Below are 60,244 nucleotides of genomic sequence, written 5' to 3' on the forward strand. Positions count from 1 at the left end.
GGTTATAATAACACCGGAAAGGGCTTCACACCAAAAACGTGATGGGATATGAGTCTCCAACAAAAGAGTACGTACAACATCTAGCAAATGGTGATTTTTGCGTTCAGCTACCCCATTTTGTTGGGGGTTGATGTGCATGATCATTGAGATAAAATGCCATTGGTTTGCAAGAATTCCTGAAATAAGTGCGAGGTGTATTCTCCCCCATTATCAGAGTGAAGAATCTTGATTTTGGAGGAGAATTGGGCCTGAACATAAGCATAAAAAAATTTGAAAGTAGCAAAGACTTCATCTTTTGAGCGCAGAAAATAGACCCAGGTGAAACGACTATAATCATCAATAAAAGTAACAAAATACTTGTAATGAGCATGAGATGTAACTGGTGCTACCCCCCAAACATCACTATGGATGATATCAAATGGTTGTGTGACATGCGACTGATGTGTTGGAAAAGGTAAAATTTTACTTTTGCCAAGCTTACAAGGAATGCAATGAAAATGAATATCATTAAGAGATGGGGTATGTTTATTTCCAAGAAAACCATATTTGAGCATGTCATGGAGTACATTTGAGTTGGGATGCCCAAGACGCCTATGCCATACTTGATAATCAACAATAACAAAATTACAAGAGACTAAAGGTAAAGAAAGACTTGGAGACAACGAGAAATGGATGGGAAAAAGACGTCTAACTTTAAGCCCCTTCGCGATTATCATCCCCGAGTGTTGATCCAGCACAAGACAACCAGACTGTGAGAATTGAACTCGACAATCATTGTTGACTAATTGACCAATAGAAATGAGATTACTGGTGAGACCAGGAGCGACAAAGACATTTGTTAGAGATGAAGAAATATCACCAGTTGCTATTATAGGCAATTGATTTCCACCAGCAGTATGTATGTTGAGATTCCCTAAATATCTTTTTATATTAGTAAGGAATCGAGTATTGTTGGTCATGTGGTTGGAAGCCCCAGAATCAAAGTACCACGGTGAAGAGGATTTACCTGAGAATCCCAAAGCAGAAAATGTTGAAATGATCATTTGTTGAACCATTTCAGGAGTCAAAGTTGGAACAACAATAGTAGCATTTTGTTGGACAGGTGATGGATTGGCAGAACTGTTGGGAATAGAAGAATCAGTGGTGGTTGTAAAAGCTATTGCAGTTCGCCTTGGTGGCCTTATTGGGCATTCCTTAATAATATGTCCATCCTTTCTATAGTAGTTGCAGAATTTTTTATGGACAGGAGGAAGCATAGTGTCCAAATCGCTTGCAACTAAAACATTGAATAACACTCATGTCATGGCGTTGTGACTTCCCTTGTGCCACGTATGCTACCGGAACAGTAGACAATCTCTATTCTTTAATGATGGATTATGTAAGAAGACGTTGTTCTTCACGTAACAAATCGTTGAGACACGCATCCAACGATGGTACAAGATCTCTATGCATGATATGGGACCGAATACCTTCAAAGTCAGATTGCAATTTCATAAGAAATTGGTCACATTTAGTAGTTTCATGAATTGTTTGTACGAAACTTAGACCTTCAGAAGTCAAGTTTGCATAAACTATATCAGTGTATTCATCCCAAAGATTCATGAAATGAGAGTAAAAATCAGAGATGGAGAGACTATCCTATTTAAAAATAGCTATGTCGTGCTCAAGCTGGAAATGACGAGCTGCATTATTTTGACTATAAATTTTCTTCAAGTAAGACCACATTGTTGCTACAGTCTTGTAAGGGCGAAGATTCAGGACAATGTTTGAATCAACGCAACCAAGGATCCAGGCCATGACTTGAGCATCTTTGACTGCCCATTTAGCATGAGAAACCGTCTCTTGGTCTTTGTTAGGGGTAGGAGTGCTGCCATCAACATGACCCCACGAATCTTTTTCGGTGACAAATATCTAAAATTGGAATGCCCAAGCTGAGTAGTTTTTTCAATAAGGTAAACCAACAAGACATCATATTTTTCGGAAGCCATGGAGCTAGGGAAATAGAAATCGAGAAAAAATAACCAAGAAAGTAGGATCAGGAATCTAGGATGAGGCTGAAAAACAAGGGAAAAAAACACAAACTAGGTTTTGGGATCGTAACCTGTTCCGATACCATGTCAAAACCTAGAGAAGATTGAGCCAAAAACTGTGTGTTCTCCTGGAGAATTCTCAAATAAATACAAAGTAATTACAATCTTTCAAGTTGATTTTCAGCCCACTAAATAAGCTAAACTGCCATATATACATTTACTACAGCTAATTATCCTAATTAAGAGAATAACCGTTACAAATAAATGTATAATTGCATATATTTTTGCATTCATTCTGTTGACATAATTATCTCACCTATGACAAGGAACTCTATGCCCTTATAAGAGCCCTCCAAGTTTGGGAGCACTACTTAGTGACTAAAGAATTTGTTATACACACCGACCATGAGTCACTCAAGTATCTTAGAGGGCAAGGGAAATAGAATAAGAGGCATGCAAAGTGGGTGGAATATCTTGAACAATTCCCCTGCATCATCAAATATAAAGAGGGGAAGAACAATGTGGTAACTAACGCTCTTTCAAGAAGACATACATTGCTCTCCACCCTAGGAACACAAATACTTGGTATTGATGATGTAAAGGAATTATATGAGTTTGATTTAGACTTCCAAGCCACTTATGCCAAATGTCTTCAAAAGCATTTTGATGGATTCTATCTCCTTGAGGGGTATCTCTTTAGAATGGGCAAACTTTGCATACCCCAAGGATCCATTAGAAAGCTTTTGGTCAAAGAAAGTCATGAAGGGGGTCTCATGGGCCATTTTGGGGTTGACAAGACCCTAAGTTTCTTAAAAACAAAATTTTATTAGCCACATATGAGAATAGATGTCTAAAGGCATTGCTCCAAATGCATCACTTGCCTTGAAGCAAAATCAAGAGTAATGCCTCATGGACTCTATACACCGCTTCCCACAGCTAGCTCCCTTTTGCTGGATAATAGTATGGACTTTGTGCTTGGACTTCCAAGAACTCAAAGGGGATTTGACTCCATCTTTGTGGTAGTGGACAATTTTAGCAAAATGGCTCATTTCATACCATGCCACAAAGTGGATGATGCTAGCTACATAGCTAAACTTTTCTTTAGGGAAGTGGTCCGCTTGCATGGTATACCCAAGACAATCATGTCCGATAAGGATGCTAAGTTCGTTAGTCACTTTTGGAAGGTACTATGGGAAAAACTAGGAACAAAGCTTCTCTATTCTACTACTTGTCATCCCCAAACGGATGGCCAAACCGAAGTAGTAAATAGGTCCCTTTCTACATTGTTAAGGGTACTCCTAAAAGGGAATAAGAAAACTTGGGATGACTGTCTCCCCCACCTAGAATTTGCATACAATGGAATAGTCCATAAGACTACTAATCTTTCACCCTTTGAAGTTGTATATGGCTTTAACCCAATAACACCTCTTGATTTACTAGCCCTCCCTAATACTTCTTCCTTGTTTCACAAAGAAGGTGTATCTAGGGCGGATTTCATTAAGAATTATCATGAGAAAATCAAGAGTCAAATTGAAAACCAAACACAAAAATATGCCAAATACAACAACAAAGGAAGAAAGAAGGTCACCTTTGAGGTTGGGGATGGGGTTTGGCTTCATTTGAGGAATGATAGATTTCCCACTCAAAGGATGTCAAAACTAAACCCTAGGGGATATGGACCATTCCAAGTTCTTCACAAAATAAATGACAATGCATATTAATTAGACCTTCCTTCTGAGTATAGAATTAACTCATCTTTTAATATATGTGATCTCACACCATTTTTAGGAGCTAAGGATATGGACGAAGATCTTAATCTGAGGATAGATGCTTCTCAAGAAGGAGGGGATGATAGAGGACCACCCTTGAAGACACATGTGGGCCCCATCACTAGGTCCATGGCTATAGGAGGGTAGAAGAGGAGGAGGGAGCTCACACACCAAGGGACACCCTCCTCATGATCATAGAGTACTAATTACTCTCCTAAGCCTCATTAATATAGGATTTATTTTATTTGAAGTTATTTTCCATTTTTACCCTTATATTTTAGGGTGCTTAGGACTTAAAATTTATTTTTCTTTGTATTTCCTATTTTGCCCTTGTATTTTGGGGCACTTAGAAGTTAGGGCTTTATTTCCTAGGTGATTTAAGTGTTTGGCCATGACAATAATGGGTCTTTTGGGCTAAGAAGAGCATTGGATCAAGTGGAAGGGCTCCTAGGTTGCATTCTCCCATCATGCACCTAGAAAAAACCTAGCTTAACCTAAAAAGAACCCATTTTTAGGGTAAGTGGGCGACACCTATATAGGGTTCATTTATATGTCATTTGATGTGCATTTCCTTCCCATTTAGGGAAAATGATCATCCAATGATGACCTAGCTGTCACACTTCCCTAGGGTTTTTGATGTCACCCCACACTTATAAGTACCCTAGGCATCACTCCTTGTAAATACTTTGGATGTTGAATATAGAGAGAGCCTTTGTGCCTTTATATCATTCCTTAATCTCCCTTGGCTAATTCGGCCACCACCATTCCTATCACCTTACTTGAGAGTAAACCCTAGAAGTGGCCTTCATCACCCATGGTGTGAACCAAACCTAGAGTGCCTTTCTCAAGCATTTCATCAAACACCCTTCCTACAACCTTCATTTCCGCCCAATCCTTTATCTTCCTTCTCCAAACTAGACGTCATCCTTGAGGGACTTGATCCAAGGAGTCAAGGTGTCCTCTCATTGATCAAAACTCTCTATTAGTGCAAGCAAGGATGCCATCAACAAATTCTAGGGTTTGATGACATGAAGGATTTGTATGAGAAAGACCTTGATTTTGCTCACCTTTGCAAATTATGTATTCAAAAACCTTACCAAGGTTACTATATTTCTAAGGGGTTTCTTTACAAAGAAAATAAATTGTGCATACCCAAAGGATCTATTAGGAAACTCTTGGTTAAGGAGAGTCATGATGGTGGACTCATGAGACATTTTAGGATTGAGAAAAATCTTTTAATTTGAAAAGAGAAATTCTTTTGGCCTCACATGAAAAGAGATGTCCAAAGGTTTTGTTCTAGATGCATATAGCTTGTCTTCAAGCTAAATCTAAAACTAAACCTCATGGACTTTACACCCCCTTGCCAATATCCAATTCTCCTTGGGTAGATATTTCCATGGACTTTGTCCTTGGATTACCTAGGACCCAAAGAGGAAAGAATTTCATCTTTGTGGTAGTAGACCGTTTTAGTAAAATGACACACTTTATTCCCTGCCACAAAGTGGATGATGCAAGCAATATAGCTAAATTATTCTTCCAAGAAGTAGTTAGGTTGCATGGGTTGCCTAATGATGGAGGACCATCCTTGAAGACACATGTGAGCCTCATCACTAGGTCCATGACTAGGAGGGTAGAAGAAGAGGAGGGAACTCACACACCAAGAGACACTCTCCTCATGATCATAGAATACTAATTACTCTCCTAAGCCTCATTAGTATAGGAATTATTATACTTGAAGTTGTTTTTCCATTTTTACCCTTGTATTTTGGGGTGTCTTAGATTATAGGATTTTATTTTATAGCTAGTGTATTTTGTTAAGGTTGGAAACTAGGCCTAGACATGTTTTTTTGGTGGCATTGGATTTATTTTTGGACTTGGTAAGACTTAGGCCCAAATGGAGGGCACCTAGGTTGCATGGTCTTACGATGCACCTAGATGTAGCTTAACCAAACCCAAAGATTCCATCCTTGGCCACCAAGTAGCATCTAGGTTTAATTTATGTTTCATTTGAAGTGCATTTGGATTGCATTACTTGGCCATGCACTCTCAAATGTAACCCTAAATGCATCCTCCCATCTATAAATACCTTAGGCTAGCCTCCTTGTAAATACTTTGGAATTTATAATATTGAGTGAGCCTTGTGCCTTAATATTTTCCTTAGTCACTCTTGGCTAATATTTGGCCAAACCCTATCTATCTTCACCTTGAGAGAAACCCTAGAAATGACCTTCATCATCCATGGAGTGAGCCAAACCCTAGAGTGCCTTCTCAAGTCTTTCATCAAACACCTAACCTACAACCTCCATCTCCATCATCCTTCACCATACCTTGCGTCTCCTTTGAAGAACATGATCCAAGGAGTCAAGGTTTCCTTCACATTGGTCATCATATCTTCACCAATGCTAACAAGGATACCATCATGTGGTATCTAGAGCCAAAAGTTCTTCAAGGATAACATCTAGTCCTTTTAAAAATTTGGTCATGTCATTTGTGTCTTCTTTCTTGTCACTAAAGTGATAAGTCAAACGAAGAAACTCCCCACAAGGTTTTGAGTGAGACAAATGTAATACATGTTGTTATCTCTAACAAGTGCGTCAGTATTTCAGAAAAGCATAAGTACAGGTAAAATTAAGAACAAGACTAAAGTTCGTTAAGCAACAGATGAAGTAAAGTCATTAGATAAAGATTAACCAAGCTTCAAACATGAGTCAAGGGAAAGCACATTATAAATACCCAGACGAAAGCTAGTCAATGAATTAGAAAAAAGTCAGCCTTGTATCAGACGAAAGATAGTATAGACTAATAAACAATCCGGACAAAAATGAAAGTATGTCCATATGAAGATTGACCAGACGAGAAGAAAAGTCATAAGATAATATCAAATACTCAGACGAAGTTCAAGTCTTACGTCACACATGGACTATCAGACGAAGATGTAGTCTGACATGCAAGCAAGAGAAGAATCAAGCTTCAAAGAAAAATTTGATTATCGTCTATGCTCACAGAAAAGCACATGAAGTAATCAAAGTTGAGAGAAGAGAAGAAGAAAGAAGAAAAGCAAACTTAAACGTCAAATCATGAGTGTGTCAGAAAAAGGAAACCCATTTTTCAGAAAAAGACAAAGTCCCTGCAGCTACATGACCAGAAAAGGACAAGGAGATCCTAGGTCTTTGTGAAAGTCAAAAACTGCATATTCAAAAGAATACATGCAATATCTAAAAACAGGAAGCAACATTTAATGCAAGATCAAATGCATTAAATGAAAGGATCAAACTAGTCATGAACGATTATAACAGCTTCAACAGACATATGCAATAGGCAAATTTTACAGGCCTATAAGTATGCAATAACCTCAAACCAAAAAAGGTTGGCAAGAAGCAACGAAAGAATGACTATAGGCGTTGCCCTATGCTATGACTTAATCGTAAGTATGATTAAAGAGAGATCAAGCCCAAGAAACAGAGAAATCAGAGATGAAGCATTTAGAGTCAAATATTCAATCAAGCAATTGTATTTATCTCTGTAGTCTTAGGTGTTATAAGTGTAACTTAGGGACGAAAACCTTAGCGAGTGTAGAAGCCTTTTTATCCTCTCTACGAGAGTAACCCACACACTCTAAATCTTTGTAGAACTAAGGTCACATACTTTAGTGAGTGTGACAAAATGTTTATCCTCTTCGTGAGAGTAACCCATACACTCAAACCAAATCTGAATTGTCATTTGTAAAGCCTGAAAAGGCTAGTAAAGAATACTTGTAAAAGCCCAGAGGGGCTTGTCAAAGAATACTCACTACGAGCTAGAAGTGGCTGAAGAAAGAATACTAGCGTTGGTGAGTGAAGCCAACAGGCTAGGAGTGGTCGAGAATACTTAGAGAACCAAAAGTGATTTAAGAATACTAGCGTTGGTGAGTGAAGCCAATGGGCTAGGAATGGTCGAGAATACTTGGGAAACCAGAAGTGGTTTAAGAATACTAGCGTTGGTGAGTGAAGGCAACGGGTCAAGAGTGGTCAAGAATACTTGGGAAACCAGAAGTGGTTTAAGAATACTAGCGCTGGTAAGTGAAGCTAGCAGGCCAGGAGTGGTCGAGAATACTCATGTCTAGGAGTGAACGATAATACTCATTGTACTTCATTTCATATCTAGTGGAACCCATCTGTTGAAGGAGACTGGACGTAGCTCAGTTGAGCGAACCAGTATAAAAATGATTATATTGTTTTATTTATATTTCAGACACAAACTCTTTTAAATTGACAAATCATATTGAAAACCTTTTCTACTGTCTATTCTTCATTAAAATCATTTTTCAGACGAAGACGCAAATTTTGGTTAACAAATATATTACACTAAAAGATGATAGAACGCTTAGACGGAAAACCTTGAGCTGAGCAAATTTTGCATAATTATCAAGTGTTTTAAATATTATCTTACCAAACAAACCAAATTAACTTTGCAAAAAGTTTTCAAATTTCCTTAGTTCTCACACACACATACATTCAACCCCCCTTCTGTGTGTTTTTCCACTAACTTCATAAAGTTGTGCTAAAGTGGGTCATCATACTTGCCATATTTTCATGATCCATTTCTCTTCTTTCATGTGTTGATTCATGCCATCTTCATTCTTGTGAATCATCTTGGTGTTTTAGGCTTCTTTGCTTAAGTTCTACCATTTTCTTTTTAAGTTTGAGTTGCTGGAAATTTTGGGCTGCATGTGAAACATTGATGATATGATATATTTTGTTTTTTAATCCATCCGGTTTTGTCATTAACATGTCTATTTTGAACCCACCTTGAAAAAAAATTCCAAGTATTCATGCTTAAACCTTCAAATGATAAAAAAAAATGACATGCATGCCACTTGTTTGATGAAATGGTCGTGAGTCTCTAGTGTGCTTTAGAGAGCCAATCATGCATGCTAATTAGTTCTAGCATGTTCTATATCACTTAAATATCATGTGTGATTAATTTCTTTGCACATACTTTGATGGAGGACCATCCTTGAGGACACATGTGGACTCCATCACTAGGTCCATGGCTAGGAGAGTGGAAGAGGAGGAGGGAGCTCTCACACTAAGGGACACTCTCCTCATAATCATAGAGCATTAATTCTCTCCTAAGCTTCATTAGTATAGGGTTTATTTTATTTGCTAATTTTAGCCTTGTATTTTGGGGTGTTTAGGACTTAGAATTTATTTTCTTTTGTATTTCTCATTTTACCCTTGTATTATGGGGTGCTTTAGATCATAGGGTTTAATTTTGGGCTAGGGTTTTTATTAGGAGAGCTAGACGTATTTTTGTGGCTATTGGACCTATTTTTGGTGTTAGAAAGGCTTAGGCCCAAGTGGAGGACAAAGGTTGCATGGTCTTATTATGTACCTAGATGTAGCCTACCTAATCCCAAAGATTCCATCCTTGGCCACCAAGTTGCATCTAGGGTTAATTTGCATTTCATTTGGTGTGCATTTGGCTCATGAATTTCAGCCATGCATTCTCCAAATGCAACCCTAGATACCTCCCACTCCTAAAATCCCCTAGGTTATGCATCATGTAAATACTTTGGATTATATGATATTGAGTGAGCATTTTTGCCTCAACATCTCTTCCTTAGTCACTAGGTTATCTTTGGCTAACCTTCTCCTATCTCCACCATTGGAGAGTGAGAAACCTAGAGTGGCCTCCATCTACCTTTGGAGTGAGCCAACCCACCTTGAGAAACCCACACATTCCGCCTAAACCACCATCATTTTCACGTCCAAAACCTTCCCACCTTAAACATCTCCAACCATTTTCCATCTTCTAACCTTTGGTGAGCCTAAACCTTGGGCAAGGTAACCTTTCTTCAAGATGCCATTATCAACCATGGAAGGGAGGTCCCCATCATACTTGCTTAAAATTTTTGGCCATTTTGTGTATTCCCTTGTGCACTTGATATGCCTATATATTGTTTGATGATTTGAGCATGAGAGTGATTTTTATGTGCACATTTTACTGCTGGACATTTGCACATTAAAATTTTTAAAAATCACTCAAGTTGTTATCTCATTAAGCTATCACAAGACATTAAAAGGATACTCCTAAAATTTTTGCTAATCCATTTTTGGAAACAAGTGTAAAACCCAAGCAAAGGAAGGACTTTAGTAAACATATAGAATTATGTGATAATGGCATGTTTATTCATGATTAAAAATTTACAAGCCCTTATTGTGTTTTGTCCTCATGGTTGTGGGCAGGAACCATGAGGAATATGAACAAAAAATGTATATATTTTCTAAAAAGAAAAGGGAGTCGCCATATGGCAATGATAATTTGCTAGTGAAAACCTTCCCTAGCAAATTAGGTGACAATGATAATTTACCAATATCATATTATTGGATATATAATAACAACTCTCGTATAAATATTGGTGTCATAGTATTGGATATATAATAACTACTAAACTACTCTATGATAAATATTAGTGTCTTAGCAAAAATGTCTATAGTAGATTATTAACATTTTTGGCTGGAACGTACCTATAGTCATACCTGATTTGAGGCCATCTAACTTGGTTAAGTCATGTTAGTTGTGGTTAACAGCTGAACCAAATCTGAATGACTGGCCCTGCCTCCGAATGGGAAGGTGCATTCCTCATTGTTATATCTTATAGCATACTTGCTGAGACCGAAGATAGGGTCCTCTTAGATATAAATAGGCATAAACACTAGCCACTTAATTAATTTTTGTCTTTATATTTATATTTCTATTTATTATATTTTATTCCTATAAGGGTGGCGATACTATGTAGTGCACTTTTAAAAAAGTCATATACAATACACTCTTACCTTTAGGGAATAATATGGGTTAACGACCCTACTCAACATAGTAGGGATACTAGCCATTTAGTTGGGAGTCTTTGCACTCAATGCGGTCTGGCTCGTACCAATGTCATGGTTGAAAGGGTCCTATGACAAAAAATTAAAGGTACGGGTTACAACCAAAATAGACATGCGCCAACAGAGGGGATAATACTAGTATAAGGTGCTACCCGCGCCTTAGGATAGATGAGGCACCAAAAGACCTGATATATTACCCGAATAATGAACTATATGAAATGAAAGACTTTTTCTTTCCAATAATCCCTTATCAGAAGCATTTTGCCTATATTATATTTATAATAGTCAATATTTTTATGTTTTATATAATTTATACCATCCATGGTTTAGTAACTTGAATTAGGAGGGAGTATATAGTGCATTCCCTCCATTTTCATGAACACTCCTATAAAGAGGTTTTAGAGATAAATAAACGCATTATTGACTTATATTTGAATGAACCCCATAAGTACCCATATCTAATGCTATTTAGCCTCTCCGTAGGTCTGAATGGCCAAACAATGAATCCTATTTTACTATAGAATCTGGCCTACTCCCCTCCTCAGAAAAATGCACCCCAAAAACCAGGGGAGGGGGATTCATTTGTTAATTAAATCTATTGATGTGACGATAGGTATGTTCCTGCCAAACATGTTAATAATCTAGATTTTGGACATTTTTGCTAAGACACTAATATTTATCATGGAGTAGTTTAGTAGTTATTATATATCCAATACTATGACACCAATATTTATAAGAGAGTTGTTATTATATATCCAATAATTCAACTCCCTCTGTCAACGCTGGGAAAAGGGCTGGCCAAACTAAACCTCCGTTGGTGGTTTTGAAGAGTTCATGGATTCGCCATTTATATTTTGCTCAAAATATTAGAAAAAGAAAATCATTTTTGAAACAGAGTTGGGCACGTGGGGAAGGTGTTAGGCACCTCACAGTACCTAGTATTATACCCTATGACGTATTCATTAGCAAAATTAAGAGAAGATTATTGTTTTTACCCTTTTATTACAGATATATATGAACATGTTATCTACATGATTTTGATTATAAACATGCATTATTTAAAACAATAAATAAGAGAAAGAATAGAGAAAAGAACCTCCAAAGCAAGCTTTTTATATATGAAAAACTTGAAGGCGCTTTACGGCAACCTCCTCACTCTACAGGAATCTCCCCAACACTCAAAAATTTAAATTAAAAGACTCCGAAATCCTTAGGTATCCAAGGATTTCTTTAGTAGGAGCAACGTCTAGTTTATTTTACTCGGAGTTACTTGAAGAGAGTCAAGAGGGAGAAGAGAAGTCCAAAAATTTGAATTTTGGAAGGTGTATGGGGTATGGTGGATCCAAGCTCCATTTATAGGCTTCAGAGGGTGGGATCGGCCGTTCCAAATTGAGAACGATCGTTCTCACCCATTTTTTTACACTTAAAAATATTTTTGGGAACGACCATACCCAATTTGGAACGGTCATACTCAGTCACATTGAGTATGGTTGTTCTCATGACTAATATACCTGTTTTCAATGTTCAAAAACTTGCTTTCTTGGTTTTTTGACTCCTTCGAATGCCTTCTAAGGGTATGTTGGCTCCTTTTGAAGTATCATTCAGTCTACAACTCTTGTTGGGGGTCGTTTACTTCATTTCTGAAGCTCCCTACCTTCAAATTCTCAACTGGACAGAAATTGGTGTCTATAGGAACAACTCAATATAAAACATAGGGATAGGGTTAAACTCAACTGGTTTTCAATCTTGGGTATTTTGGGGTCTTGTTTGGCTAGGACTTTGGTTCCATGGTTAATTAGATTGAGGTGGCCTTGTTGATGGAAAAGGCCTAGCCAAGGGACCCATGACAAGAGCTATGGCTAGGATGATGCATGCTGAGTGGGTTATTTCAAAGGGTGGTGGGCACAAGATCCTAGTCACTTGGGCCTTATCTTGAGGGTCACTTTATGTACATAAATATTGTATAGTGTTTTGTATATTTTAGCCTTGTATTTTGGGCACTTAGATTAGGGTTTTTGGCCTAGTAGCCGATTTGGGCCTATTGGTGGGCTTCATGGGCTTTGGGCTTTTCATGGCCAATATTGGTCTGTTTTTGTTTGTCTTTTTTATTTTAGACATAATTTTATAGGAATTTTAGACCTTGTATACATAGGTCTCTTAGTGTAGGAGTTTTTTGGTTAAAGGGTTTTTAATTTGAAGTAGAATGTAATTTAGAGTGCATTCATGTCTAACTTGAGTCATGCCTTCCATGCATGACTAAATCAGATACAAATGCAAGCTAAATCACATTTTAACTTCAGATTTGAATAAGGAAGGGGTGTGAAATGAAGGAGCCACACGACCAAAGTAATTTGAATTTGAAATTCAAATTTCAAATTTAAATTGTTTTCCCTCTATTTCTAGCTTTTCTCTCATCCTATTTAAACCATTTCCCTTTCAATTCGTATCACTTTTGAGCATTTATGAGATTTCATATTCAGAAACCTCCCTCCTCTCTCTCAAGAGTCATCAAGGTGAAAAATCCTCCTTAAGCATTCTCCATAAGGAAATCTTCCTTGTGGACTAGGAACCCTAGTTCCTTGGTTCTCCTTCACTTAGGAGATTCTCATGCCTAGTTCTTTTTCTCCATACCCATTCAACCTTCATTCTAGCAATATCATTTGGTCATTTGAAGATTCAAAGCCTCAAATGAAGCTAAGTGGATCCATGGAGACCTAAGGAGAAGGATTCATCAATCTTTCTCCTCCTAGCTTCCATCACTTGTGGTAGGTATTGTGGGTTAAACATGTGAAGCTTGGTGGACAACTAGAGGATAGGGAATTTGTGAGATGGTAGTAATGTTAGGGTAGGTCATGTGAGGGGTATAGAAATGTGAGGGTTTGTTGTTAGATATACCAGGAGACTTGAATGTCTCTACATTGGTATCTCTTTCCTTTTTCTTCCTTAAACCACTTGAAAATCTCCTTGTACCAGTCATTCTAGTGTAGTCAACAATAATATTTCCATTCCTTATGCCATTCTCATTCCTTTCGCCAATGATGACTATATCAGAGAAATTTGATGAAATATTTCCAATCATCTTTTCATAAAATGGTGCTCTCAAAGTATCAATAAACAGAGGTACCATTTGTTTGTCAGACAAAAGAAGCTCCACCTATGCTACCACCTTTAAGTATATTCCTTAAACCTCTCACTATCCTTTTTAAACATGCTTTGTAATTCAAATTTATATGGATTCATGTCAATATTATATTTGTATTATGCTTGAATCCTTCTAGGAGCGAATATAAGTCTGTTCAAGATGCATATACCAATTTAAAGTTGCCCTAGTTAAACAATCTTGAAAGTAATGAATAAGTAACCTATCATTATGAGCATATGTTGCCATATTTCTATAATACATATTTAGATAACTCTTTGGACAATTGGTCCCCATGTATTTATGAAATTTTGGCTTTAAATTTTGGGGAAAATTCTACATCTTGAAATAAACTGAGATTAACAGCATCTTCAATGTCATAACTACCTCCCTTAATAACCCTTAGCCTCTCCTCCGACATTTATAGTTTCTCACTAGACTAAATCTGTTCAATGCCATATGCTGGTTGAAATCCCCTTGGAACTTGGTGAGGATTTCCTTAACTAACAAAATTAGTATTTTGGGGTTGGCAAGAGACTTAGTGTTTATAAGAGGCAACATTCACAAATAAATCCCAAGTTTGGCTAGGTTGTGTTTGTGTAGGTGGCGACTGAGTGACCAATGATTGGTGATTATCTAGAGGGCTCACGACTGTTGGAGGTGTGTAGTTAGGCAGAAGGCCATATAATGGCCGTTGGACCTTTGGAGAGTCAACTTGTTGCATAGGCCTATTAAGATGTAGAGTTAATGATTGTGCATGGATCTTGGTGAAGCCAAGCAGATATGTAGGAGAAGTTGGCGATTCTCCTTTGGTTACTAGAGGGGTCCCTTCTAAGTTTTTCATCTACAAAGACTGTAGCACCTATAGAATTTGGGTCATTTGTTCCTTCAACTGATTAACATTACTCCCCAATTCTTAATTGCATTCTTCTATCTCATCCATGATCCTAGGTTGGTAGTGTGTCCTATAAGGATACTAGGGAAACACTTATTTTTTGATTTATTGTTCTGTAAATACAAAAGACTTTATGAGTAAAAAAAAGGAAAAATAAACAAATTTTAGAAAAGTTGATTTTGTATTCAATATTGAGGGTGGTCCCGCACGTCTTAACATTAGAGGAAATACCATTTAGGTCGTAGAGCGGTTGACACATATTGCAAGAGCACATTCACTCCTCAATAGATAAGATCATTTTTACTAGTAATGCACAACATGACCCAAATTTTCAAACAAGGACCAATCATTTCAAGATAAAAGGTAGTTTATAGTTACCTAATGGAGAATACTCTCCTCAATAGATTATGTCTAAAACAAATTTCATATCAGAAAAAATGTGGTATCATTGTATTCTATTTCCAATACATCATTTTTCATAATGGATTATAATAAGTGCATTATCGTACTTTACATGAGTCTCCCAGCTAAACTTTGATAATATTTCATGAGCTTAAAAATCTTTCAAGGAAGCTTCATTTATATATTTGAGTTGATCTCTTCATTCACTTCATGGACATGCATTTTCAAGTTTTATGCTTGTTTTTGAACATCATTAGTCATATATTCACATGTCTTCATCCACTATTTTGCTTTCTCGTGATGGTGCTTGAACAACATTAGTCATATATTCACATGTCTTCTTGCATGTGTTCTATTTTTTGTTCTTGTCCACTACCATTTGACTTCACACAATCTTTTCCTTCTTGAATCTTCACCATCTCTCTTCCCATTGCTTCAATTTTTTCTTTCATATCCTTTAGAAGAGTTTTTGTCTCTTTTCCCTCTTGTTAGAATAGCTTGTTTAGAAAGCTTCTTCTTATTTAAATATTTATTGTATTTTTTTGATTGGTCTTTTTCTCCTGATGTAATTGCTTAGGCTTCTAGACTCTGTAGCCTACTCTGTAGCCTTTTCTTCTTGTAACCCTAATCACTCTTTATATAAGGAAAATATACAGATCAGTAAATATGATCCTTTTTAGCCATTCTTATTCAATATTCAAGTTGGTATCAGAGCGGGATCGATCGCGCTCTGCCGTCTGCCGCTATCCACCGCCGTCTGCCGCCGTCTGTTACTCCGGCGAACCTAGGGTTCGGTGCACCTTGTCAAGCGCGACCTAACCCCATCAACTCCGGCGTTGTCAGAGTCTCCACGCCCTCTCACGCGCCGTTTCTCTCTCCAGTTCTGTCAAGCGCGTACTGTTCACGCGCCGCTCTCTGTTCGTCGGAACCTCCTCATTCTACCACTGTCTTGTTCGTCGGAGCCTCCTGAGCCTATTTCTGGACTCAGTTTTGTGATTTGACCACTATTTAAGGTGTGGGCCTGCGTCTCTCTTCTTCGATTCTTCTCTCTTTATTCCTGTTGCACGACCCATCCTCTTATGGCATCTCCAGGCCCTATTTTGTCTATTTCTGGCACTCCGACCATAACCACGGAGAAACTCAATGGAAAAAATTATTTATCATGGGCTGCCTCTGTGGAACTATGGTTCCTTGGTCAAGGGTACCACAATCACTTAGAAATGGAAAATGCTGAGGGTTCAGATGAAAGTCGGGCTAAATGGAAGAAGTTTGATTTTCAACTATGTGCTGTGTTGTGGCAGTCGGTTGAGCCCAATATTTTAGGGACCCTTAGAGCCTTCAAAACTTGCTGTTCTTTCTGGAAAAAGGCTCAAAATATTTATGCAAATGATATTCAGCGATTATATGATGCTGCTCAGAAAATAGCATCCTTAAAACAAATTAATCATGAAATGACGTCTCACGTTGCTGAAGCCCAAGCTGCTGTAGAAGAACTAAAAATGTTCCTGACAGATGATTCATTAGAGGGAATAAATAAGAAACTTGATAGGCTATATATGGTGTTGATCCTGAGAACATTGCACCCAGACTTCAATCATGTTCGTGACCAGATTCTGACCGGCCACGAGATTCCTTCAATGGTCAGCCTAATAACTAGACTTCTTCATGTTCCTATAAAAGTGAAGAATGAAAACTCTGGTGGAATTGTTGAAGCTTCTGCAATGGTTTCAAGTCAGGGTAGAGGTGGTCGTGGAAATCGAGGAGGAGGAAGTGGTCGTCCTCAATGCTCATACTGCAAGAGGATGGGTCATATCCAAGAGAATTGTTATTCTCTTCATGGTTTTCCAGAGAAGATAGCAAATTTGTCCAAGTCTGAGAAATTAGGAAAATCTGAGATGAAGGTTCCTGAAGATGACTATCAGGAATATCTTTAATGGAAATCTATGAATCAAGCTCAATCTTCCTCTACCACTACTGTTTCTACAGCTTGTATTTCTCATTCAACTACAAATCAAAGTCCATGGATCATTGATTCAGGAGCCTCTGATCACATAACTGGTAATAATTCTATGTTTTCTTCCATGTCCCCACTTAAATCACCTCACCTTATTACCTTAGCAGATGGATCCAGAATTCCTCCTAAAGGAATCAATCAAGTCTCTCTGTCTTCCTCATTAAATTTAAACTCTGTTTTGTTTATCTCGAATTGTCCTTTCAACTTAATCTCTTTAAGCCAGTTAACCAAATCCTTAAATTGTTCGGTAACCTTTAATGTTGAATCTTTTGTTATTCAGGAACGTGGTACGGGTCAGAAGATTGGCGCAGGACATGAATCTGGAGGTCTCTACTATTTTGAAATGCAGCCACCTGTATCTTGTGTTGCTGTTTTGTCACCCAAGCTTTTGCATGATCGTTTGGGTCACCCAAGTCTATCCAAGTTGAAACTTTTGGTCCCTAGTCTTCAAAAATTAGCAGAGTTAGGTTGTGAATCATGTCAATTAGGCAAACATGTTAGGTCGTCTTTTCCCAAGCAAACTGATAAAAGATGTAACTCGATTTTCACCACCATTCATTCTGATATTTGGGGTCCAAGTCGTGTAACATCTTTTGGTTTCAGATATTTTGTACCCTTTATTGATGAATTTTCTCGATGTACTTGGGTATATTTAATGAAAGATCGTTCTGAGCTTTTGTCTATTTTTATGTCCTTCTTCAATGAGATCAAAAACCAATTTGGGAGACTAATTACAATTTTTCGGAGTGACAATGCAAAAGAATATTTCTCTTCTGAATTATCCTCTTTCCTATCCTCACAGGGTGTCTTGCATCAGTCTACCTGTCCACATACACCCCAACAAAATGGAATAGCAGAAAGGGAAAATAGACACCTTGTAGAGACTGCACGCACCCTCATGCTCAATGCTAATGTTCCTGTACATCATTGGGGTGATGCAATTCTCACTTCTTGTTTTTTAATAAACAGGATGCCCTCTTCTTCTCTTGAAAATAAAATCCCTTACTCCATTATTTATCCAAAGGAACCCTTGTTTCATGTCTCACCTCGAGTCTTTGGGTGTACATGTTTTGTCCATAATGTCTCTCCTGGTTTGGATAAATTATCTGCTCGAGCAATTAAATGTGCTTTCTTAGGCTATTCTCGTCTTTAAAAAGGGTACAAATGTTATTCCCCAGAAACCAGAAAATTCTACATGTATGCAGATGTCACCTTCTTTGAACAAACTCCCTTTTTCTCCTGCACCACTCATGATTCTCTCTCAATACAACAAGTGTTACCAGATTGTTCTCATGATTCCTTTCCACCTCAACTTTCAATTCATGACCAAGAGGTTACTCAGTCTGTTATTCCCACCAATACTCATATTCCAGCTAACCCCCCTCCTCTTGTTACATATCACCGTCGACCACAACAAATTGGCCCGACATTACATGAAGAGTCACCAGATTCTTGTCCTTCACCATCAGATGCCCCTACTGCGGATCCTATTGAGGATAACTCTGAATGGCCCATTGCTCTTTGAAAAGGTATCCGGTCTACTCGCAATCCTCATCCTATTTATAATTTTCTGAGTTATCATCGATTATCTCCCTTGTATTTCTCCTTTGTCACTTCTATCTCCCCTCTTACTATTCCTAAAAATGTTCATGAGGCTCTTGGTCATCCTGGATGGAGACAAGTCATGTTTGCTGAAATGCAGGCTCTGGAGCATAGTGGTACATGGGAGCTAGTTCCCCTCCCTCCTGGGAAACGACCAGTTGGGTGCTGATGGGTCTATGCTATTAAAGTTGGCCCTGATGGTACAGTTGATCGGCTCAAAGCCAGATTGGTGGCCAAGGGGTATACTCAAATTTATGGGCTCAATTATAGTGACACTTTCTCTCCTGTGGCCAAGCTTCCTACTGTTCGTCTCTTTCTTGCTATGGCAGCCATTCGTCATTGGCCTCTTCACCAATTAGACATTAAAAATGCCTTTCTTCATGGTGAGTTGGAGGAGGAGATTTACATGGAGCAACCTCCTGGATTTGTTGCTCAGGGGGAGTCTGGTTTAGTTTGTAAATTGAGAAGATCTCTTTATGGCCTCAAACAATCCCCTCGAACTTGGTTTGGAAAATTTAGTCATGTTGTACAAGACTTTGGGCTTAAAAGAAGCGAAGCAGATCACTCAGTTTTCTATTGTCATACTTCTCCTGGGAGATGTGTTTATTTGATTGTTTATGTGGATGACATAGTGATTACTGGAAACGATGTAGCTACAATTTCTCAATTGAAGAAACATTTGTTTAGCCATTTTCAGACCAAATATCTGGGACATCTAAAATATTTTCTTGGTATTGAAGTTGCCCAATCAAAGGAAGGCATTGTGATCTCTCAAAGGAAGTATGCTTTGGACATTTTGGAGGAAACAGGCATGACAGATTACAGACCCATTGATAGTCCTATGGATCCTAACCAAAAGTTAATGACTGATCAAGGTGAACCGTTCAGAGAGCCAGAAAGGTATAGGAGATTGGTTGGGAAACTCATTTATCTTACAATCACGAGACCTGATCTTTCTTTTGCAGTAGGGGTTGTTAGTCAGTTCATGCAGGTTCCTCATATTGATCATTGGAATGCTGTTCTACGTATCCTTAGATATATCAAAAAGGCTCCAGGACAAGGATTACTATATGAGGACAAATGAGATAATCGAATTTCTGGATACTGTGATGCTGATTGGGCAGGATGTCCTATAGATAGGCGTTCTACTACTGGATATTGTGTATTCCTTGGTGGAAATCTCATTTCTTGGAAGAGTAAGAAACAAAATGTTGTTGCTCGATCTAGTGCTGAAGCTGAATATCGAGCTATGGCCTTGATTACTTGTGAATTTATATGGATTAAGCAACTCATTCAAGAGTTAAGATTTTGTGAGAATCATCCAATGAAATTGTATTGTGATAATCAAGCCGCTCTTCACATTGCTTCCAATCTAGTATTTCATGAGAGAACCAAGCACATAGAGGTTGATTGTCATTTTGTGAGAGAAAAGTTGTTGTCCAAGGAAATCATTACTGAATTTGTCAATTCCAGTGAACAACTTGCAGATGTTATGTCTAAGTCATTAAGGGGGCCTCGAATTCAATTTTTATGTTCCAAGCTTGGTTCATACAATCTGTATGCACCAGCTTGAGGGGGAGTGTTAGAATAGCTTGTTTAGAAAGCTTCTTCTTATTTAAATATTTATTGTATTTTTCTGATTGGTCTTTTTCTCCTGATGTAATTGCTTAGGCTTCTAGACTCTGTAGCCTTTTTCTTCTTGTAACCCTAATCACTCTTTATATAAGGAAAATATACAGATCAGTAAATCTGATCCTTTTTGGCCATTCTTATTCAATATTCAAGTCCTCTATTTTATTTACTTTCTTTGCATTAACCAAACTTTCATAAGCATCAACATATTCATCTTTCAAGTGTTTGATTACCATGTCTTTCTTTTGACATTGTCTCTTAGGATCTCTATTTCTATTTTGGCATATTCTTCTCTTTCTTCCATCAGCCTCATATGAGCTTTCATAACTTCTAACTAAGAAGTTAGAGAAACTAATGTTTGGTTGGATTCATAAGATTGACTCTCTCTATGTCATACTTCTTTTAAGATTTGAATAGAAATTTCTCTAGTCTTTCTCCATTATTTATATACCAAAGACATTGTCAAACAAGGTTTCCCAAGCTTTATCTCCCTTTTTTTTTAACCTTTCCCCATGAAACTCTAACTTCTACCTATTGTGATGGATTCCTCCTTCCATGAATGACGTAGGGATTGAAGGGAGAAATCCTTGGCCCTTGATCTAGGTTCAACAAGGTAGACAAAAGGAAGGTGTATGGTGAAGAAAAGGAAGTTGGCGTGAAAATGATGGTGTTTGGGCGGAAGCACTTAGGGTGGTGGTGTTTGGGTGCTCAAAGTTGGCTCACTCCAAGGTAGGTGGAGGCCACTCTAGGTTTCCTACTCTCCAAGGGTGGAGATAGGAGGGGGATAGCCGAAACTTACCCTAGGGACTAAGGATGAGACGTTGAGGCATAAGAATGCTCACTCAAAATCTATATAATCCAAAGTATTTACAAGTGGTGGGGTGTTGGGTATTTATAGGAGGGGAGGCATCTAGGGTTGCATTTGGAGTAGGCAAATGCATTCCAAATGAAATGCAAATGAACCCTAGATGCAACTTGGTGGCCAAGGATGGAATCTTTGGGTTTAGATTGGCTATATCTAGGTGCATGATAAGACCATGCAACCTTTGCCCTCCACTTGGGCCTAAGCCTTTCTAACACCAAAAATAGACCCAATAAGCACCAAAAATGTGTCACCCTCTAATTAGGGGTGTGCAAAAAATCCAAATTGATCCGAACCGATCCATAACCAATCCAATCCATATTGAAAAATCCGATCCATTTTGAAAAAAAATCCGAACCGAACCACTTTATAAAACCGGTTCAGTTATCCGATCCATTTTTACAAAGTGGATCGGTTCGGTTCGGTTTGGTTTTCTAAAAAAACCGATCCATATATGAGTAAAAAAGTGGATAACTGCACCGCACCGAACCGATCCAATTTAAAAAAAAAACCGATCCATATTTTAGAAAAACCAAACCGATCCACTTTATAAAAAATGGATCGGTTAACCGATCCACTTTTATAAAACGGTTCGGTTCGGTTTGGATCGGTTTTTTGAAAAAACCGATCCATGAACACCCCTACCTCTAATTAACACCCTAGCCCAAAATTAAAAACCCTAATAATCTAGAGCACCCCATAATACAAGGGTAAAATGGAAAATACAAAAGAAAATAAATTCTAAGTCCTAAACACCCCAAAATACAAGGGTAAAATTGGAAATACAAGTAAAATAAATTGTATGACTAAAATACCCCAAAATACAAGGGTAAAATAGGAAATTAAAGACAAGGGCAAAATAGGAATAAAGAAATAAATGCTATAAAACCTAGGAGCTAAGGTCCAAAAATGGCCTTACTATCCCATTCCTCTTGCCTCCTTTAGTATATCACCTCTTGGTCTTCTCGACCTTAGTGTTATTCCATCATTCCCTCCCTCTTGAAAAGGATTTGACCTCAAATCAAGAGGTTCTTTATGGTGGACGTCATGACCAACAAAAACATAAAAGTAAGCATGAGAGGTAATAGTATATGATATAGATGGAAAGTGCATCCTAAGAGGAGTGCCACTAAAAATGCTAAAAAGATTTTCTAAACTAAAAAGACTAGACTCCCTAATGCTAAGGATAGGATCCTCCCCATGATGAAGTCTAGGTGTATAACTAAAACCTAAAAAGGTAAAAAGACTAAAACTATAGCACACTAATGCATTAGTCCTAAAAACTAGAACATCTTGCCTAAAGTACCCTATGTGGTAACCTAGGCATTTCCTAGAAAACAAAGGAAATACAACTAGAAAATTTCCTAAGCAATTTTGGATTATATTATTTGTTGGATAGTTATGAAAAGAATTTGTCACAAGGAACCTTGAAGGTTCATATGTTATATCCAACAAATAATATATTCCATAAATTGGGTGCATTATTGACACAACTAAGGTAGGAAAAGTCATACACAAAGGAAGGCTATCTACCTTGGGAACCACCAAGGAAGTAGCACAAGAAGTGGAACTAAGTGAAGTCCATTTCTTCTTCACTAAATCTTGAAGTTGAGATTCTTTTTCTTTAAAAAGGGTTTGTTTTTGAATCTCCACTTCATGACTAGTGGCAACATGGGAGAAAGAGTTGAGGTCTTGATGAATAAAGAGAGTTTCTTTTAAATCATTTTCAATGGGAAAGTGACTCTCTTCAAGCATAAGCCCTTTGGAGGAAACATTATCCTCCTTACTCTTCTCTAAGAGTGTTTGTTGTTTTTCATTTTCTAACCACTCTTGAACTTTTTCTATGCTTTTCTTCATTTTTTCTTTCTTTTCTATTTTCTTTTCTTTTTCTTTTCTTCTAAGTTCTTCCTCTTTTTTTGTATTTTCCTCCTCATGCATACTCCTAGGGACTCTAACTTCTTTTCCTATTTGAGATCTAGTTGGAACAATCCTAGGTTTGGATCCACTAGTTTCTACCAACTTTGCAAGTAAATTTCTTATTTCCTCATTATTCTTTTCAAACTCTTTTTCTTTTTGTCTTAATTCTTCCTCTCTTTTTATATTTTTTTTTAGGTACTCCTTGAGTTGCCTAAGTTCATCCCTAACACTATACCTAGTACTACAAGAATTATGACCATGTGCACTAAAATGATCACTCATCTTTGATCAAGAAAAAGGTTTTCACAAATTGTTTTCAAAGGGGTTAGAAAAGTTTTCACAAAGAGTGAGTGATAAAAAATGGTTTTCACAAAAGGTTTTCAAAGTGCAAGATAGGTAGGAAAAGGCCTAAGTGTACAAAGTGAACTTTCAAGGGGAGGTGGACTACAAAGAATCACTTAATAACCAAGCCCTATCAAGTAAAAATCACTAAGCCTTTTCTACTTTTCTTACAAAACAATTTGGCACAACAATAAAGTGTGTGTGTGCACGTTACCCCTAGTAGGCAAATAGCAAGCCTTCTAAACGAATTTGAAGACAAAGATAAAAGCCTAAACAATTATACTACCAAAAGCTCTAAAACATGCAAAAGGAAAGCACTTAAAACATGTTCTAGTCGAGGTCCTAGGTGAAGGTTTTCAAATCACCTTCAACTACACGAACTAAAACCAAGTTGAAGAGGTTTAGAAATGGCCAAATTACAAACCAAAAGAATGAAACCAAGGCCAAAAACAAAGAGGCCGAAAATAGAAAATTTCAAGCAAAAATTATGCAAAACAAGAATTTAAGTCTTCAAACTCCTCCACTTGGGTTCCTTCACAATGAGCAAACTTGTTAGACCTCTCCAAGTGTTTGTTCACTCCTTTTGATGTGGTGTAAATCCCTCCAAAGGCTAGGCTTGGATTCGGTTCACCCCTCCACTCAAATCCACCAAAGGTGTGAAAATTGACTAGAGTGGTTTTTCACCTACAATCAAAATGAAACCAACCCAAAGCAAGAGTCCAAGAAATAAAACTGAAAAGCACAATTAGGAAAGGCTAAACTCAGAGAGAATTTATGGAGACAAAACAAAAGAGGCCAAGAAAGACAAGTAAAAAAATTAAGACTCAATCAAAGAAAGGAAGCACACAAAGAGTAATCCTAGAAAGGCACTAGAATTAGGTTAGTGTTTAGTCCACTTGATTAAGTCCTTTATATGTTTCGGTCCAGCCAAAGGTAAGGTCCCAAATTAAGGTCAAAATGTCATAAGTCCAACTCCCAAATGCATAGGTATTGGTCCAAGTCCACAAGTCTAGCAACAAGTCCTTTTTGGTCCAAGAATTTTTTTTTTTGTTCTTTTCTTTTCTTTATAAGTCTTGGATCCGAAATTTTTTTTTTTTAAATTAAGCCCATATGTTGCTTAGGGTTTGCACTTGTGGATGGTCAAAATTTAGGTTAAAATTTAGGAGAAGAAGTGATGACAAGTGGCGGTTTCTTAGAGGTACCTTAAGGAATCTTTTTAGTGGAAAAGGTTTTGTACTAGTTAGTACAAGTTGTTTGCACAATTTTTTTTTCAGCCACCTCTTAGATTCTTTTAGGGATCCTTTAAGCATACAAAATTAACCAAAACAAGTGGAATGCAAAGGAAAAGTGGGCAGCAAGTTATATGCATGTGCAAGGAAGCATTTCACACATGGAAACTCAAAATTACAAGGAACATGCTAGGACTATTTAGCATGCATGAATGACCTCTAAAAAGCTTCTAAATGTCATGCCCACTATTATGCAATATGGCATATATTTTGTTCATGTAGTCATGCAAAGTGTTTGGGCACATACATGGAATTTTTTTTTTTTTGACAAATTATAGGAAACATACAAAGACAAAACTTTTAGGTGGATTCAAAAATGAAAAGCATATTCATGGTATTTTCATGTGAGACTCAACCTAAAAATTAGAAAAACATGGCAACACCTAATAATGGAATCCTAAAATGTTAAAGGATGGTTCACAAGGACAAGAACATGAACCAAAAGCTATTCGGCCACACAAAGAAGAACAAGAAGAAGGAATGACCGAAAGCAAAAAAAAGACTCAAGGAGACAAGAAAAGACTAGATGTTACCCTTGAAGAACCTTGGCTCTTGATACCACTTGATGGATTAGTTCCTTCCATGGATGATGATAGCGGTTGAAAGGAGACTCCTTGCCCTTGATCTAGGTTCACCAAGGGGTAGACAAAGAAAGGTTTTTGTGGGACAAAAGGGAGATGGGCGTGAAAGGAGGTGTTGGGCGGAAGCATATGGTGAAAGGTGTTTGGGTGCTCACAAGGTTGGCTCACTCCAAGTGTAGGTGGAGGCCACTCTAGGGTTTCACTCTCCAAGGGTGGAGAATGAAGGGGGCTAGCCGAAACTAACCTAGGGACTAAGGATAGATTTTGAGGCACAAAAGGCTCACTCAATATCATATAATCCAAAGTATTTACAAGTGGTGGGGTGTTGGGTATTTATAGGAGGGGAGGCATCTAGGGTTGCATTTGGAGTGTGCATGGCCGAAATTCACAAGGCAAATGCACTCCAAATGACATGCCAAATGAACCCTAGATGCTACTTGGTGACCAAGTTTGGAATCTATGGGTCTAGATTGGCTACATCAAGGTGTATGATATGATCATGCAACCTTTGCCCTCCACTTGGGCCTAAGCCTTTCTATCACCAAAAATAGATCCAAAACTCACCAAAAATGTGTCACCCTTCTAGTGTAATACCCTAGCCCAAATTAAAAACCTAATCATCTAAAGCACCCCATAATACAAGGGTAAAATAGGAAATACAAAGAAAATAAATCCTATGACTAAAATACCCCAAAATACAAGGGTAGAATAGGAAATAAAATAAATGCTAAAAAAACATAGGAGCTAAGGTCCAAAAATGGCCTCACTATCCCATTCCTCTTGCCTCCTTTAGTATATCACCTCTTGGTCTTCTCGGCCTTAGTGTTATTCCATCATATTGCCCCATATTATTGAAAGCATATTAAAAGCTTAACCCTCCTAATTCTTCACTCTGAAGCACAACTTGAGTCCATTTGAGTTGTATAAGAGTTATCATCAGGGTGTATGCCACACACCTTCTTGGTCCTATCAGTGGTGCATTCAAGAAACTCCCACAACTAAAGATCATACTTCTAGGATGATACTAGGGGCATACCCACGAAAAATCTTTTGCTTCAAAAATCAAGAAATACTTTTCCACTCTACTGCTTCTTATTTCTTCACTAGAATGCGATGAAAACTCCTTAAAGGATTCGACATATAACCCATATGATTGGATGTATATAAATGAGTTACAACACAAACATAAAGTAGATGATTATAACACTACAACATTTCCCTTTTATTTTGATGGCATACTTCCATAGAGATAAAACTATCTGCTATAATAACTAGAATGAGATTCCTTTTTTGTGTTTCATAAGCGAAGAAAAAAAATCCATAGCTACTTGATTGATCATGCCCAACGTGAACAAGAACAAAATCAGCTCGTAATAAGTAGTTCAAGAGTATGATTAAGCATTCCTAATTTCCCTTCTTAGCTAATGAAGCTAAGTTCCCCCCATGAGGTTCTTATTCCACCCTTGCTTTGATATTTTCAAACTCTACTTGATGTGTTGATAAGCCAATCAAGCTCGTTATCTTCCTTCCTAAAACGTAGTTTCCCTTGTAAAGATAAACATAAACTTCTTCTTTGAAGGGTAACTTTAGCATTATTCTATTGTGGGAACCAAGTCCATATAAGGCTACTCAAAGCATCTAAGGTTTGAATTCCAAAATTAAGCTAGGGCACTTAGTGTCGGGGTTTCCATTGAGATCTGTTGAGATTCATGAATGGTGAATCAAGTTCTGAGAGATTTGATGATAAAAAGGCCATGAACAAAAGAGAAGACATGAAGATCATGAATGAATACCAAATGTAATAGGAGTATTTTATGTGTTCTTATGTGTTGAGTTGCTTTGTTGGTCAATTTTATTTTCTATGCACGTTTGTGCTTTGTGCATAAGTTAAATCTTAATTCTAATTGTCTAAGAGTGAGTATGATGATGATAAGTAACTTGGAAAGGTTTTGAATGTGTGAAATCAAATTTTGACGGCTAACTCAAAATAATCGATTATTATTAACTATAATCGATTATCTCAGCTTTGTTTTTCAAGAGGTTGAGAAACCTTGCTGTAATAATCGATTATTTGTGAAATAATCGATTATTCCAGAAATTGCTCTCTAGAATAATCAATTATGCTATAAAATAATCGATTATTATGTTTTTGAGTGATTTCCAGAATTCATAAAGAACAAAATAATCGATTATCCTTAAAAATAATCGATTATCTGGGATTGAAAACTTTATAAAAGTTGTTCTTTCATTCAGAAACTTAAAACTATGTGATATTGTGAGAATTTTGTGACAAACTTTTGATCTTTGTGATCTTCTTGGAGAGTTTTCTTTGTGAAACCAAGAAGTAAAACATTGTTGTGAAATGCTTTGAGAAGAATCATCATCATCACTACATTCTTGGAAAGAGGAATTAAGATTGGTCAAGAATTCACAGTCTGATTTGTTTAGTTTCCAGGTGAATTCATTTCTTTAATCCTTTTGTGTATAGTGTTAAAAGTCTTGAGTAGGTTTCTCAAGTGGTAATGAATTATTGTAGTGGGTTTCTACAATAAGTGCTTTCTTGGGTGCAAGAAAGGGTCTATCTTGCGTGTTGAAGTGTGTGCATGTGTGGTATGCTTGTAAAACTTCTTCATTGAGATAGTGGAACAAATCTTGATCAGGTTATGATTGAGGATTGGATGTAGGTCACATGTTGAGTGGCTCAACCAGGATAAAACACTTTGCATTCTTCTCTCATCCTTATCTCTTACATCGAACAATCTTTAATTGAATGTTAAAATGGTTGGCCTTGATTAATATGCTTGTATGATTAAGAATGGTTTAAACTGAAACATAACCACTGCATATTTGTTGTTCTTAAACTGAATTCAATCAAGATTAATCAAGAAATCATATAGGAGTCATTCTCATATACTAAGAGGTTCAATTTTAAACTCTGAAGTTTTTTAAGTATCATTGAATCCAATTCACTCCTCTCTTGAATTGAGCCATTCTTTTCTATCACTATAAATCAAGGATTCAACCATATTTTTTTCTCAAAATTTAAGTGAGCTTCCTTAGTCATCTTTTGACAGATCTCACTCACTCCTTGGAGATCATTTTTCAACACAGTAATCATAATACTTTTGTTTAGCCTTGATGTATTACTAGTATGATTTTGAATCTCCTCTATATTGAAAATTATCAATTATTTTATATTACGTAATAAACTATATTTATAAAAAAAAATAAGTTTAAAATATCTTATAGACTATTTATAAAATATTTTATAAATTTATTTAAATATTCTCATAAATAATATTTTCAAAATCAAACCAGTCATTAAATCGATCTAGATACTGATTCAAGGTTTAATATTTTAATTATAGTTAAAATGTGATCAAATTGATATCAATAAAATAATAATAATAATAATAATTATTATTATTACTATCGATATAAAATAATATGAAATAAATTTAATATTATAATTTTATAATATGAAATAATAAAATAAAATATTATTTATAAATTCTTAACATTTATTATACACATAAAATTCTAAATTATATAATATAATATTTAAGTTTAAATTTTAATAAAATATAATAATATCCACCAATAATAACAAGTTTATATATAAAATAAAAAATATCAATTAAAAAAAATAAAGATATTAAAAATTATAAATTAATATAAATTATTAAATTATATTTACGAGACAAGCATTATAAATAAGTTATTCTAATTTATAATTTTATATTGAATATGATTTTTTATTAAAAATATGTTAATTTAAGTTTAAAAATAAAAAAGTTATTATTTTTAATTGCATGATTACGATTTGATTTTTTATTTATTTATCAATTTTGATTAATTGTAGACCACTTCTACTAATTTTTTACAGGTTTAATGTAGAACGATTTTCTTACCAAATTGAATCAATTGACAACCAATTTCGATTAAACTGATCAATTTAATCTAATTTTCACAATTTTCATACTTATAAAATAAAATAAGTTTAAATAAATGTTCATGATCTCTTTCAATGGGGCCCAAATTACGTAAGGTTTGATTGGATGGTTTTGAGACCACCAACTGATAAGTTGAGTTGAGTCATCAAAATTCACACAAAAGATTATTAAAAATAAAAATATTAAAAAGAATACTAAGCTAAACGACGCCGTTGGGTGTTGAAGTAAAAGGAAAGAAGAGCGAGACTGAAATCACATCACTGTGCCTCCGTCACAGCCAAAGGTGTCGTCGTTGCGGCTCACAGCGCCACCATCCAAACAATCTCGAAGAGAAAAGGTAAGCGCTTCCTCAACTCTGTAATCCCTCTTAGGTTCCGTGCGCTCATAGCTCATGCCTAAACCTAACCGTATTATAATTCCTCATTCATTCTTTCTCGTCTTTTTATTTGTTTGAATGCTTTTGCTTTTTGGTCACTGTGTTCCAAATGCTTAAATCCTGATGAAATTTGGATGTCACCACTTGAAAGTGGGGTACTATTACAATGTGAGTTTTCAAAATAAAAGCACAATTGTTTCACATGAATAACTCATGGATGGAGCCAATAAAGGTTGGTTAAGTTGGTAAGTGATGGGATCATATCCCAAAAATTGGGTTCAATTTGTTAGTGGATAATTTATAAGTACCTCTATAAGTGCTCATAAAGCTTGAAGCCTGCCTTGGCCGTGGTGAGCCCTGGACCCAACTCACTTTAACTTTCTGTAAGCAAAAAAATAAAAAATAAAAATAATAACTCGTGGATGGATGTGATTGAAATTTGTATTTTATGGTCTAGAGGATTCATGAATAACATATACTTGTTACTCCTTTGATTTTGTTTCACAAGTGAAATTGGGTTGTTTGGTAGTTGAACTTGGTTCTCTTGGAGACTGATACAATTCTGTTACAAGTGGTTTACTGTTTAGCAACTAGCTACTGTACCAACCTTAGAGCTTATTTGGATACAACTTTGAAGTGCTTTTGAGAGCTTTATGATTGGAAAAAACTCTATTTTTGGTAGATAAGCTTTAAAAAACTCTTCTAAGTTTGTACTCAAACAGGTTCTAAGTAACTAACAGTTACCGGTTGATTCTTGTGTGTGGCTTTGCGGTGTACTTTTGTATTAATCTTTGTTTGTCTTATTTTTTGATGCAGATTGCAGGCAACTGGTTTTCCTATCGGTGATTGATTTTCTCTATATAAATCCTTGGGTGTATGTTTCATTTTTCAGCTAAAGGTATTTTAATTTCTTTTTAATATTGTTAAAACTAGTATTTTAATTTCTTTTTAATTTCATACTTCAAAATGTACATTTTTGTTTGGATATTTTCTTCAAGCGGTTTCTAGTGTATAGCTTGTAATTAACAACTTAGCTTTTTTGAAGCAGGAAAAAATGAAGATTGTTTTGGTTGCAGTTAGGTCATTAAGTGCCAATTTGTCACATCAATTTCATCAGACCCATATGCTCAGAAGTCTTTCCACTTGGCAATTTACAGGTACTTGGTATAGTTTTAGTATCTCCATTTTAAGCAATGGTTTGCTTGTCAGCATTGTCACTGATATTTGAAATTGATTTTCATGATTGGTTGTTTACAAGTTTGATTTCCATAAAGTTTGTATTTGTGAATGTTTTATGCTTTACTCCTCTTTGTGATCAAAAGTTTGCTAGAGAACCATAGGGGATGAGGCAAAAAATTATTCTTTTGTATTTTCACTTTACAAGATGTGAATATGTTCAAATTGAGTATGGATTTTAGAACAAAAAAATTGAAAATTTTCAAACAATTCTGAAGGAACTTTCATCTGAACTATTCAAGTCTATCTTGAGAAGTCATCAACATAGGTCGTGGAATATCGAAAACCAAGGATAGAACTAACACATCACTATCCCTTAACATCTAAATGAACAATTTCGAGTAGATGCTTAGACCGACAGTTTTTCTTACTTGGGAAAGAAGACCAAGCTTGTTATATATTAGGCTGTCATGATTCACATTCTAAAGATTATGAATGGGAGAGATTGAGAACCATTATTTTATACTTATTTAGGCTTGGGTAATGATTGAGGAGTTTGGATTCAGTGACAGTACTAACAACAGAAGAAGGAGACTAGAGATTATAGAGTCTGCATGATTCAGAGCCTGCATCAATCATCTTTGCTGTACTTTGGTCCTGTATGTGGAAAGAGTTATAGAAAAAGGTTATTGAACTTTTGAGATAATGGGTTAGTTGGCTGATTGAAGCTAAATTGAATGGACAATCAGGAACAATAATGGAATCCAAAGCAATGGATGGACGAAGAGTTCTTGACCAGGACCTTAGTATTGATTAAGGAATTACTAAGTAAAGTTTTTATTGAAAACTAAGTTGAAGTTATGGGAGAGTTTGCTGTTAAACTTTTTCAGTAAAACATTCTTGATTCCTTAACCAGTGCCTTAGAGTTAGGGCACTGGTCATCATTTTCCTAAACTTAAAGTTGTTTGCATCGGTGCTATAATGAGGAATTTTTGTGGGAGATAAATTTGAGAAGATAAAATAGTTACCAACAATATGATCACAAGCACCATAGTCCAAAATCCAGGATCCAATAGCCAAAGTTTGAGAAAAGAAGCTAAGGAATTAATTACCATACCAATTCACTAAGGCTGAGGTAAATATATAGAATGGACGACCTTTAGTTGAAGATTCTCCTTAAATGTTGTGATTTTTTTTAGAGTATTCATCCTTTTTCCAAAATCCCACACTTGGGATCAAGAGTTGTTTGGTGTTGTGACTCGTGACGGAAAATGCAAGCACCTTGGTAGGGTAGGGGAATAAGTGGGCTCCTGGAGGATAGAGCCTGACTTGGGTTGGTTCCAATTGGGTTACAAATACAATCCTGTTGGCTGTGCAGACATCTATATATACTTTTTTAAGTTGATTAATCAATACCCTCTGTTTGTTTCATGGTGAAGTAGCAACCTCGCAATTTGCTTCTCTTCATGTTCTTGGGTATTTGTACATTTTGTCCAGTTTTGAGAAGAGTAAATTGGGCTTCTGAATTTTTATTTTTCACATTATGTAGTGTTATGTGTCTGCCAAAAATGAAGTATATTTCTGTTAAATATTCAAAACAGGCGAGGTTCGCTAAATTCAGGAATAAGGACAGAAAATGTTATATATTAAAGTAAACCTCTATGGATTTAAGTTTTAATCAAATGAGTGTCACGTGTTCCGTTTAATAAAATTTATAATAGAGAGAGATAATTGAGAGCAGTGATAGAGAAAACAGAAATTGATTCATTAGCTGGAAAATACAGAGAGATGATCATTATAAACCTATTCTAGATAACTCACTGCTGAGTCAGCAAGTAAGTAATTCATAACAGCAAAGCTAACTATGTTTTAGAGTAACAAAATTACAAGTGAAATTACAGTGAAATAAAATGAATATATGTATACTCTAATACTGTTATAATTGGCTCAGTCTTTCTATAGTAGGATTGTTAGATATGACATATATTACACATGTATGATGAATCATGTGCCTAATCAGATTTCCAATTTCAGCACATGTAACGTAAGTGACATACGAACATTTGATTAGGACTTTATTAGCATTTATTACCTTACCCAACTCATGTAAATATAAATAACAATAGTGTGTGGTCTGCATTTGATACACAATTTCCCAAATTCTATAAGGATGTTAGAAATTTGTTATTTTTGGTCTGTCCGTTTGGTGGATTTACTGATTAATCCTTGTGATCTTGTCTAATATTTGAGAAGATAATGGAACAAGTAATCAGCAGTCTAACAAGCCAGAGCCTCCTGAAGAGTTTGAGCCATTTGGTCAAAATCCTGGGAGATATGCCCAGTTTGATTCCATTCTTGAAAAGATTAACCAACAGGGAAAGGGTCAATATAGACCTGATTCAGGAAATGATGCTGGTTCTGAGATGATGCACAATCTAGATGGAAGTTATGACACATTATCTGATGGAATGGATGGAAAACTGAAGAATGCTGCCACATACTTTGAATTTGATGAGGATGAAGTCGACAAAGAAGATTATGCTTTTCGATATGACGCCAATTTTCCGCTTGGTTCTAAATATGATGTAAAGGTAAGTTTAATAACAATGCTTAACTTCCTTGGTCATCTTTCTTTTTTAAGTTTGTCTTTAATTTTAGATGATTGTATATGTTTAATGTTGTATTGTGCATGAGGGCATCATATGGTTTATGTCCAAATTGATGTTTGATGTAGTGATAGATACACATGTTTGGTGCGAGGTATTTTGTGAAATATAATAGTGTCAGCAGGATAGTTATCAATACTGAATATCAGAACCAAGTGACTGACATGAAAAATGTTATAGCAGAATAGTAGGATGGATGCTATGTTGAGATTAGAGATCTCTAACACAAAAAATTTATAATGTATATTTATGAATACTTAAAATAATAAAAATCCAAAATTGAAGAAATATTCATAAGTTATAGTCTAAAAAATAGAACGATGAGTGTTGGGGGTGGTTGTGTAGTGGAATAAAGGGTGATTAGAAATGAATAAGATTTACAAGCTATGAGAGGTGGGAACAACGGGTGAGTAATGGTCCATGAAGTGCATGATTGAAATCGAGTACTAGTAAGTAAGTAGTAACTAGTGTGTAGGGGTTGGAAAATGTTGGGAACTGTTGGAAATACTTCTAGCAATCAATTGTCTTGTGCTCATGAGGGTGGATGGGATAAAGGCATGTGAATATGGTTTGAAAGGAATGAAAGAGGTTTTGAATTTCTTGATATATAGTGCTCTGGTGTCCTATGTGTTGGACATTAGTTGTGTTGCAATGTTTGTGTTGGAGTTGGTGCTTTATAGATTATAACCCTTAAATCCAACACTATTTATCGATATTCCCTACAAAAGAAGAATTCTGTGTTGCAATGGCCTTTTTAGAATTTTAGGTGGCTGGCAAACTTACTGATACCATCTCAGTCTCTCTTGCTCTCTGTCTGTCTGTTGCTTTTCCTTTTTAATTCTGGTGATAATATATAAAGGATTTTTGGAAACCATGTATCAATTGATCACACATATAAGCTTTATTTATAATCAATAATGCTAAAATTAAGGAAAACAAATAACTATTGTAATCCCTAATTTTCAGCCATACAAGTTTCAGTAGTTCCCTATTTACACAAGATAAAATCATAACAGATTCATCTCTTTAACAATATATGGCACATAATCAATGGTATGGTTAGCTAATAATGTTATTGCACTGAAGGATTTTACATGAATTAACATATACACATTTTACTATTGGGATTCAGCCATATTGGAGTATAGTTTTACTCCTTAATCATATGTACACATTTATTACCGTTAATATAGACCAATATAAATTGGCTCTATATAAACCTGTCTAGTATGTTTTTCTTGGTCAGTTAATGAAAATATATTTTTTCCTATTGACAACTTTCTCTCATCTTCTCAATTCTGCTCTTTCTCTCTCTTTTCTCTCTCAACTCTATTATGGTATCATAGAGCTTCTCGATCCGCCCGCTCATGGCTGACTCCACTCCACCAATGCACACAACCTGTCAAGCATCGTCAACCTGCCAAAGTCTCTTCCATTAACACAGCAGCAAAGAACTCTATTTCTTTTGCCGCTTGGCACTCCAGATTAGGTCATCCTAATGCTGATGTAATGAAACTTGCTTTCTGGAACTTCAACATTCAATCTGTGAACAGTAATAATTCAAATTTTTGTACTTCTTGCTGTCTTGGTAAATCTCATAGATTACATTCCAATCTGTCCCAAACTGTTTACAATACACCGTTTGAATTGGTTTTCAGCGATTTGTGGGGACCTGCACCAGCCACATCTATGTGTGGCTATCAATACTATCTTACTTTTGTTGATGCGCACACACGCTTTACGTGGATCTACCTTCTCAAAAATAAAGCCCAAACCCTTGGTATCTTCAAGCAGTTTCATGCTATGGTTAAAAATCAATACCACCACCCGATCAAAGCATTGCAGACTGATTGGGGTGGTGAGTATCGCCCCTTTACAACCTATCTCACGATGTTGGCATTCAACATCGTCTCATATGCCTCCACACCCATCATCAAAATGGGGTTGTTGAACGAAAACATAGGCACATTGTTGAACTTGGCCTCACCTTGTTAGCTCAGACTGACTTACTTATGCAATTCTGGGACCATGCCTTTCTCACCAGCGTCTATCTTATCAACTGACTTCCCTCTTCCTCTATTCAAAACGATGTTCCATATCACTGCCTTTTTCACCAACCACCAGATTATCACTTTCTTAAAGTATTTGGCTGTTCTTGTTTCCCACTTCTTCGACCCTACAACAAAAACAAACTTCAATTTCGATCCCAAGAATGTGTTTTTCTGGGATATTCCACTTCTCACAAAGGCTATAAATGTATTGCAGCTGACGGGCGTCTTTACATCTCTAAAGACGTTGTGTTTAATGAAACACGGTTTCCCTACAAGGATCTCCTCTCCCCTTCCACTGTTCACAACTCCCCAAACCCTATTCAAGTTCCTCTCACTGTAACCCCTCCTCAAACCTCCTCATCCAACCTCTCAGCAACGTCCTCAAATGAGACCAGTCCCTCTCCCACTAACCCAACCCCATCCACTATGGAAGCCGTGCCTTTCACACCTACACCTTCACCAAACTTAACCTTTGAATCCTCCACCACACGTGTTGCTGGCACGGGTGCCTCTCCATCCAATTTATCCATTCCCACATCGCTTACCCTTGAATCCATCTCCTCTCCATTCATTCATCCTCATAATGTTCACCCTATGACAACTAGAGCAAAAGATGGAATAGTCAAACCACGCTTGCAACCCACACTTCTATTAACTCACGTTGAACCCAAAACAACCAAACAAGCCTTATCTAATCCTACCTGGACTGCTGCCATGCAGACTGAATATAATGCCCTCCTTCACAATGGTACCTGGTCTCTTGTTCCTCTCCCACCGCATCGAACTGCCATAGGTTGTAAGTGGGTCTTCCGTGTCAAAGAAAATCCTAATGGCACTGTTCAAAAGTACAAAGCCTGTCTTGTTGCCAAAGGGTTTAATCAACAGTTTGGCTTCGACTATCATGAAACCTTCTCACCTGTTATCAAACCTGTCACTGTTCGGCTCATTCTCACTCTTGCCTTAACCCATCATTGGCCTATTCAACAACTAGATGTTAATAATGCATTTCTCAATGGAACTCTTGAAGAGGAAGTGTATATGACTCAACCACCAGGATTTGAAGCTTCTGATAAATGTCTCGTCTGTAAACTTCACAAAGCCATCTATGGGCTCAAACAAGCACCCCGTGCTTGGTTTGAAAAGCTTAAATCAACTTTACTGCAGTTTCACTTCCAAGCAAGTAAATGTGACCCGTCTTTATTCGTATACTCCCATGCCAACAATGTCATCTACATCTTGGTGTATGTTGATGACATTATCATCACTAGCAATAATTCCTCTATCCTTCATACACTTGTCTCTCAACTTCATTCTGTCTTTTCTCTCAAAGATCTAGGTGACCTTGATTATTTCCTTGGCATTGAAGTCAAAACTCAGTCTGATGGTTCCCTCATCCTCACTCAAAGTAAATACATCAGAGACCTCTTAAATCGCACTGATATGGAAGCGTTGAAACCTATTTCTTCTCCAATGATTCCTGACAGCAAACTATCAAAAGCAGGTTCTGAAGATTTCTTGGATGCGTCTCTCTATCGTTCAGTTGTTGGTGCATTGCAATATGCCACCATCACAAGACTCGAAATTAGCTTCTCTGTAAATAAAGTTTGTCAATTCATGTCTTATCCTCTTGCACATCATTGCTCTGCTGTTAAACGTATTCTTCGGTATCTGAAGGGCACTACCTCTTGGGGTCTTCATCTACAACCAGCTTCTTCCTCCTCCTCTCTTTCCATTCATGCCTATTGTGATGCTGACTGGGCATCTGATCTTGATGATAGGCGATCCACATTTGGTGCTTCCATCTTTCTTAGACCAAATCTTGTGTCTTGGTGGTCCAAAAAGAAAACTGTTGTTGCTCGTTCCAGTACTAAAGCAGAATATAGAAGTCTTGCTCTTGCCACAACTGAGGTTACTTGGATACAAACGTTACTCTCTGAACTTAAAGTGAATCATTCCACTCCAATCATCTTCTGTGACAACTTGAGCACTGTGGCCCTTGCTCACAACCCTATTCTTCATGCGCGTACCAAGCACATGGAATTAGATCTTTTCTTTGTTCGAGAGAAAGTAGCTGCCAAGTGTCTTCAAGTTGTTCATGTTCCAGCCATTGATCAATGTGCTGATGTCCTCACCAAAGCTCTCTCACCTTCGCGGTTCTGCGTTCTTCGGTCCAAGCTTCAAGTAGTCGAGTCTCCTCATCCTACTTGAGCTTGCGGGGGAATATTGGAGTATCGTTTTACTCCTTAATCATATGTACACATTTATTGCCGTTAATATAGACCAATATAAATTGGCTCTATATAAACCTATCTAGTATGTTTTTCTTGGTCAGTTAAGGAAAATATATTTTTGCCTATTGACAACTTTCTCTCATCTTCTCAATTCTGCTCTCTCTCTCTCTCTCTCTCTTTTCTCTCTCAACTCTATTAAGCCAATTGGTATGGTTAACCAGTGATGTTAAATGCTTTTGACCCTATTATCAGTTTTATGCTTTTGTCTATTTCAAACAACTATGGCTATGATATCCTACTCACTGCTTGGTATTTTGACCTTTACTCAATGATGCTTATTTTGTATTATGTGTATCTATTAGTTTACTGATCTGCACATTATCTTTCTTCGTACAGGATTTGGATCTTACAAAACCTGGTGTACGCAGGCCCCTCATAAGATATGAATTCAAAGTAACAACCAAAGAAGTTCTTAGTCAAGCAGATTTCAGGGTTAGCACTTATGTCAGAGTAGTTCCTTCCTTCAATTATAGTAATGCGTCTATTATGTACTTCTGATTGCTTTGTTGAAGTGAAAATTGTCACTTGCATGGACTTTTGTTTTTGTATATAATTATTATAATATAATAAAATAAAACTCTCATTCACAACTTCCACTGTTCTCATAGACACACTTTCTAATCTTATTAAAATTTTTGTCAATTTGTGTGTGGTTTGTTGCATTGTCATTGGTTAAAGAAAAGCTGGTAATGAATATAAGCATGTTAAATATCAAAACTATCTAATGTAGATGGGCAGGTTGTTTGTGTATAGTGCCCACCGTATTTTCATTTTAGAATTTTTGGAATTTATGTGTAAATTAGTCTACCATAACTGATGTATCACCTTGGCCTCTCCCATATGTCTTAATATTAAGACAAATGTCTTGTTTTTGTAAGCAATGAAAAAAACAAAAGATGACTGGCATAGATTGCTGATTCATTTGAACAAGGTGAAGAGTTTTCTTCCAGTTTACTTTGATCCTTGGCTCTAAATTCTGTGAAAATTTCTGGTTAATTGATGCGTGCTTGAGAGTTAGAAAGATGTATGTAAAATCTGGAAATAAAGCTAGAACAGGGAGTGAATTTTGAGAAGTCTTGAAAAGGTTTCAACCAATGTTGGTTGAAAATTCTTTTGAAATCTTACTGGGGTTGAAGCAAGAAGGCTCTTTGATGGAATACCAGGATCAATTTAGGTACTTCTGGGTTCTTTGAAGACCATACAACTAGAGTACTTGTGTGGTGTGTTCACCAATGGCCAAAGGAGGAGGTTGAGGTTCGACTAGAGTATCTTTGGAGGATATGATGAATTTTGCACAGTTGGTGGATGCAAATTCAGTGTATGGTAGACATTGAGAATAACTCCAGAATCAAGCCCAATACAGAAACAAAGGGACTGGAAGCTATAGAGGTTGGAAGGTTGATTCTGGGAGTAAGGGAGTATTAGGGAAGTCAAACCAGTTTTGCAGGAGTTGACCCAAATCTAGTTAGTGAGTGCAACAACTGATTTCAAGCAAAATAATTTTACTATTGCTCAGGAACACAAGTAAAAACAAGCTGACAAGCATAGGAGGGATGTCCAATTGGAGACAGGTGATTGGGTATATTTGAAGACCATTCCATACAAATGATGTTCATTGGCAAATCGTAGGAACAAGAAGCTCGCCCCCATGAATGGTACATTTCAAGAGCTGGAGAAAGTTGGATTAGTAGCTGATAGGGGATCCATAGTTAAAAGGGTCTAAGTTAGGAGGAAAAGGGGGGACAGTTAGTTATTATGTTAACTAACTGATAGCTGTTCTGTGGAGGCAGTTAAATTGTATAAATGAGAGAATCATAGAAGTAGGTGTGAAGAAAATAGTGGAATAATCTGAAGGGATAGGCATTCTCGAATTTGCCCTATATCACTGTATTCTTTCCTTCTGGTTTGCGTCGACCGATATTGGAGTATATAACTTTACTCCTTAATATTATATTAGATATAATATTGTATAGGGTTATTTTTTCCGTTATTTTCTGTTTTAGTTTTGGTTACCTGTTTTTATAGCTTCTTTAGAAGTTATTGAAACATATATAAATAAGACTATTGTATTACAGATTCAATTGACTGAAATAATACAATTCCTTTTCTCTGTTAACCTGTCTCTGTCTCTCTCACTCTTTCTTTCTCTAATCTCAATATGGTATCATAGAGCTGTAGATCCCTGTTGCCCTTCTCTTACTCTCTTCTCCTACTGGCCTTGCTATTGTGTCCTGCCACCACTTCTTCATTCTCTCCCTGTCTGCACCATCTGTCTCTTCTCATGGCTGAAGAAACATCATTGCCTTCCTCAACACTGCCTTCCCCACCACCACCCCACTTTCATGCTGAATTTGTCAAACCCTCCTCATCCCCTTCCCTTACCTTCTCGCACACTATTTCTGAGAAATTAGATACCAAGAACTATCTTCTTTGGTGTCAACAAGTTGAACCTGTCATCAAAGGCCACCGTCTTCATCATTTCTTGGTTAATCCCCAAATTCCACAAAAATTTCTTACGGTATCTGACAGAGATGCTAATCGTATTTCTTAAGAATATCTTGCTTGGGAACAGCAAGATCAGTTGCTTTTTTCTTGGTTACTGTTAGAATAGTGGATTGAAGCCTAACTCAACCCTACAAAACCGGCTTGTAAGGTGAGGGTTGCTTTCCACTTATATACTATTCAATTGCCTAATCTCTAGTCGATGTGGGACTTGGGTTTTTCCCAATACACCCCCTCACGTCCAGCACTATTGGGCTTGGTACGTGGATAAATGGTGGGTGACCCTTTTTAATGATCTAGGATTGGCGGGACTTGGGTTTTTTCCAATACACCCCCTCATGCCTATGAGGCATGCATCAATGGTGGGTGGCCCATTTTTAAAGTGGATCTAAATGGCTCTGATACCATCTTAGAATAGTGGATTGAAGCCTAACTCAACCCTACAAAACCGGCTTGTAAGGTGAGGGTTGCTTTCTACTTATATATTATTCAATTGCCTAATCTCTAGTCGATGTGGGACTTGGGTTTTTCCCAATAGTTACAATCATCAATGTCCAAAGACATGCTCACTCGAGTCATTGGGTGCAAATCTTCCTTCCAAATTTGGGACAAGATCCATGCGCACACTAATGCCAAAGCCTGTCAACTCTGAAGTGATCTTCGCAGCACGAATCTTGACAATCGTTCAATCTCCGATTATCTTCTTCGAATTCAATCCCTGGTCGATGCCCTAACTGCTATTGGTGATTCCGTCTCCTCCAAAGAACATCTTGATATTGTTCTTGAAGGCCTTCCAGAGGAATATAAGTCCACTGTTTCTCTTATCAGCAGCCGTTTTGATGAACTGTCTATAGAAGAAGTCAAAACCCTTCTTGCTCATGAATCGCACCTTGAGAGATTCAAGAAAAAGAACCTCATCTCTGTCAACATTCTTGAAACCCCCTCAAGCTCTAATTCTTCTACCTTACAACCTGAAGCCAATCTTGCTCATCAAGATTCCCAGTTTGCTCTCTTCCATGGTGGAAGAGCTGGTGCACGGAATGGTCATGGTTGACGACCCGACAACCGTTATGGCCGTGGGTGTGGCAAATTTGCAGGTGTTCAATGCCAAGTTTGTCACTGATATGGTCACATTGCATCCTCTTGCTATTACAGGTTTGATAGCAATTTTGTCCCATTTTTACCTCTTGACACTTCCTTTTCCGCTGCCAACTCAACTGCCAACCCAACCCTTGGGTATAATCCTTCTCCCTTTCATTCACAACCAGCTACTCGTCCCACTGGATTTTCCCATGGTATTTTGAGTTCTCGGCCACCCAACCCTAATTCATCTCAGGCATACCTTGTCTCCAATGGCAGCCTTCAAACTCAACCATCAGCTATGGCCATGACTTCTTTTTCTCCTGGTTCAAATCTGTGGTATCCAGACTCAGGAGCATCCAATCATGTCACCAACATGTCTCAAAATATCCAGCAATTCACTCCCTTTGAAGGACCAGATCAAATTATCATTGGCAATGGTCAGGGTCTTCCCATAAATTCTTCAGGTGCTACTGAGTTTTCTTCCCCTTTAAAACCTCACATTTCTCTTACTCTCAATAACCTTCTTTATGTTCCCAATATTACCAAAAATCTCATCAGTGTGAGTCAATTTTGTAAAGATAATTCTGTCTTCTTTGAATTTCACTCAAACTTCTGTTTGGTTAAATCACAGGACACTAAAGAGACTCTTCTCATGGGAGTTGTTGGCCTTGATGGCCTGTATCAATTTCCCTCTTTGCTTCAGCCAAGACAACACAACAATTAACCCTTTGCTCATATAGCTTCTTGTAATTTTGTTTCCTATGCCACTTGGCATTCTCGACTAGGACATCCACATAATGATGTACTGAAATCTGTATTCAGACTTTGTAACTTTCCTACTATCAATAAAATTGTCTCTGATTTTTGTACTCCTTGTTGTCTTGGCAAATCTCACAAATTATCTTCTACATTATCCAAAACTGTCTATAATACACCATTTGAACTAATATATAGTGATTTATGGGGCCCTGCACCATTTATATCTGATAGTGGTTATCAATATTATGTTACTTTTGTTGATGCACATACTCGGTTTACTTGGATTTTTTTTCTCAAAAGCAAAGCTCATACGCTTGATGTTTTTAAGCAATTTCATGCTATGATTCAAAATCAATTTCAATTGCCTATTAAAGCTATTCAAACTGATTGGGAAGGAGAATTTCGTTCTTTCACCTCCTATCTTGCTCAAACTGGCATTCAACACCGCCTCATCTGTCCAGATACTCATCATCAAAATGGAGTAGTGGAACGCAAACACTTTACACATTGTTGAATTAGGTCTTACAATGCTAGCTCAAGCTCAACTGCCTATGCATTTTTGGGATCATGCCTTCCTAACCAGTGTCTATCTCATTAATAGACTACCTTCATCTTCCATTCAGAATGATGTTCCATTTAGAAAATTATTTCATCAACTACCAAATTATAATTTTCTCAGAATTTTTGGTTATTCTTGTTTTCCTCATCTTCGGCCCTACAACAAGAACAAACTTCAACTTCGTTCACAAGAATGTGTGTTTTTGGGTTACTCTACTTCTCATAAAGGCTACAAGTGTCTAGCACCTACTGGCAGAATTTTTATCTCTAAAGATGTTATTTTTTGTGAAAATCGGTTCCCTTATCCCAATTTATTTCCTGCAGTACCCAACAATCCACCTCCTTCTTCCATTACTGTTCCTCTTGTAATTACCAGTCCGCAATCTGCTATGCCTACTGATTCTCCTCACATCATCTCTCAAAACACAACTCCTACACCTTCTACCTCTATTTCTCCATCTAGCCCCATTACTACTTCACATAGTTCATCCTCTACCCTTCCCCAACCTCCATCCACTTCTTTACCCACTCGTGATAATGCTCCAATTGCTAATATTCATCCCATGACTACCAGGGCCAAAGCTGGTATTGTTAAACCCAGACTTCAACCCACTCTTTTACTCACTCATGCTGAACCCAAAAATACCAAACAAGCCTTAGCTAATGATACATGGCTTGCTGCCATGAAGTAGGAATATAATGCTTTACTGGACAATGGAACCTGGACTCTAGTTTCACTTCCCTCCAATAGAACAACCATTGGTTGTAAGTGGGTTTTTCGTGTTAAAGAAAATCCTGATGGTACTGTTTATAAATATAAGGCCAGACTAGTTGCAAAAGGATTTAATCAGCAATATGGGTATGATTATAATGAAACCTTTTCACCAGTTGTTAAACCTGTTACCATCCGTCTAATTCTCACCTTAGCCTTAACTCATCATTGGTCTATTCAGCAATTGGATGTCAATAATGCGTTTCTAAATGGAAATCTTGAAGAAGAGGTATATATGTCTCAACCTCCAGGTTTTGAATCATCGGATAAGAATTTGGTCTGCAAACTTCATAAGGCAATTTATGGTCTTAAACAAGCACCACATGCTTGGTTTGATAAGCTCAAAGCTACATTGTTTCAACTTAACTTTCAGATCAGCAAATGTGATCCTTCCCTGTTTGTCTATTCCCATGATAACAATGTAATATACATTCTTGTTTATGTAGATGACATTATTATCACTGGAAATAATTCTTCTGTCCTAAAAAATATTATTTCCCAACTCAACTCAGCCTTCTCCCTCAAAAATCTTGGTCGCTTGGATTATTTTCTTGGCATTGAGGTCAAATCTAATTCTGATGGCTCACTAACTTTAACTCAAAGCAAGTATATTCGTGACCTCCTCAATCGCACTAACATGGAAGACTCTAATCCTATTTCTTCACCCATGATTAGTGGGTGTAAATTGTCTAAAAGAGGTTCTAAAAATTTCCTAGATGTATCCTTATACAGATCTGTGGTTGGTGCATTACAATATGCAACCATCACTAGACCTGAAATCAGTTTTTCTGTTAATAAAGTCTGTCAATTCATGTCTAATCCTCTTGAACAACACTGGTCTGTTGTCCAACGCATTCTTTGCTACTTAAAAGGCACTGTATTCCTGGGATTACATCTACAACCAGCTCCATCTAACTCTCCTTTGTCTATTCAAGCATACTGTGATGTTGATTGGGCTTCTAATCCTGATGATCGAAGATCTACCTCTGGTGCTTCTATTTTTGTTGGACCCAATCTCATCTCTTGGTGGTCCAAGAAGCAAACAGTTGTTGTTCGCTCAAGCACTGAAGTAGAATATAGGAGTCTTGCCCTTGCCACTACTAAAGTCATGTGGATTCAAACTTTACTGTCTGAACTGCATGTTTCTCATCATACACCTATTGTCTATTATGACAATATGAGCACTGTTGCATTAGCCCACAATCCGGTTCTTCATGCTTAGACCAGGCATATGGAGCTGGATCTCTTCTTTGTTCGTGAAAAAGTTGCTGCCAATCTCCTTCAAGTGGTTCATGTTCTAGCTATTGATCAATATGCTGATATTCTTACTAAAGTGTTGTCTCCAACTCGTTTCTGTGAACTTCAGACCAAGCTCAAGTTGGTTGACTCTTCACCTCACCCCAATTGATCTTGCGGGGGGATATTGGAGTATATAACTTTACTCCTAAATATTGTTCTAGATATAATATTGTATAGGGTTATTCTTTCTGTTATTTTCTGTTTTAGTTTTGGTTACCTGTTCAACAGGTCATTGTTTCAATAGCTTCTTTAGAAGTTATTGAAACATATATAAATAAGACTATTGTATTACAGATTCAATTGACTCAAATAATACAATTCCTTTTCTCTGTTAACCTGTCTCTGTCTCTCACTCTTTCTTTCTCTAATCTCAATAACCAACAAGGGTTCAATAAAAAATATTACAAATCTCTTTCATTTCTCTCTAAATCTTCCTTAATACCCAATTGAGATCTATCAACTGGTACCAGAGCTGGTTACAAACCTGAGGCGATCAAGAATGGAGAAGAAAATGGAGATTCGGGTGGAGTAGGTGGAAAGGGGCTTGCTAGACATTTAGAAACGCGTTGCAGAAGAAACAGAGTGGTGTCGCAACATAGAAGGACTGATGTGCAAGATGCTGGACCAATCGAAAGAATTGCGCTCGACAATGGGGACAACGGGAAAAAAATGTGCAGGAGGAAGACGAGATGTTTTCTAGGTCAAGAACTTCCTCTGTTTCAGGGTGACAAAGTGCTAGGTTGGGTAGAATAAATTGAGAGGTATTTAAGATTGAAGGGGATGCTGGAAAAGGAGTAGGTAGAGGTTGCAATGGTGGCGTTGCAAGGGAAAGCGTTGGCATGGTTTCAATGGTGGGAAGGAAGAAATCAAAATCCTTCTTGGTTGGGTTTCAAGAATGCCTTGTTAAGAAGATTCCAACCAGTGGTGGCACAAAACCCTTTTGAGGTGTTGTTGGGTCTAAAGCAAAAAGGAAGCATTGCTGAATATAGGGAGAAACTTGTGACAAATTCAGGACCTCTCAAGATTGGAGATGCAAATTATTTGAAAGGCATTTTGTTGAATGGCCTAAAAGAAGAGGTTAAAGCTGAGTTGAGGCTGCATTAGCTTAGTTCTTTGTAAGAAATTATGGATTTAGCTCTCTTGATAGAATCTAGAAATTCTATTTTGAAGGAGGTGGGAGGACTATTGGAGTATAGTTTTACTCCTAAGAATATCTTTATATATCTATTTTCTGTTAATATAGACCAATATACCATTGGCTCTATATATATTGATATTGTACCTATTTTTCAGTCAGCTAATGAAATTACAATTACTGTCAAATATTCTCTCTTCTCTCTCGCTGCTTTCTCTCTATCTCACTCTCCTCATCTTCTTTCTCTCTCACAACTCCTTTATGGTATCATAGAGCTTCTCGATCCTCGTCTTCGTCTCTCCTTTCTGTTCATCCAGCAACCTTTATGGCTGAGTCTACTCCTCCAATGAATTCTTCCCCACCACCATCGTCCTCTCCACCCATCAATGCTACATCCTTTACCACTGTCCCCAAGAACCCTTCCCCTCACTCTCATCCGTCTCTCACCTTTTCTCACACCATATCCGAGAAACTTGACACCAAGAATTACCTTCTTTGGTGTCAACAGGTGGAACCCATCATCAAGGGTCATCGCCTTCACCATTTTCTTGTAAACCCGCAGATTCCCCATAAGTTTTTAACCCTCGCTGACCGAGATGCGGGCCGCATCTCTGAACCGTATCTTGCCTGGGAACAGCAAGATCAATTGCTGCTTTCTTGGCTACAATCCTCCATGTCCAAAGATATGCTCACCCATGTTATAGGTTACAAAACCTCCTTTCAACTTTGGGACAAAATACACTCATACTTTCACTTATATATGAATGCCAAAGCCCGTCAGTTACGCAATGAACTCCGCAGTACCAGTCTTGAAAATCAGTATGTGCTTCGAATCCAAATCCTGGTTGACGCTCTCACAGCCATCGGCGACTCTGTTTCTCGAAAAGAACACCTTGATATTATTCTTGAAGGACTACCGGAAGAATATGAATCCACCGTGTCTCTCATCAGTAGCCGTTTTGACCTTCTGTCCATCGAGGAAGTTGAAACCCTGCTTCTTGGCCATGAATCTCGTCTTGAAAAGTTCAAGAAGAAAGCTGCTGCATCTATCAATGTCACCACATCCACCCCTGACCCCAATCTGCCTCTCACGCACCCACAGGCAAATCTTGCACATCAAGAAAACCGATCTTCCTTTTCTCAACGTCGTGGCGGTCGCTCTAGCTTTCGTGGTGGCCGTTTCTCTAACCGTCTGGCTCGAGGTAGAGGCAGATTTGCTGGGTTCCAGTGTCAAGTCTATCATAGGTATGGACATATTGCTTCCTCTTGCTACTATAGGTTTGATGAAACCTACGTCCCATCCTCTCCTCTTGAAGCACCCACGCAGCACTCTCCCAACCAAAATACCTATACAGGCTCTTGGTACAGTAATTATTGGAGCTCCAATAGTAATCAACCTGCTCCTCCTTCACTCCATCAAAATGGAATTCTTGGGCCTCGACCTCATCTCACCCCTCAAGTCCATTTTACCTCTACTCAGACGCAACCTCAGGCCATGGTTGCTTCATCCTCCTCTTCGAACAACAACACTTGGTATCCGGATTCTGGTGCATCAAATCATGTCACCAATGTCTCTCAAAACATTCAACAGTTCACCCCCTTCGAAGGCCCGGATCAAATTCATGTTGGGAATGGCCAAGGTCTTCACATAAATTATGCAGGTGTCACCATGTTTCCCTCTCCAATTAATTCTCAGTTTCATTTTGCTCTCAACAATCTTCTCTTTGTTCCCTCCATTACAAAAAATCTGATTAGTGTCAGTCAGTTCTCCAAAGATAACTCTGTTTTCTTTGAATTTCATCCTTCCTTTTGCTTGGTAAAATCACAGGCTACTAAGGAGGTCCTGCTTCATGGAACAGTTGGCCCTGATGGTTTATATCAGTTTCCAGCCTTGCTCTCCAACACCAAACTGCAACCTGCCTTGTCTCCGGTCACTGCTCAGCAGCGTTCTGCTCACTCCACTACCAAGGGCTCTGTTACATCTGCCACTTGGCACTCCAGATTAGGGCATCCTAATTCTGATGTAATCAAACTTGTTTTTCGTAACTGCAACATTAAACCTGTTAATAATACTACAACACTGTTTTGTGATCCATGTTGTCTGGGTAAATCTCATAGACTACCTTCTGCCCCTTCCTCGTCTGTCTATACTGCCCCCTTCGAATTAGTTTTCAGCGATTTGTGGGGCCCTGCCTCTGTTACCTCTGCGTGTGGTTTTCAGTACTATATTACTTTTGTTGATGCATTTACGCGTTTTACATGGATTTATCTCATCAAAAACAAGGCACAAACCCTTGGTGTTTTCAAACAATTTCATAACATGGTTACCAATCAATTTCAGCTCCCCATCAAAGCACTGCAAACTGACTGGGGAGGAGAGTTTTGCCCCTTTACTACATACCTCAACGATGTTGGGATTCAACATCGTCTCATATGTCCCCACACACACCATCAAAATGGTGTGGTTGAACGCAAACATCGCCACATAGTTGAACTCGGCCTCACCTTGCTTGTTGAAGCAGATCTACCCATGCAATTCTGGGATTATGCCTTCCTTACCAGTGTTTACCTAATCAATCGACTCCCATCCTCCTCCATTCAAAACGAGGTCCCTTATCAAAAACTTTTCAACAACACCCCTGACTATCACTTTCTTAAAGTATTTGGATGCGCCTGCTTCCCACATCTTCGACCTTACAACCGAACCAAACTCCAACTTCGGTCACAAGAATGTCTCTTCTTGGGGTACTCCACCTCTCACAAAGGCTACAAGTGTCTTGCTGCTGATGGGCGCCTTTACATCTCCAAAGATGTCATCTTCAATGAAGCTAAATTCCCCTACAAGACTCTCTTCACTTCGTCCCCAACCCATTCCTCTCAAAACACCATTGAGGTCCCTCTTACTGTCACCAATTCACCTCCTATCACCGCGCTACCTGCTTCATCCTCTAACATCCATGAACCACACTCAATTTCTTCTTCTGCATCATCGCCCAACATAGTTTCTGAATCCCTCACACCTGCAACCCAATCTAATCTTCCAAACATCACTTCTAGTCAGTCCCCCAACACCTTGTCCGATTCTAATCCGACGCCTCCTGCGCCTGCATCTCATGCTATCATTCATCCTCATAATACTCATCCTATGGTCACAAGAGCCAAAGACGGTATTGTTAAACCACGCCTTCAACCTACGCTTCTACTCACCCATACTGAACCCAAAACCACTCGCCAAGCCTTGTCCAACTCCACCTGGTTTGCAGCTATGCAAGCAGAACACAATGCTCTGCTTCACAATGGCATCTGGTCCCTCGTTCCTTTGCCACCAAACAGAACTCCCATAGGCTGCAAATGGGTCTTTCGCGTCAAAGAAAACCCTGATGGCACCGTCCATAAGTATAAAGCTCGCCTGGTAGCCAAAGGCTTTCATCAACAATTTGGCTATGACTACAATGAAACCTTCTCCCTTGTCATCAAACCAGTAACGGTCAGACTCATTCTCACTCTTGCGTTGACTCATCAATGGCCTCTTAAACAACTAGATGTCAACAATGCCTTTTTAAATGGTACTCTTACCGAAGAAGTGTATATGACACAACCTACGGGTTTTGAATCCTCTGATAAGACTCTAGTTTGCAAACTTCACAAAGCCATTTATGGCCTCAAACAAGCACCTCGTGCTTGGTTCGAGAAGTTAAAATCCACTCTGCTCCAGTTTCACTTTCAGGCCAGCAAATGTGATCCATCCTTATTTGTTTACTCAGTTGACAATAATGTCATCTACGTTCTGGTGTATGTAGATGACATTATTATCACTGGCAACAACTCCACCACCCTCCAGACCCTTGTATCTCGTCTTCACTCTGCATTCTCCCTCAAAGATCTAGGTGATCTTGATTACTTTCTTGGCATTGAAGTTAAAAATTAGTCAGATGGTTCTCTCATCCTAACTCAAAGTAAGTACATACGTGATCTCTTAAATCGCACTGACATGGAAGCATCCAAGCCCATCTCTTCCCCAATGGTTAGTGGCTGCAAATTATACAAACTTGGTTCGGAAAAATTTTCTGACGCGTCCCTCTACAAATCAGTTGTTGGGGCGTTACAATATGCCACAATAACTAGACCTGAAATTAGCTTCTCTGTCAACAAAGTATGTCAGTTTATGTCTCAGCCTCTTGAACAACATTGGATTGCTGTCAAACGAATTATGCGCTATCTCAAAGGCACTATATCTTGGGGTCTCCATCTGCAACCTGCTCATACTACTTCTTCCTTCTCCATCCATGCTTATTGTGATGCCGACTGGGCTTCTGATCCAGATGACAGGCGCTCCACCTCAGGTGCATCCATTATTTTTGGACCAAATCTTGTGTCTTGGTGGTCCAAAAAGCAAACCGTCGTTGCTCGTTCCAGTACAGAAGCAGAGTATCGCAGCCTTGCCCTTCTGCTGCTGAAGTTATGTGGATACAGACGTTACTTTCTGAACTTAAGGTCCATCATTCTCCTCCGGTCATCTGTGATAATATGAGCACTGTGGCCCTTGCTCACAACCCTGTTCTTCATGCTCGCACTAAACACATGGAATTGGATCTCTTCTTTGTTCGAGAGAAAGTTGCTGCCAAGCGTCTTCAGGTTGTTCATGTTCCTGCCATCGATCAGTGTGCTGATGTTCTAACCAAAGCTCTCTCTCCTTCTCGGTTTTGTGATCTTAGGTCCAAGCTTCAAGTAGTTGAGTCACCTCATCCTACTTGAGCTTGCGGGGGGTATTGGAGTATAGTTTTACTCCTAAGTATATCTTTATATATCTATTTTCTGTTAATATAGACCAATATACCATTGGCTCTATATATATTGATATTGTACCTATTTTTCAGTCAGCTAATGAAATTACAATTACTGTCAAATATTCTCTCTTCTCTCTCGCTGCTTTCTCTCTGTCTCACTCTCCTCATCTTCTTTCTCTCTCACAACTCCTTTAAGGACCATCAAATGTCTAAAATAGAGGGGGGTGGACCAGGAGCATTTATGGTAGAAGGAGGGATGAAAGAAAAAGGGAGAATGATGAGAAAACTGAGACAAAAATGGAGAATAGTAGGAAGATAGAGGGAAAGCAGAATTGGAGAAATATGACTGATGCAAAATACCAAGAAAGGAGGAGAAGAGGAATTTGTTTCAGATGTGAAGAGAAATTCTCACCTAGGCATGTGTGCAAGAACAAGAAAATCAGAATAATGTTGCTTGAGGAAGGAGTGGAAGAGTCCGAGGAAGAAGAGGAATTTCAATGGAGTGGTAAGCCTTCCACCTCTACTTTGGATTTTCGGAGTATGGTGGGTATGACTTCCAAGCACTCTTTCAAATTTTGGGGAGAGCTACGAGATAACCCAATTTTAATTTTGATTGATTGTGGAGCTTCCCACAATTTCATTACTGAATCAGTTGTGAAGAGATTGAGGCTGCCAGTTGAAAGAACATAACAATATTGGGTAAAAGTAGGAGATGGTCATAGTGTGAAGGCTCAAGGGATGTGTGCAGATTTGAAACTAGTGGTGCAGAAGGTTCCCTTGACACAAAATTTGTATTTGTTCGCTTTGGATGGAGTTGACATGATATTGGAAATGGAATGGTTAAGAGGATTGGGGAAATCAAGGGTAATTTTGATAAATTAACCTTGAAAATCAAAGTGGGGGGAGAAGTCTATCAGATTAAGGAAATTCTTCCTTGAGTGTATTAGAAGCCCCATTAAAAGGTACCCTCAAACACTTGGAGGTGGAGGAGGAGATTTATTGGGTGGAATGTTGTTTGGCTGCAATGGAACCAGAGGAGGGGCAAGACCAATTCCATATTGTATAAGACAGATTATGGAAGAGTTTGAGTCTGTTTTTCAAGAACCCCAAGGGCTACCTCCTTCAAGAAGGCAAGACCATGCTAACAACTTAAAAGAGGGGGCAGAGATTCTGAATCTGAGGCCTTATAGGTATTCTTATTATCAAAAGAATGAGATTGAGAAATTGGGGCAAGACATGTTGAGAGCTGAAATAATTAGGCCTAGTGTTAGTCTCTTTGCTAGTCCTATTATTTTAGTTAAAAAGAAGGATGGGAGTTGGAGGTTTTGTGTGGGTTATAGGGTTTTGAATAAGGTAAGTATCCCAGATGAATATCCAATTCCAATCATTGATGAGCTCTTGGATGAACTGGCTAGGGCCACCATATTTTCTAAGTTGGACTTGAAATCTGGTTATCACCAGATTCCAATGAAAGAGGAAGATGTTCAAAAGACAACATTTAGAACACATGAGGGTCACTATGAATATTTGGTAATTCCATTTGGCCTTACCAATGCTCCCTCAACATCCCAAGGGTTGATGAATGAAGTGTTGAGGCCATATTTGAGGAAGTTTGTATTGGTATTTTTTGATGATATTTTAGTGTACAGCAGGAGTTTGGAGGATCATCAACACCACCTAAGACAGGTCTGACCTTATTGCAGGAAAATTCATTAGTGGCCAATAAGAAAAAGTGTTAATTTGCTAGATCCCACATGGAGTACTTGGGTCATGTCATTTCTGCCAGTGGAGTAGCAGCAGACCCCATGCTTAATTGACCTTACCCCACAAATCTCAAAGGTCTGAGGGTTTCTTTTAGGATTGACTGGATTCTACAGGCGATTTGTGCAAGGATATGGGGTAATGTCTAGGCCTTTGACTGAATTGTTAAAGAAGGAAGCATTTTTATGGAACGAGGAAGCTAGTAAAGCTTTTGAAACAGTTTGTGGTAGAATCGGATGCCTCTAGCAGGGGAATAGGGACAATGTTATTTCAGGAGGGCAGACCATTGGCTTTCATGAGCAAATCATTATCAAAAAAGGCATAGAAGAAATCGGTTTATGAGAGAGAATTAATGGCAATTGTTGTGGCTGTATAGAAGTGGAGACATTACTTGATGGGTAGGAGATTCATTATCAAAACTAACTAGAGAAGCCTTAAATTTCTCACTGAGCAGAGAATGTTGGGGAAGGAGCAGAACAAGTGGACCACCAAGTTATTGGGATTTGACTTTGAGATTCAATATAAACCTGGTTATGAGAACAAAGTTGCGGATGGACTCTCACGACAGATGATGTATGCTGCCATTTCAAGAGTAGAAATGGAGGAAATTATTCTTTAAAAATAAGCTGGTGTTGCCTAAGAATTTTAATAGAATTCCTTTAATCATCCAAGAATTTCATGCTACGCTATGGGAGGACATGCTGGAGTGTTTAGAACTTACAAGAGGGTGTCAGCTGTGTTTTTTTGGAAGGGGATGATGAAGAATATCACTAAGTTTGTGATCGAATGCCATGTTTGCCAGACCAATAAATATCAAACGCTAGCTCCAGCTGGGTTGCTACAACCCTTGCCAATTCCTACTCAAATTTGGAGTGACCTTTCTATGGATTTCATTTGTGGATTGCCAAGAGCTTTGGACAAAGATACAGTGTTAGTGGTAATAGACAAATTATCTGAAATATGCCCATTTCTTGCTTCTCACATCCTTTCTCAGCTCATGAGGTAGCTAAAATATTCATTTAAGAAGTGGTCCGACTACATGGGTTTCTCGAGTCTATTGTAACGGATAGGGACAAATTATTTTTGAGTCAATTTTGGTCTGAATTGTTTAAGTCGGCAGGCATTAGATTGAAGTATACTTCAGCCTATCACCCTCAATTGGATGGGCACATGGAGGTAGTTAATAAATGTTTGGAGGATTACTTATGATGTTTTGTGGGGGATAAACCCAAGCAATGGTCTAGTTGGTTACCTTGGGCAGAATTTTTCTCTAACACGCATTATAATCAATCTTCTGGTATGACGCCATTTAAAGCTGTCTATGGGAGAGATCCCCCAACCATTTTTAAAGCTCAAACTTTTCCTTCAAAAGTAAAGGCCGTGAATTTATTGGCAGAGGAGCGAGATGGAGTTTTGGAGGAGTTAAGAGCTAACATTTGTAAGGCACAATCAAGGATGAAACAACAAGATGACAAGAAAAGAAGAGATGTTAATTTTGAGGTAGCAGACTGGGTTTCTTTGAAGGCACAACCATATAGACTCGAGTCTCTGGTTAAAAGGAGGAATGAGAAATTGGCTCCTAGATTCTATGGTCCTTTCCAGGTGGTGGCTAAGGTTGGTACAGTGGCTTATAAGTTGCCGTTACCAGAGGGCAGCAGAATTCATCCGGTATTTCATATCAGCAAGTTAAAGAAGGCCATTCCACCTGAAACGCAAGTGCAGCCCCTTCAAATGGAGCTTTCTGTTGAATGGGAATTGCAGCCACAACCAGCAGAAATTTTATCCTACAGGTATAACAGAGCTGGGGAACTATAGGTTCTTATCCGGTGGCACAACCTACCAGACTTTGAGAACTCGTGGGAGTCAGCTACGAAGATGAATACCACATTTCCACAATTCCACCTTGAGGACAAGGTGATTGTGTTAGGGAGGAGTATTGATAGGGGACCCATAGTTAAGAGGGTCTATGTTAGGAGGAAAAGGAGGGATAGTTAGTTATTATGTTAACTAACTGATAGCTGTTCTGTGGAGGCTGTTAAATTGTATAAATATGAGAGAATCATAGAAGTAGGTGTGAAGAAAATAGTGGAATAATTTGGAGAGATAGGCACTCTCGAATTTGCCCGGTATCACTGTATTCTTTCCTTCTGGTTTGCATCGACCAGCAAAGGTTCAATAACAAATATTACAACAGTCTTTCATTTCTCTCTAAATCTTCCTTAATATCCAGTTGAGATCTATCAGTAGCATATAGACCTTCACTGCCAGAGGGCTGCAAAATACACCTGGTGTTCCATATCAGCAGACTAATGAAGGATGTTCCTGCTTATTACCAACCTCAATGGCTTCCAGCTGCATTAACTGCTGTGTGCTGACTGGTAGCTTCAACCCCAGCTTGAGGGTATCCTTCCTCTGCATTGGAACAAGCAAGGCCAAGCAGATGTTTTGGCTAAATGGATTAACCTACCGGACTGTGAGTACCCTTAGGTGTTTGTTGACACTCTACACAATACCTTTCTGATTTTCCCCTTGAGAACAAGGTGAATAATGTTTTAGGGGGAGTATTGATGGGTGCCCAATGGTTAGGAGGGTGTATGTAAAAAGGGGAAATAAGGTTAGAACAATGAATTAATTGAAATGTACAGAACACTAACTGGGGGGTGTTAGAAGTTAGTTGAGTTAGAAGCTCTTTCAGAAGTTGTAGGAGAGAGAAGGTGCTCTTGGATCACATTGCTGTATCCTTACTCGTTGTATAGACCAACTCACTGAATGATATTTTAGGGGTACATTACTCTCGTTTTCTTGTTCACTTGTACTTTCTGTCTGAAACCATTCGATGAGTCTGTCATTAATTTTTTCAGAGAGCACGATGGTTAATTTTTTCACCAGCATGCATTCTTCAAATCTTAGAGCCAATTTTGTATAACTAAAATATTATGAAAATTTCTGGTTAATTATTTCACATGCAATTCAAGCTTAAAGTTATTGCCTATTTCTTGTTATCTTAAAGTTGTAACCGATTTATGGTTCATATATTTTATTTGTGTGAAAGCAGATGAAGGTGAGGTAAACATATGTTGTAACTGTGTTTGGCCGCTGTAGCTTTTGTTTCATTTTTGCTAGTGAGGCTATGGTTTACATATTTCCCTTCATAACAAAAGTATCTTTCAATTAATATTATTTTTGTAATGGCTCTTAGTGGTAATTATGTTTTTATGCAGAATGTTAGATTCCTAGCAAACTTCATAACAGAGGCTGGAATTATTATCAAGAGAAGCAAGGTAAGTTCTAAAGCTCGGCTAGGGAATAGAGTTTGTAAGAATGTTGCAAGATTATGGAGTAAAAATAAACTGTGGATGTTTCAGAATTAGTACTATAATCATTTCCCATTCCTCTTCCCAAGCATATTACCCCCTTCTGTCATATAAGCAAAAAAAAAAAAAGAAATTCATATGTTTGTCTAAACTATATGTAAATTTTAACTAGTTTCATCCTTTTTCTTTTTTATCAGCAAATGTTAATTGTTAATTATGTTAGTGGAGGGATTCAAATCCACACCCTCCTTATCACTCTAGTCCTATGACCCTCCTCCCAAGTTATTAGACCAATCTTATAATTAGTTTCATCCTATTTAATGACATGATTCCCAAAACACCTTTCATTTAACTGAGATTGTATTTTTAATAACTATTTTTTATTCTTAATATCAAGTTTAAATGAAGGGTAGTTTTTTTTAAAAAAAAACATTTTTTAAATCCGATTAATAAAATAAAAAGATGTTAACTACCTTTCTTAATTAGTATGAATTAATTTTTTTTTCTTATGTTAGAGATAGGAGAGAGAATATATATATATAAACTTGTGTTAAATAGTTGGATCTTATCTTAACACTTTTTCATCTTCTTCATGGAGTAGACTGGCATTAGTGCAAAGGCTCAAAGGAAGGTTGCCAGGGAGATAAAAACTGCGCGAGCATTTGGTTTGATGCCCTTTACAACAATGGGTACAAAGTCATTTGTTTTTGGGAGAAATATGAAGAATCTTGATAATGACTTTACGTACGAAAGAAAAACTGAGAACATGGATGGGGAACTTGATGTGGAAGACCAAGCTTAGAGCATTGACATAGATACTTATGCTTCTTGGGTTGAAGTAGCTCCCATCCTTTCCTGTACTTCTTATTTATTTGTTTCTCACCTTGCCCAAAAGACTGTTGAAATTTATTGAAATCTTAATTTTGCAGTTAGATTTTTACTATTTTAATTACAAAGGAGTTGTAGTTTATACTTGTACTAAGGCTATGTTGGGCCTAACTTCTTATTTTTTTTTTAAGTTACTTTAAAGCTAAAGCTTGTAATAACATTTCTCTTTCTATTCAAATTAGAATAACTAGAGGGGCAGAGGCACTTCGTGTCTCTAATAATTATTGGTTAATAAAATTTTAGAAAGTTGTGTAAAATTATTTAAAGAAAATTTTAAAAAATGGAAGGTGTTTATCACCTTTTTATATTTGGGGTATAATGGTCCATTAAAAAATGGAGACCAAAAAGTAGTTACATCTCCTATATTCCTTTAAAAAAAATTTAAGATTTTTTTTTTTTTATATTTGGAGATATAATGGTCCATTAAAAAATGGAGACCAAAAAACGGTTACATCTCCTATATCCCCTTTATAATAGTTATAGATTATAGATTATTTTGAATGGAGCCTATTTAGGAACCATTTTCAATAAGTATTATTAAGAGATTTTTGTGTGTTTAGAGATTTTCTTAATATACTATCTTTAATATGTTTTTATATTTATTTTAAATTAATTTTCAATGTTTTTTTTATTAGAAATTATTGATAGTTAAAATTAATCTAATCATAAATATAAGTTTTAGGATAAATCTAAAATATATTTTATATTTTATATATTTAAAATATTTATTTATTTAAATTTTAATTAAAAGGCAATTTCTTTTATATGAAAAAGTATGTTTATTATTAATTTTAGCTAAATAAAACAAATATTTATCATGTACATTATATTGGTTAAAACATTATTTTTTAAAAAAATAGTAGAAGTTTGACAATTTAGTTTAAGAATTAATTATCCATACATTGGCAGTGTAAAGGTTTTTACACCGACAACCAATCAAATATTTTAAATTATTTTATTTTATTTTTATTTCATTAAATAGGCAATTCACATGATACTATTAAAAGATATGATTGGTTGCCAGTGTAAAAAACTTTATACGACAGTATATAAGTGATTAACTTTTAAACTAGTTTTGTTTTCATAATCTTACATGTGTTAGTTTAGGATGAGGGAGAGAAATGATAAGTGTGTTTTATTTTAAAAGATTGTCTCAGTCATTTTTTTAAATTGCATTTTCCCTATTCCGTAACAAATTTAAGTTTTAAAAAAAAAATATTCCAAGATCTTTTTTCTAAATATATTCGTGTTTACAAAAGATCTTTTTTCTCCAAACTTCCAGCTTTATGTAATAATCTTACATGTGTTAGTTTAGGATGAGGGAGAGAAATGATAAGTGTGTTTTATTTTAAAAGATTGTCTCAGTCATTTTTTTAAATTGCATTTTCCCTATTCCGTAACAAATTTAAGTTTTAAAAAAAAAATATTCCAAGATCTTTTTTCTAAATATATTCGTGTTTACAAAAGATCTTTTTTCTCCAAACTTCCAGCTTTATGTAATAATCTTACATGTGTTAGTTTAGGATGAGGGAGAGAAATGATAAGTGTGTTTTATTTTAAAAGATTGTCTCAGTCATTTTTTTAAATTGCATTTTCCCTATTCCGTAACAAATTTAAGTTTTAAAAAAAAATATTCCAAGATCTTTTTTCTAAATATATTCGTGTTTACAAAAGATCTTTTTTCTCCAAACTTCCAGCTTTATGTAATAATCTTACATGTGTTAGTTTAGGATGAGGGAGAGAAATGATAAGTGTGTTTTATTTTAAAAGATTGTCTCAGTCATTTTTTTAAATTGCATTTTCCCTATTCCGTAACAAATTTAAGTTTTAAAAAAAAAATATTCCAAGATCTTTTTTCTAAATATATTCGTGTTTACAAAAGATCTTTTTTCTCCAAACTTCCAGCTTTATGTAATAATCTTACATGTGTTAGTTTAGGATGAGGGAGAGAAATGATAAGTGTGTTTTATTTTAAAAGATTGTCTCAGTCATTTTTTTAAATTGCATTTTCCCTATTCCGTAACAAATTTAAGTTTTAAAAAAAAAATATTCCAAGATCTTTTTTCTAAATATATTCGTGTTTACAAAAGATCTTTTTTCTCCAAACTTCCAGCTTTATGTAATAATCTTACATGTGTTAGTTTAGGATGAGGGAGAGAAATGATAAGTGTGTTTTATTTTAAAAGATTGTCTCAGTCATTTTTTTAAATTGCATTTTCCCTATTCCGTAACAAATTTAAGTTTTAAAAAAAAATTATTCCAAGATCTTTTTTCTAAATATATTCGTGTTTACAAAAGATCTTTTTTCTCCAAACTTCCAGCTTTATGTAATAAAAGTTGTTTTTAATTTAAGTTGTTTGTTTGAGAATATTAATATAGAAAAAGCTTTTTATTAAAAAAGAAAAAGAAGCTGTTTTACGGCATAAAAATTCTGAATTGTTTGCTTTTGTTTTAACATCTTATTTTTCAACTCTTGATCAACGTAATTTAAAAAAATAATAAAAAGGAGTCTATACAAAAATAAAGAAGTTGTCTTTGGTATCCATATAGGTTGTTTATTTTTAGGATTCGTCAACGATTAGGAATGATAATGGGACGGTTACAAGTTTTACTATCTCTGCTTTCATCTTGTATCTTATATTTATTCTTGTCTTTATATCCGGGTACGAAATTTGTGTTCTCATCTCTATATTTATAGGATATTGGATATACTTGTATCTATTTTGTATCTGTTTAAAAATTAATTAATTTTTTAAATATATATATATATATATATATATATTGTACCTAATTTAATTAATTAAATATTATTATATTTATATTCGATCAAACTGAATATTTTGTGTTAAAGTTAGAATGAGTTTAAATATTATTTATCAATATGAATTTATTGTTATCCCTAATAATGATTAAGTCTCAATGAACTATTTTACTATTTTACTGATAATCTCATAGATTTATTTGTGAAAATTAGTTAGAATACACTATCGTCTTTTCATTTAATATTGTATTTCTCAATTTATCCTAAACTCTATTGAATCAAAAGTCACTCCACTGCTATCAATTTAAAACGGTATAGTTCTTGAATTGTCTTTTTTTATCCACATGAAGACAAAAGCCATTCGAGTGAGCATTTTTTTTATTTATTGTATTTTAATTGATGTAAAAAATTGAGCTTTGTAATTCATTATAAATAATTTTAAAACAATTATGGGGATATAATCACATTAAGAAATTCATTTTAATAATTTTAAAAAATCAAAAACTAAAGAATCTTGGAGGACATACCTTGTGAGTCAATTTCATTTTCCATCTCACTCTCATTTTCTATTATGATGTCCTTGTTTTCCATTCTTCTTTTTATCTTTAACCTGCTTGTGTTCCCCTTATTTCTTTATGGAGATTCAACTTAGTTGCGTTCCTCATAACATCATGTCTAGGGGTTAACTTAAAAAAAAATCAAGAAGGGTGTGCTAAACTTGAAGAAAGAAAGCTCAAACTCTTATTGAACTTTAAATAACTTTCAATAG

The 60,244-nt window shown here is 36.9% G+C and overlaps 2 protein-coding genes across 2 annotated transcripts; both read left to right on the forward strand.

The window, feature by feature from the left end:
- Window positions 1-16,324: 16,324 nt before the first annotated feature.
- Window positions 16,325-17,038, forward strand: LOC145952060 (uncharacterized). Its single transcript, XM_083064277.1, has one exon. It carries the CDS (start codon window positions 16,325-16,327, stop codon window positions 17,036-17,038), a length of 714 nt encoding a protein of 237 aa, XP_082920403.1.
- A 12,440-nt stretch (window positions 17,039-29,478) lies between these two features.
- On the forward strand, window positions 29,479-56,971 carry LOC109793408 (Ribosomal protein S18). The gene is made up of 7 exons (XM_083064483.1): window positions 29,479-29,633; window positions 30,489-30,570; window positions 30,721-30,829; window positions 33,102-33,439; window positions 38,193-38,288; window positions 55,734-55,793; window positions 56,428-56,971. Exons 3-7 carry the CDS (start codon window positions 30,727-30,729, stop codon window positions 56,626-56,628), a joined length of 798 nt encoding a protein of 265 aa, XP_082920609.1. The 5' UTR covers window positions 29,479-29,633; window positions 30,489-30,570; window positions 30,721-30,726; the 3' UTR covers window positions 56,629-56,971.
- Window positions 56,972-60,244: the final 3,273 nt, after the last annotated feature.

This window comes from Cajanus cajan, chromosome 9 (assembly GCF_000230855.2).
Source record: "Cajanus cajan strain Asha chromosome 9, NIPB_CcT2T_4, whole genome shotgun sequence".
In the NCBI taxonomy this organism is placed as follows: domain Eukaryota; kingdom Viridiplantae; phylum Streptophyta; class Magnoliopsida; order Fabales; family Fabaceae; genus Cajanus; species Cajanus cajan.

What these genes read in the sequence shown, in the direction of transcription:
- LOC109793408 (XM_083064483.1), top strand. Translation starts at nt 30,727, where the DNA reads ATGAAGATTGTTTTGGTTGCAGTTAGGTCATTAAGTGCCAATTTGTCA. An exon ending in TTAGTCAAGCAGATTTCAGG is followed by an intron (nt 38,289 to 55,733) that starts GTTAGCACTTAT and finishes GTTTTTATGCAG; the next exon opens with AATGTTAGATTCCTAGCAAA. An exon ending in TTATTATCAAGAGAAGCAAG is followed by an intron (nt 55,794 to 56,427) that starts GTAAGTTCTAAA and finishes TTCATGGAGTAG; the next exon opens with ACTGGCATTAGTGCAAAGGC.
- LOC145952060 (XM_083064277.1), top strand. Translation starts at nt 16,325, where the DNA reads ATGGAAAATGCTGAGGGTTCAGATGAAAGTCGGGCTAAATGGAAGAAG.